Consider the following 67,582-nt stretch of genomic DNA (forward strand, 5'->3'; position numbering starts at 1 on the left):
AGTAGAAAGGTACAAGGCTCGGTTGGTAGCAAAGGGCTTCATGGAAAGGCATGGAATTGACTATGCTGACACATTCAGTCCAGTGATAAAACCAACTAGTATCAGACTTATTCTCTCTTTGGCTGTATCACAAGGTTGGAGTCTACGACAGTTGGATGTTCAAAATGCCTTTATTCATGGGATCTTAGAAGAAGAAGTGTACATGAAACAACCTCCTGGCTATGAACACCCTCAACACAGAGATAAAGTATGTCGGCTGAAGAAAGCTCTATATGAGCTCAAACAAGCACCAAGGACTTGATACACACATATGAGTTCAAAATTGCAAGATTTGGGATTCACACCATTTCGTGCAGATTCTTCTCTTTTTATTCTTCGCAATGGTGCTACCAAGGTATATGTATTGATCTATGTTGATGACATTATTATCACTGGTTCTTCAGATAGCATTATCATAGGTCTGTTTGCACAACTTCAACAAGATTTTGCAATTAAAGATCTTGGAGTCTTACATTATTTTTTGGGTACTGAGGTACATAATACTGATATAGGCGTACTATTGACTCAATCCAAATATACTGTTGATCTTTTGGAGAAACCTAACTGCCCATTTGCCGATGCGTCCCATCGTCTCCCGGTTGCGAAACATATCGCCAAGTGGGTAATAGGTTCAGACAGTGATGTCGTAGGCAAGGAAGTAGTGCTGGAGTTTGCGTGAGGCCATCAGCAGGGCGTATGCTATTTTTTCGAGCTTGATGTACCACATCTTGGCCCCGGCTAAGGCCTCTGAGACATAGTATATGACCCTCTGAGCAGAGTGATTGTCACTCTTCTCCTCCCGTACCAAGGTGGCGCTGACAGCAGAGGCCAAGACGGACAAGTATAGGAGTAGCCCTTCGCCGGAGAGGGGCACTGCGAGTGTTTCAAGGTGGGAAAGGTGGGTATTGAGGGCCTCGAATGCCGCCTGGCACTCTGGAGTTTAGCTGAACGGTTCGGAGCCCCTTAGTTTTTTGAAGAAGGGGAGGCTATGCTCAGCGGATTTGGCGAGGAAGCGGATGAGGGCTGTGAGGCGGCCAGCCAAGCGTTGTACTTCTTTTGGATTGGTAGGAGGTGACATCTCTGTGATGGCATGAATCTTGCTGGGGTTGGCCTCGATGCCTCTCCAGGAGATGAGATATTCCAGCATCTTTCCCGCCTTGGCGCCGAATACAAACCTCTCCGGGTTCAGTGATTTGCCTACAGCCTAGAGGCTATCAAATGTTTCTTGCAGGTCGGCGATGTGGTTGGTTTCGAGCTGGTTTTTTTACCACGATATCATCCATGTAGGCTTCGACATTATGGCCCAGTTGCTATTGCAGTACCTTGTACACTAGGCGAGAGAAGGTGGCCCCAGCATTTCAAAGACCACAAGGCATCCGAAAGTAGTAGTATACCCCGAAGGGGGTAATGAAGTAGGTCTTGCTCTCATCCTTTATCGCCATCCACACCTGGTGGTACTCAGAGTAGGCGTCTAGGAAGCTTAGCAGTTCGTAGTCGGTGGTGGAATCTACTAGCTGGTCGATACGAGGAAGGGGGTATGGATCCCGAGGGCACACTTTGTTTAGCGATGTGAAATCGATGCACATACGCTGCTTTCTGCTGTGTTTCTTGACCAGGACGGTGTTGGAGAGCCAATCAGAGTGGATTACCTCTCGGATAACACCGGTCTTCAGTAGCTTCTAGACCTCCTCTTTTGCGGCCTCTGCCCACTTTGGGGAGATTTTGTGAAGCCCCTGGTGTACGGGACGAGCCTTCGGGTCGACCTAGAGAGAGTGTTTGATAATGCAGTAGTCGACTCCCGGGAGATCCTACGGTGACCGTGCGAATGCGTCAAGGTTACCCTATAGGACAGCCATAAGCTAGGCTTCCTGCTCGGAGGTGAGGTCTGCCCCTATTTGGAAGGCGCGGTCGAATTGGTCTGGGTGTATGGGGACACCTTTTATGTCTCCCTCTGGTTGTGGCCTTGGAGGGCCGTGGTGCTCAGTATATGCCGATGGAGGGTCCTTGGAGCCGTCCTAGGTTACTGCAGGGATGTGGCGACCGGGTAGTGGAGCAGGGTGCCTGTATTCGATGCGCCTAGCCTGGTCTTGGTCGCGGTGGATGGCTATCAGTCCCTGGGGTCCGGGCATTTTCAAGTAGAGGTAATTGTGATGGGGTACAGCTCCGAATTTGTTCAGGGTTCCTCGTCACAGAATGGCATTGTAGGTGTAAGGTACGTACACAACGTCGAAGGTAATTACTTTTCTCCGTGTTGCGGGGCTTTCACCGAAGATGATTGGGAGTTCTATCTAGACTAGGGCGTCGAGGGGTGCCCCATTGAACCCCTGGAGGGGTCTGTGGCCTGGCGAGAGCTGGCTCCGCGGGATTCGGAGCTGGTTGAAGGCATGTATGAATAGGAGGTCCGCCGAGCTACCTCCGTCGACCAGTATTCTCCAGACCTCGACTTCGGCGATGTTAGCTGAGATGACCAGGGCATTAGAGTGGGGAAATTTCAACCCCTCGGAGTTGTCCATGGTGAATGTCACGGGTGCGTTGGTCCATTCGGGGGCCTATCGATGGATGCTGGTTGCTCCGATGTGGTACAACCCGAAAGCGGCCTTCGGGAGGCGTGGGCCCATGGGCATAGGCTAGCTGAGCCAAGGGGCCATCGGGGGACCTTAACAATGACCCCGAACACTATCTATACAAATTGTCTAGTTGTGCATATGCTTATATCTTATCATATGTATGCATACATATATAAGGGGATTTTATATCATATTATGTTTGTTTCATGAATTGTGATCCATGTGTTTTATTTAATTAGTATCATATCCTTGAACTAAACCCCTTCAATTGGTATCATTTTATTAGATCATGTTTCATCAAGCTCTCTCCTATATGCTCTAACATTTTCCCTTAAATTCAACATATGTTTGTATCCCTTTTTGAAAATTTTTGACAGAGGGGGAGAATTTTGATGACCAAAGCAAGTGCAAAATGACATGCCTAGTGGAGAACAAGCAAGGAAGTAAGATGCCTAAGGATGCCAAGGTTGACAAAAGGGAGAAGCCCTTGCATAGTTCAAGGGAGATAGTGGCATGGAGAAAGGGGGAACCACAACAAAAGGAGGACAAAGTGAATATAAAGTAAAGGTAAGAACAAAGGTTAGTTTTCTCACAATTGATATCATCTGTTGTTCTTACAATGCATCCAAGCAAAGTGGTAGGGCATTATTCATTATTTGTGCCATTTACTTCTGGTACTATCTATTTGCCACTTGCTTTGGTTGTGTTGTAATCAATCACCAAAAGGGGGAGATTATAGCAAACATGCCCTTGAGAAGATTGTAGTGATCATATTTAGGGCATGTATGTGATTTTGGTGATTAATGACAACATAGTCAATGGGACTAACATGTTTGTCAAGTATATGCTTTAGTAGGTCTTATGGATGCAATACATGAAGAAGTCACTAAAGCCAGGATGAAGATTGATCAAATTGGAGAAGTCCCAGAGAAAGTGTACATGTCGAAAAGTCTGGCATAGAGGAGATTGTACACACCAGAGCATTTCAGCTCATGGCAACTGTACACGCCGGAAGATCCAGCGTATGAAGCCAATACACGCTGGAGTGTTTTTGACAATGGGGGAGAAAAGCTGAAGCACACCGGATGGTCTGGCGATATGGAGTTGAATATGCCGGAGTATTTTCTCGCAGAGAAGGTTGTAAGTGCTGAAGAGTGAAGATCAACATGTCAAATGGTCTGGCGCACAGATGATATACACCGGAGTATTTTGTGTAGAGAAGATGAAGTGGCTAGGTTGGCAGAAGAAGTGTACACGTCGGATGGTCCAACGAGTAGTTGGTGAGTACACCGGAATGTTCAGTGTTCACAAAGGATTTGAGTGGGGTCCAACGGCTAGTTTTTGGATGATGTAAACGTCGGATGGTCTGGTGAGTACAATGTTGTTTACACTAGATCATCTGGCATATACAGTTAAGTTGAGTCATTGGGGCAACGGCTAGTCCATGGGGTTGAGGCTATAAATAACCCTCCACTCGGTCATTTAAAGGTGCTAGAGTCCAGAGAAGCTCACATACACTTGAGAAGACATCCAAGTCACCAAAGTGGTTAAAGTGATCATCCAAGGCAATTAAGCACAAGATTAGAGAGTGATTTGTGCTAATAGCTCTAGAGAGAGTTACTGTTAGGTGTTAATGCCTAGAGAGTGGATCAAGGAGTGATCCTAGAGTGTACCAAGTAGTACGTCGGTACCTTGGAGTCTTGGTGACTCACTGGGACCTTGGGCCTTGTCGAATATCTAATTATAGAGTATATACACATAAGGAGTATACATTATACAGTTGGGGTATACCGTGTGCATACTTAACAACTCCAGATATTATGGAACTAAATCTACGGTATCTGATACTCTCGAAATTTAGAAGGTATATACTAAGAAGGCCTCGATTGCTTACTCATCTCGAGAAGACTAGTATCCATAATAGATCTATCTACTTGGCGACAAAAAGGACTTCCTATCGACTACGGATGGATAGAAAGCGGTACATCACCCCTATATAAGGCAGGGACCCAGATCCCCCAAGAGAGGCTCTTTTTCTGGCTACTTGAGACAAGCATCAGGACCTTGATGCGGGAGGAACTCGATGACTTTAGCCCTAGGTTAGATTAGATCTGATCTACTCCTTGCAATTGGTCAGCCACATTGCATGTCCTCGGGTGAATATATATATAATCATACACACATGAAGTATGGTATTACTCTAACCGAAGGCCTGAACCTGTATACATCGTGTGTACCTTGCTTCATGTTCGATTTTTGATCCATGAAGGTAACCCTGTTATATTCCGAACACATTGTCAGGAACAAATCCTCGACAATTGGCGTGCCAGGTAGGGGTCCACTTTTTAGGATCTAATATATCTTGAGTGCACATCGGCACCGGATTCTCCGACATAGGCTTCTACGACCACTTTGGGTCAATTGTGATCACCCTCGAATCACCCCTAGCCGGGCCGAAGATCACGTTTGGAACTATGATCTTCCGCTAGGACCATGAAGGTGAACTGATCCGCACCGATATTATCGAGTCCAGACTATTTGACACATACCGCGAGGTGGGACATCTCGAGTGAGATCCCAAGGAGCCCAATGTTCTCCAATGCATGGATACTGACAATGATGAGGGTGGCGACAACAACTCCACTGCCAGCCAAAGCAGCCGAACAGATCAATTCGTGTTCATGGCTAGAGGAGCTGATACCCCACCGGCTGACTCAATGGCAATAGATCCAACACCATGGTAAATAATGGCATGGAAATCTTCAAGGATCCAGCGGTGATAGCCGCCCCTCATGTTACCTGTGTTGCCACCAGAAACATCTGCAGTTGGAGCCTTATGTGTCCTTGACACAACTCTCCATCCACGGACCGCAGGAGGTCAGATACCTCCTGGTCTTCAACAGCGACTTTCGGTGGGCACACCTCCACCTTCAGCATCAAGGGGCGAGCTCCCCTAGAATAGTAACTGTAGAGCAGCATCGTCTCGACCCTGGCCAAGTCTGGGCAGTGATATTTTTATCACTCTGGATGCTAATGTCCAGGGAGTACATCTAATTTTGAGTTCTCTTTTGGAGTTGGATCTGACAATCCTTTAACCCCTTTGGTTAACCAGGCCAGGACCTTACTCGACTCGGCTCAAATCCGAGCCACTCGAGCAAACGGCGCCCCTACCAGCAAGGTGCTGGCTCGAGGAGCCACAGACACAAGTATCCCAGAGTCGAGGGATCCCAGACGGGAAGCATAGGTGATCAAGCCCGAGCGCTACTTTGCGGGCCGAACTATAACTACTCTATCCATAGGCGTAGGAACCAAGAAGATTTGAGAAATCACATTCCTTACAATCGGCATGATCTATGTACAGTGATAGACAACCACCATGAGGAATGCGGGGAGGATGACCGCTGTCATTACGATCACTGATCTCTAGGACGAGATGGTCGATGTGACTCCTGTGCTTGAAGGAACAGGCGTGATAGTCCTCCTGTGCTCCTCCTGAAGAATTTGATGGAGGCTGTGAAGCTTTCGTACATGAGCTTCGGTCGATACGGTGGCCCGAGAAGTTCAAGGCAAGCCCAATCCAGAAGAATGATGAGAAGATAAACCCTAACGAGTGGTTACAGATCTATACAACGATTATTCGAGCTGTGGGCAGCAACAACAAGGTAATGGCCAATTATCTGCTGATCACGCTCGATGGGCCTGCTAGGTCCTGGTTGTTCAACCTGCCTCCTAACTCGATCTGATTGTGGGCTAAGTTGAAGGCTCAGTTCATAGCTAACTTCCAAGGCACATTGGAGCACCCAGGAACAGAGAACGATCTCCATTAGCTAAACTAGGGTGAGGACGAGTCACTTTGAGATTTCATTCACCAGTTCAGCGATAGGCGTAACATGATCCTAGACATATCTGATGAGTCAGCCATCATCGCCTTCAAGTGAGGTGTTCAGGACATGGAACAACTCAGGAAGATGGCTACTCGGAAGGTCCACATGGTCAAAGAGCTCTTCGAGTTGGCCAACAAGTGTGCAAAGTGAGCGGAAGCCTAGATATGCACCAAAAATCCTCAATCTGGAAAGGACAAGTCCGAGTCCTCGAAAAATGAGGGAAGAAGAACAAACTTGATGACAAGCACAAGGGTCCACATACGACCATAGCTGTGGTTGACAGGACCAAGTCGTGCAACACTAGGGACAGCAAAGGCCTGAGTCGAGGTGGTGGAAACTAGTGTCTCATTCATCAAACCAGCCAACACGTGCGACGAATGCCACATCATCGAAAAGAAGTTCGATGAAAAGTTCAAGGCCGTTGTTTCTAAGCATAACAACAAATAGGTCAAGCCGAACGTTAACAGTGACGAGCCAAAATTCCACGAGACCGACCAAAGTCTAGAACATATCTTTGGAGGATCTGCCATGTATGAATCTCAAAGGCAGCACAAGACATTTGAATGAGAGGTCAATTTGGCTCTGACCGGGCCTACTTGATACCTCACGTGGTCGGAGGTTCTGATCACCTTCAATCAAGTTGACCATCCACTCGCAGTTCCACACCCTCGTCAATACCCGGTTGTGGTCCATCGACTATCCTCAAAATCAAAATCTCCTGAACTTTGGTCGATGAGGGTAGTTCGCTTAATCTCATCTTTGCCAAGACCCTAGACAAGATGGGAGTTCTGAGGTCAGAGCTTAAGGCCGGAGTCGAGCCTTTCCATGGCATAACCTTCAACTCATCAACCATGCCCCTAGGCCAGATCGAGTTATCGATCATATTTGGCACACCCGACAACTTCCATACATATAAGCTTACCTTCTATGTTGAGGACTTCAAGACAACGTACAACGTGATCCATGGCTGCCCAATGCTGGGAAAGTTTATGGTAGTGGTGCATAACTATTCGGGGCCCCAAAGGGGTCATAACTATCAGGGGAGATCAACACGATCAAATGCGACAAGAAGAGCCTAGATATGGTCGAACACCTCAATCGAGTGGCAACCACTTCTAAATGCACGGTTTCCAAGCGTCAGAAGCATCAAGCCACCATTGAGGTCAAGGACTCTAAGCATATAAGTCTTGCTGACACCTCCAAGTCCAACGATACCACCAAGGGTGAGACCAACGACGGTGCTAGCAACAAAAAGAGTGATGATGGCATAAAGGCGATCCTCCTCAACCCGTTTGAACCGACCAAGATGGTTATGGTTGCGGCTAACCTCGACCCCAAATAGGAATTCGAGTTCATCACTTTCTTCCGGGCAAACCAAGATGTGTTCGTGTGGCAACCGTCCGATATGCCTGGAGTCCCTAGGGAAGTGATCAAGCATCGACTAGCTATTAAGCCTAACTCCAAACCTGTGGTGCAGAAGCAGTGACAATTTGCAGAGGATAGGAAGCAAGCCATCTAGGAGGAGGTCAACAAACTCCTTAAGGCGGGCTTTATTCGAGAAGTTTTTCACCCACATAGCTCGCAAATCCCGTGCTCGTCAAGAAAGCTAATGGTAGATGGAGAATGTGCGTTGACTACACTGACCTTAACAAAGCCTGTTTGAAAGATCCTTTTCCTCTTCCATGCATTGACCAGATCATCGACTCTACAGTGGGTTGTACATTGATGTGTATTCTAGATGCCTGTTCGGGGTATCACCAAATTAGCATAGGAATAGAGGATGAGGAGAAAACTACTTTTACTACTCCTTTCAGTGTATTTTGCTATGTAAAGATAACCTTCGATTTAAAGAACGCTGGTGCTACTTATCAATGATGTATTCAAAACTGTCTACAGCCCCAAATTGGGTGCAATGTGGAAGCTTATGTCCATGATGTTATGGTCAAGTCAAGAACTGGGGATGCATTGATTGACGATCTCAAGGAGACATTTGACAACCTCAGGAAGTATTGTATAATGCTCAATCCGGAGAAGTGCACATTTGGCATTCCATCTGGCAAGCTTCTCGGCTTCCTAGTGTCGAGTCGAGGCATTGAGACCAATCCACGCAAAATCAAGTTGCTAAAGAAGCATGACCGGTTCGAGTGGACTTAAAAAGGTATTTATTGTCTCCGCTAATTCTTACACCGCCTAATGAAAAAGAGAAGCTCTTTTTGTACATTATAGCTACCCCGCAAGTTATAAGCACGGTCCTGGTGGTTGAACGGGGAATATTCCAAGAAGAATGCCAAGGTCAAGATACATGTTTACTATGTGAGCGAAGTCCTACACGATGCCAAGCTACGATACCCGCAAGTGCAGAAGTTGTTATATCAGTCTTGATATCTTCTCGGAAGCTATGACACTATTTCCAAACGCATAGGATCACTATTGTGATGATGTACCTACGGAAGGATGTCATATGCAATAGGGAGGCAACTGGACGAATCGCGCAATAGGCAGTCAAGCTCAATGAATTTAACATCGGATATATGCCATGAAAAAGTGTAAAGTCGAGAGTACTAGCAGAATTCATCGCCAAATACACAAGCGTTGAAGAAACAAAGCCAATGGTCGAGGACCACTGGATGCTTTTCTTTGATGGATCGCTCATGCTTCAGGGCTTGAGAGCTGCCATTGTACTCAAATCCCCAATGGGCGATGAACGCAGGTACGTTGTTCAATTAGATTTTAATGCTTCCAACAATGTTACAGAATATGAAGGACTAATAAACTAGCTTCGCATAGCTGCATCACTTGGAATCAGGTGACTTCTCGTGAAAGGGGACTCACAGCTAGTTGTAAACCAAGTTCAAAAAGAGTACCAGTGCTCGGACGACAACATGGTGGCTTACTTGAACGAGGTGCGAAAGCACGAGGAAAAGTTCGAAGGGCTAGAAGTAATGCACATCAAGAGGAGTGACAACTTTGGTGTGGATGAACTTGCTAGACTCGCTTCTTCCCAAGCTCTGGTACCTGTAGCAATCTTCGTTGAGGAGCTCCTCAAACCATATGTCCCAACAGTTCAGCGAACAGATGCTGCCCAACTCGACCAACAGTCTGGTCCAGTCAGTGAGGTAGAACCCGCAGACATGGATGTTACACTACTCGAATGCAAACTGACTTGGATGACTCTGTACCAAGCCTATCTGAAAGGTCGATACATCCCTGATGGTGATGCGTCTGTAGTGAAAATTGCTCGTAAGTCCAACATCTACGTATTGGTAAATGACAAGCTCTACCGAAAGGGGGGTAATGGAACATTGATGAACTGCATCACGCAGGAAGAGGGCAATAAAATATTGGTCAATATCTATAGAGGCATGTGTGGTAATCACGCGTCTTACCAGACCTTTATCAGAAAAGCTTTTCCTCAAGGATTTTATTGGCCGACTTCCCTCCAAGATGCTTCCGAGTTAGTGAAAAAGTGCGAGAGCAGCCAATTTTATGGAAGGTAGATCACTCGACCAGCCCAAGCTTTACAAACAATTCCTCTTTCTTAGCCTTTCTCCGTCTGGTGCTTGGATATCCTAGGACCATTCCTGAGGGCCCAAGGTGGTTATAAATTCATATTCATAGCTATCAACACGTTCACTAAGTGGATCGAGGTCGAACCTATGGGGAAGATAACCGTAGAATCAGCTAACAAGTTCATGAGGAGCATAATTACTCGATTCGGTATTCCGCACCAGATAATTACGAATAACGGTAGCCAGTTCAGAAGCGTGACCCTCACTATGTTATGCGAAGAATTTGGCATTAAAACCCATTTCACCTCAGTACTCACCCTCAAAGTAATGATCAGGTTGAGCGAGCCAATGGTATTGTCTTGCAGGGTATCAAAACTCGGTTCTTCGATAGGCTAAAGGCTTACTCAAAATTATGGGTAAAATAACTTCCCTCGGTACTATAGGTCGTTCATACATTGACTAACAGGGCCACCGGTGAAACTCTATTCTTCTTATTTTATGGAGCAAAGGCAGTGCTCCAGATTGAGTTGCAGTTTGGATCACCACGAGTGCAAAGTTACTCAGAGGAGTGCGAAGAGTAGTTACAAGAGGATGACATTAATTTACTCGAGGAGTATCTCGATCGAGCGTCTATTCAAGCAGCTAAGTATCAGCAAGCGTTGCGTAGATACCACAGTTAGAAAATCGAGCCCAGGAAACTCGTTGCTTGGGATCTTCTCCTACGAAAGGTGTAGAAATAGGCTCAGTGCCATAAGTTATCATCTAAGTTGGAAGGATCCTACATAGTAGTCAAAGTTCCTCGACCAAAGTCAGTACAATTATCTACTCCAAACAGCGAGATACTCGAGCACTCGTGGAACATTGACCAACTCCAGTACTTTCATTCATAGAAAAGGTAACATACAGGTAGGTCAATTACATTTGATTCGACTACACACTTTTTTCTTCTAACCTACGTGGCTAGTGCAAGGTTGATGGAAGGGATCCACCTAGCTCTTGCAAATAGTGCAGGTTCTACTTCTTCTTGAACGAGTCAAGGGATCTTCTATACTCATCCCTTGGATGGCAGCGGATTGCGTCAAGGACCAGGCACCGCCAGCGTAAGTGCCAGCAAAAGTGGCTGAGGCAAAGACCCTGTAGGAGCTACTGACTGACGTGAACAATGCCGAGTAGTCCTTCGTAGGACACGAAGATGATTTGGCGATTGTCGATAGAGAAAGCGACTGCATTCTCTCTACCACCAGAGGTTTGGGAGCTTCATCACTAAAGACCTCATTGGCAACCTGGTCGATGATCTTATCAAGATCACCACCATCTTCATCTCCTTCCTATACAACTCACATCGCTGACTCTTGGGTCGATTGTTCTGTGGCGTCAATGTCAAGGAGATGCCAGAGGTGACGGGTGAAGGGTCAATGACCTTTGATGGACATTCTGCTCTTTCTCCTCTTAGGTCTCTCGATTGATTCCTCCTCATCGTAAGAAATAGTGATGACTCCCTGAGGAACCATGGTGAGAGGCCTTGGGGTGAGAGACCCTATCTCTTCACTTTCTGGACCAGGCTTGGGTGATGACACTGGAGTGAATGCCATGGCTTCAAGCTCTATGAGTTCTATTGGGCATGTAGGGAGAAAGGAGGAGGAGGGGGTGAAAAACAAACGGCCTCGAGTCCCCTCTATTTATAGCAGCGGGAATAGGTTGCACTGTACACATGGAGCCATCAAGACCTGATATCGTTGGGTGGATAGCAAGGTCGTCTCGGTCGCGCGGCACGTCTGGCGGAAGTCGAGGCGTCACTGTGGCATTATGACCTGTCTAATCTTTGTAAATATGAGTGTATAGTAATTATGATGCATCAAATCAAGGGTTGCGGTGAAAACGAGCATGGGACGGAGTGGGTTTTCAATGCTCACCTACCCACCCAGTTCGACTTCACTCCATGTTCGTGGAATAGTCACAGTCGTGTGCTCGGGGGCTAGAGCTCTCGAGCATGTGGTCGAGAGTAATGTGTGGATGCTTATGCCCTTTTTGTGTCTTGATTATAATATCGACCAGAGAGGCAGGGGCTATATCGCACATTTTTTAATGCTTATGCTATAATCTCCACTCGATTCATTTACCGAGTAGAAAGTTTGGGGCTACACCATATAACTTCGATTCGATGCTTTTGCTTCACTCTTTATCTCTTGTTATCACACCATTCAGAGAGCTAGAAGTCACATTGTGTGAATACTTATGCTCCGTCTTATACTCGAATTCAATCATTGAACGAAGAGACAGTGGCCACGTCAAGTATATTTTGATGCTATGGCTTTACTCTCTACTTTGTTTATCACATCAAGCAGAGAGTCAGGGGCTACATTGCATACTTTCAATGCTATGGCTTTACTCTTCACTCGATTCCGTCATCGAGTAGATAGTCGAGAGCTATAACAACATATATCTTCAATGGTGTAGGTATGTCCTTTTTCTACTCTTATGAGTCAAGGGCTACATAATAATACCATAGTTTTCGTAAAATTTATATATGTTTTTTGAAAAAGTTTATCTGGCTTTATATCGACTACTTTGGATCGGAGCCAATAGAGGCATATGTCGGGTTGATGATGAACAACTACACCTCATAAAGCATAACAGCACAAAAGATTGTCAGACATCTTATGCCTAACGGCTAAAAAAAGGTTTTGAAGTTCTAGTCGATCCCATGTTTGTCCTCTGTTGAGTTCATATCCGAACGCTGGTTAAATGCACAAGTCAGGGAAAGTTTGCAAAAGACCATCATGTTTTATGTTTCTATTTTTACACTAGTCTTTTCAATATTATTACGGTCTTCTCAAGTGTTCACTCGAGGGCCGCGCATCTAATGGCTTGTGTAGTTAAGTTTTTTAGATGTCAATGGATATTTAATCAATAAGTCTTAAAAGTGTTCCACATGCCTACAGATCAAGATTGCATCTACTCGTGCTAATTCTATTTCATCTATAAGGAAATAGTGACAATAGCATTTTAGCTAGGAAAAATATGAACGTTTTATGGCAATCAACAAACAAAGGCATACCAAAAAGCTTAATGCTCGACTAAGGAGAAAGTTTTGGTGATATCCATTTACAAGAACACCATTTGAAATTCCCCACAAGGGTTTTTATGGTCTTGGAAACATCGTCGTGATAAAAAACTTTGAGCATGTCATAATCCTCTCGGTCGTAAGCTGAGTTCATCCGGCGGAAGCTGAGAATTCGACTAGGGTTGGTAACTCCGGGTACTAATGGTACAGCTTTGGAGGTCATGCCCAGCAGAATTGATCTTTCTTTCGCCCAAGGAACAACCTCCCATTCTAGTGGCTCCCAAATATCATTGCTGAAAGCATGGAGGGAGACCGGTGTTAATGCATTGTGATTGGATGGATCATCAATTTGTTCGCCAACCTTTAGGAAAAACGCACAAGATTCAATTAGGAGAAGTCGAGAACCATTCAGACTAGGTTGTCAGATCTCAAACTCAGGTATCGATTGTTCCAATATCACCACAGCTCCCGATGGATCCTCTGAAGCTACTATATCCAGAAAATCCGAGATACACCACCAAAACCTACCACTATAGATCTGAAACCACCATGATGGTTCCTTGATAAGATAAATGTGCACTCCTTTTGTCATCTAAAGTTGAAAGCATGGCATCCTTGGCACAATGATGATGAATAACTTCCTATCCTTGCGTACTGCAAACCCCTCTAGGTTCATCCAGAACGCATCATAGGAAAGCGATGGGAGATCATAGAACCATCTGGTCACCAGGTTCATTACCCTACCTTGATTCGACGCCCTCGCTCGATGATGATCAAAAGACCGTTTGAGGCCCCGATCATCTCCCAACTGTCGCTGACTAAACTCCAGAAACGAAGATCAAAAACTGCTTTACTTCCCAAGCGATGGACCTCCACTAACCCGTCCTCGTGTACGAATGGTCCTTTTAGGATGCAGGGAGCAAATTCCGCCGTCCTACACACTTCACGCCATGAGGTGCAGACACAACGGAAGAAGGTGACATCTTCTGGAGTTGTAGCTTCTTGGAGATAGTGTCAAGCCCCCCCAAGGGCAAAGTCGCCCAATCGGGTTGTTTCCGCCATAAGATCCAAGTAGAAAGGTGAAGTTTTTTAGTAGAATGCAAACAATGGTGGATGAGTTCAAAGGGCAAAATTGCAAAGGAGGCAACAGGGATAAGACAATGGAGCTCTCCCCTCAGATAATTAAATAGGTCTTGCCTCAAAGTGAGACTCAGAAATCATTTTTGCTTCAGACAAAAATTGTGGTGCTTCAATCGGTGTGAAATACAAGATGATGGTGTCGTGCGAATCTCTACACGCCCATCTGCACGCATTAAATGCTCCTATACCCATTGTTTCAAACTTTGAAAGTTTTTTTAACTCTACTTAGAGACAGATGTTGAGAAGTCAAAATTACTGGCCCTTATCAAGTCTCAAGTGCAGATAACAACTGGGTGCTCAACCCAAAAGTGTTTCCCCTCGATACTCAAAATAGAGCATCATCTTGTTCGATTCTTTTGACTACGAGATCGATCTACCTTACTCGACTAAGCTTGGACTTGGCGGTACTCAAGTAGGCGCTTGCAGAAATCCTCCTTGTTGAGTAGAGTTAGGGAGCTATTGTTGAATATCTAACTATGGGGTATATACGCATAAGGAGGCGGAGGCATTTCTAGCATCTGCGAGTGGTGCGAGAAGGGGCTCTGCTAGAAGCCATGGGATAGTATGGTGGATGAGAGATCATAGGAGCTGAACAAAAGTCGGATCCACCTCGCACTTGCATGTGATGCACTGCTTGAGAATCATAAGAGGAACCTGAGCTGGGAGGTCCCAAAGATTGTCTATTCAGCCCTTCCTTCAGAGCCACTACCTGAGGACACAATTTGGTCATGTGACCAGCATCTTCACCGTGCACAATGCAATATAACGAGCGGGGCCACCTAGAGCCACGGCCTTGACCCCTCGTCAAACCTCTGTCTTTCTATCTGCTTTATCCTATCTCTCCTTGATGTTGAGAACACTCCACTTGTGACCCCTTGCTTAGCGAAAATGATGGTGGTGGGACTTGCGCTTGTCGAAGGACTGGTGAGTCTCCCTCGAATGCTATTCCTTCTCCTTCCCACGAGGTGCTTTTTCCTTGCCCGTCCTATAGCTTTGGGTCTCAAAGGCCAACCTTTTGGTGTGGCTCCCAAGATCATCCTCTTCAGTCCTCAAGTACTCCATCTTGGTAAACAACTCATCCACGTCCTGGACCAGTTTCCGCACAAGGCGTGATGCTGAGTCCCTCGATCTGAGACCTTGTCATGTGGCATCTATGACCATGTCATCATTGAATCCCTTCGCTTAGCACTTAACTCACATGAAATACTGGGTGAACTCCTTTAAACTCTCTCCCTCCTTTTGCTTCACTGTGAACAGGTCTTTGACGATGAACAGTGCCTCCCAGAGCTGCTCCCAGGGAGGTATACCATGAGAGTTCAATTCCTTTAATGGCCAGGACAAAGGCCTTAGCCATAGTTGCCTCATCTCCCCCCGTGGGCTCCACTCCAGCCTCAAAACTCATCACAAACTCTCTTGAATCAGTCTCGCTATTGTATAAGTGCAATCGAGGCATCTTGAACCCTAGTAGCCATGACCGCATTTGCAAGCTAGTGGATAGCAGAGAAGTTTGGTCCACCGCTCTCAGTCGATGAGGTTCCTCTGAACCTTAGCGATGAGCCAGCTCTGGGTCCCTGGTGTCCCTGATAGGAGATGGATTGACAGAGGGACCTAAATTCTTCCTGTAGTTCTTGAATCTGCTTGTTGGCCTCCTCCACCTTATGCCTGTACTATGCAGTGTTGCCTTTGTGAGCTCCTGCTCTGTGGTCCCCTAGGACATGTCGGGTGGCCATGTGATTCTCTCAGACATTCGGCGTGGCTTCCCGACCCTCTTGAATGCCCGTAGAGATCGCATCGAATGCTCTCGTTCCACCTTTCTCATCCATACCGACCCTGTGTATCTCAACCCAAGCGGCCTAGCTTGAAACTTCAGCCCCCTCGGTCGCCATGGCTTCTCCATTCTACGAGGGTGCCTCTAAACCCCCTCGACGTCTTCAGATTCTTGTGCTTTTCCTTTCCTAGTGGTCTTGGGTTCGATCCCCATGGCTGGCGACAAATGTTGGGATCATGATCGCAACATAGTGAATAATACTTGCAACAGCGGGTGTAATAACTATTCCTTTCTTGTTATTATATCAGTCAAGTGGGGGTATTTATAGCCATACTCACCACCATCATCATTACATTTATGCCCCTTATCCACATGAATGTTAATTCTAGCACTAAGGAATATCTGTCACACCCAAAAAAAAAAACCCAACCTAGACATCAAGCACGCATATGCATCATGACATCATATTTTGTGTTTTTGGTTTTTGTTTTACATGTCCCAAAAACTTTATGAAAAGGTTACGTCATTAAATGCCTCACTTTTCAGCATATAGTTCTGAGTGGGAATTGTTTGAAGACAGTTAGATAGCCCAAAACAATTTAGCAAGGAAGAGGTGAAGAATTGGTAGAAAAAATGAAAAAGGAGGGAAAACTTTCTGCACATGGGCTAGCCCGTGATCTGATTGGGGTTACCCATAGTCTGACCACCAGGGCTCATAATGCCACTTAAGATCAATCGACCACCTCTCACTCACTCCCTCACTCATTCATTTTCTTCCCCACCCAACAGAGAGAGAGAGAGAGAGAGAGAGAGAGAGAGGGAGAGAGAGAGAGCAAGGAGGGCTCCCTCACATTCCTCCACCTCAAGTTCAACGGAAGTCAAAGCTCGAAGGAGAAGGTTGCCCATATCATCCGCGAGCTCATCCCCAAGCATTTCGCCAAAGGAAACCCCAGGCCTTTCTTTCACCTCTAGGCCAGTTGGAGCACCTTGGAGAAGATCTTCACATCATAGCTTCCCCGGAGCCAGCCAACCCTCAAGCAAGCTTACGCACACCAAAGTGAAGCTCCCCAACACCTTTCTCCTCATTCCCTGTGAGTTTCCCCCCCTCCTCATAGCCTTAAAACCGAGCTCCACCTAGCCATAGACATCGATCCATGGGGCCCAAGCTTTTGGCCCCATGCATGTCGCACAAACCACCTAAACTAGATCCCCCTAACCTTGTAGAGTGTTTGGGTACTACCCTAGGTTGAAGGCATCATCGGAGCCTTCGCTGGTAATCTCATCGAGGTGCTGCCAGCCAGGCTCAACGGTCTGACCGCCACATGGACTGTTCTGACCACCGAGTTGGTCTTGGTCGGGTAGTTTTTGGGAATCATACTCCATAATCAGAAGTTAGACCACCACTTGGCCGGTCTGACCAGCAAACCCCATGGTTTGACTGCCATGGGTCCGGTCTAACCTCCAAGGCTACTCAAGTATTGTTTTCTCCTCTGTCAGACCCACATGGTCTATCTGCCACCTCCTCCTGTCTGACCGTCAGACGCCTAGAACCTAGTGAGCTCAGTTTATCCCATGTGATATTTAGATGCCTTATAGCCCAATCATTTCAACATTCTTTTACACATATTTTCATGACATGTCGTGTTGCATCTTGTTCATGATCATGCATCATAAATCATACTTTATGGTATTTCATCATGCTTATTGCGATGCATTTTTCTCTCTTTTAGTGATTGACGAACCAGAGAATGGCAGGTCTTCTTAAGGATATTTTGTGGTCGATCTTGATTGTAAAGCTAAGCACCAAGGCAAGCATCGATGTATATTTCTCCTATATTTTGGTGAATTATTGGTCAATTTTACTAGATATTGATATATGTTATATATGCTTGTTTAGTGAGTTGATGTCGGGAAACGGGTAGCACCTATCTTGTTATTGACGATCTCCATCCTTGTAACCTGGGGATAACCATGTTAATGTCTAACGTAAAATTTATCCGAACTGCTTAGCAATGCATAGGTCACCGGTAAAGTCGAGCAGTGGAACGCTCCATCGTTCTTGAGCTATAGGACTTAATTAACATTCACAAAAATAATAATGTTGGGATGATGAGTTGTAAGAATGAGATGAGATGTGGGCAGTGTTAGGGGTAGGTCGGGAGAGGGACCTTGATGCCATAGACCACTTGCATCATTTAAGCACCGTTCGTTGGCACTGTAGATTTAAGCACTTCTCTGTACTACAACATATCTGAATAGGGTAAGGATGAGCCAAGTATCATAAGTTGCCGCATTTATTCGACTCATGCACCCATGATGTGAATGAGAGGGCTTGTGAGAGGCACCTAAGGTTGCTCTAGGAGTAGACCTAGGTAGCCTCCGCATACTTAGGCATGGGAATAAAGGTTGGGGCTGGGTACGTGAACGGTTGTCATGTGAATCATTGCTTGCAATCGATGGGTTTTATGGAGGGTTGTCTCATGTCATGTGGGTAAACATGTACTCTCATGCAGGGTATAAAATCAATTCAAATTGTCACTTTCTCGGTTATAAGCAAGCTTAATGTTCCTTAGACGTCACCATAGAGTTCCCTTTTTTTGTATGGTGGCTATAGGTGGGAGAAGGTGAGATGTCTTAGTTTTGTTCTATGTTGACATAATCATATTCACATGTTGTGTATGGTTATGTTCTTATGGTCATGATAGGATAGCCTGAGCATTAAGTTATGTTAGGTGCTCACATGTTTAAGTTTAACATTAAATTGCCTTTCGCATAATTCAACTTAACCTTGTCACCTATTCCTTGCTAATTCATCGAAATGCATTATCCTTGGAGTGGGGAATATATATACCCATACGAGTAAGACTTGCAAGTACCTTCATACTCATCGTGCTTTGATGATTGTTTTGCAGGAAAGTTTTAGAAGCTATCTACTTGTGCCCCACAAAGAGTTGTGTGGTGGTGAGTAGTTGTAGTTGTCACACCCGCTTTTAGAAAGGGACAAAACCAGATGTAAACCACATGTATACCAGGATCAAGTTTCATACATGCAGCGACTTCATCAGTGTATCACACGCAGTGTCACTATTACAACGTTTAACTAGAATAAATAAAGAGACCACAAAGTCTTGAACAAAAGCACACAACTAAACTCTGCGAACTCCAACTTCCACAGGCAATTGACCGGGAAAACGCTAGCCTAGCAGTCTTCATCTTCATCAACGAAGAAGTCTGGATCTCCTTCAATGTCTGAGCAGCGCTTGGAGGACATTTGGGTAAAACAACAAGTGTGAGTACAACTTGTACTCCGCAAGTGTGGGAAAATAAAATGCCATGCAAGCTTAAACAAGGAACAAGATGAAACAGTTTAGGTTTTGCATAAAAGCCAACTATTCTAACGAAGTATTATGAAAGCATCCTACTTGTCTAGGTGAATCAATAGCAGACCTCCAACTCCTAGAAACATCTCCACATGTTTTCCAACCACCTGAATCCCACATCAGGCTCCCAAAAGACCAAACCGCCCAAACCCATTCGGCTAATCATGTGAGGATCCAAGTCTCTCATAACCGCGAGCACGACTGTTATAACAATTTTTATACTCTGCAGAGGTTGTCCAGCTTTCCCCACAAGTCGTGATTTTCCTTGTTACCGTGTCCGCGAAACACTTAACACACGCCAGTGGTGTGTTGCCCGGAAAGTCACTACTAAGCGAAGTTTCATCCAGTATGTGCATGCCCGCTAGGTTTCACCGCCGTCAAAGTGGCATTCACACCACCTAGAAGCCCCCTTTTGCGCCTTGTAGCTCCGAAAAGTTTCACCCTTCCCTTCCACTACCCATCTCATACCACTATCCAAATGGTTCTGGCTTTTGCCATCCCTACACAACCACCCTTCCGTTTGGCACGCACAAAACTGGAATCTACTAATTAATAGGCTAGGCCTGTCCCATACCAGGTCTCGTGGTTGGTACGATATTTCTTGGATTGTCACTCCACGAACCGATCCTTACTTAGATCACTTGAGCAAACACTAACCCAACATCATAACTTCATCATCATCGACACAACTTTGCTCTAGGCCTAAAGTTCCATGTTGTTAATTCCATCATTAATATTCTCAACTCATAGTTGCATTAATTTGTTAATCATGTTTAACCATAAACCCTTCCATCCCCTTGTGCAAAACTAAGCATGACTACCCATCATATCCACTACTAACAAAATGGCGACAAGGAATTATATGGAACAGGATACTATAAGTACATAGGATTCAGGATTAACAGCATTCATGTTTGAAATAAAGAACTCATTTTAAACAAAACTGAGATCAAAATGTTGAAGGACACTTGCCTCTCCCAACTTCCTGCTCAGACTCTTCAAAAACTTGGTCCTGAAGATTCTCGAACTGCTCTTCGTCTGCTCTCGAAACACATCGGAAAAATATACAACAAAACCAACTAAGAATAGTACACCAAACAATATCTAACATCTATGAAAAAGGTACTACAAGATAGTACACGTCGCTACGAACACGTGAGCGCGAAAACCATCTAAATCGGAGCTAACACGAGAAAGTTATGCTATAAACAAGATTAGGGTTAAATTTGAAAATAAAAAGGGCTTAGTTTAAATAAAAACAGATAGGTTAGGGGCCTTTTGCAAAAATTGAGGGACCTATTTGTAGTTATGAAAAAGTTTAGGGGCTAAACTTCATAACTATAGGGGCTTTTATTTAAATACAGGAAGTCCAGGGGCTTATTTGCAAAATTGCCATTATTCCTGAATTAAAACAAATAGAAATTATGATTGGATAAGGTGTGCTGACGTGGCATTGCCATGCAGGCTAAATCGATGAGGTGGCTGGCTCATGCAAGCGATAACGTGGCCTGACTTGCTGACTAGGATTAAGTGGCCCCGTGGCATCATGTGATTGGATGTCGAAAGGGTATGCAAAGATTTTAATCGTGGCCATCCAAAACAGATCTAACGGTTGAGGGCAAGGGGGGCTTATTTGACCAGCTCCAGATAGGAAGGCGGCAGCAGATAGCTCGGTGCGGCGGCGTTGTCGCCGGAGGGATGGTGAACCTTGTCACCGGGCACGGGGGTCAACAGCGAGTGGCGACGGAGGGAGAAGGGGACAAGGGGAATCCGTTTTAGCGCTTACCTCAGGCGGCAGGGCACCGAAAGGTAGTCGAGGGCGGGGTAGACAGCGACGACCTCGGGTGAGCTACGGGGAGGGAGCTCCGGTGGCCAAAACTCGTCGGCGAAAACACCAGCGGGCATGGTAGGCGGTGGAGATGCTCAGGCGTGGCTTGGCTACGGCAATCGGGCGACGGATTTCGCTGGGGCGGAGTTGGGCCGAGCGGCTGTGGCGACGGCAGAGGAGCTCGAGATGGCGTGGATTTTAGATGAGAAACTGAGGGTGCTTGGGTGCTTATATAGGCAGGCATGCGGTTACGGATAACCTTGAGTTGGCTGGGATTCGGACTCGGGGGAGGAGGGGAAGGTGCGCGGCGCACGGAGATGCTCAAGTCCGGTTCGGCTGCGGGAGGAAGAAGGAGGCATGGGGGCGCTAACGCACGGGTGGTGGCGGTTTTTGGCCTCAGGGCCAATGAGGAAACAGCTGCGCTGCTGGGCCGTGGCCTCCAGCTGGCCCAGGCAGGAAGGTGGGAGACGGGCTGGCGCTCGGCCCAAGAAGGAGGGAGGCCGATTGGCTCAGCCCATGAGGAGGATTTGGTTGGGCTGCCAAGGAAAAAGAAAAGGGGGAGGAAGAGAAAAGAAAAAGGGGAAGCCCAAGGAAGAAAAAGGGGCTTTTCTTTTTAGGAAAAAATTTTGCAAAATTTTCCAAAAACTTAAATGGCATGCCTCAAGGTTTTCAAAACTTATTTTTCGCACAATAAAAACCCTAATGCAGCTTTTTCGGCATGAATGCAAACAATCTATAATATAGCCTAGGTTAATTTTCTAGCTTTTAGAAAATAATTTCTTTCTCCTAAAATTTTGAGGCAAAGACTAAAACCCTATTCTAAGGAAAAGAATATTTATTAATATTTTCAAAAAGTTGAAAAACTAGGGTGTTACAAACCTACTCCCCTTAGAAGGAATCTCGCCCTCAAGATTCGGAAGGATCAGAGAAAAGATGCAGGAATTCTGTCTTCAGTTCTGATTCTCTTTCCCACATTGCCTTTTCTTCGGAATGGTGTCTCCACTGTACCTTACACATACGGATCTTTCTGTTCCTAGTAACTCTCTCTGATGTCTCTAGAATCGTGACGAGATACTCCATGTAGGTGAGATCCTCTCCAACTTCTACTTCCTCTAGGGGCATCTGCTCTTCAGGAACTTGTAGACATTTCTTAAACTGTGACTTGTGAAAAACATCGTGAACATCTGCCAGTTGAGGCGGTAGCTCCAATTCATATGCTACCTCTCCTCGCTTTTCCAACACTTTAAAAGGTCCTATAAAACTGGGTGCAAGTTTTCCTTTTACTTTAAATCTGCGGAATCCTCTTATCGGTGTGACTCGTAGATACACGAAGTCACCTGCTTCGAAGGTCAATTCCCGACGTTGGTGATCTGCATAACTCTTATGCCGTGATTGAGCTATTCTCAAATTTTTCCTGATCTATTGTACTTGTCTTTCTGCATTTCTAAGAATTTCTGGGGCCAAACACTTGATTTTCACCGGTTTCATTGTAGTACAGCGGTGTTCTGCACTTTCTTCCATACAAGGCTTCAAACGGTGACATCTTCAAACTAGTTTGATAACTATTGTTGTAGGAGAACTCTTCATAGGGAAGATTTTTATCCCAACTAGTCTTATTTCTCAAGGCACAAGCTATTAACATATCTTCCAAAATTTTATTTATCTCTCGGTTTGACCATCAGTCTGCGGGTGATATGCTGAACTGAAATTTAACCGGGTGTCCAATGACTCATGTAGTTTTTGCCAAAACCTGGAGATGAAGTGGCTTCCTCTATCAAACACTATCCTCTTGGGTACTCCATGCAGACACACAATTCTGGCAATGTATAGTTCAGCAAGTCTAAGTCCTGTGTAGGTGGTCCTGACTGGGATTAAATGAGCAACCTTTGTCAAACAATCTACTATCACCCAAATAGAATCATATCCAGATTGAGTTCGGGGCAATCCAACAAAAAAATTCATACTGATTTCTTCCAATTTCCACTCTGGTATTTTCAAGGGTTGAAGCAACCCTGCGGGTCTCTGATGTTCAGCTTTGACTCTTTGACATATATCACATATTGCTACATATTCCGCAATTTCTCTCTTCATTCCATACCACTAATATCGATCCTTCAGATCTTGATACATCTTGGTGCTCCCGGGGTGAATAGAATATGCAGACTCATGCGCTTCTCGAAGTATAGTTTTCTTGATAGATTCGATATCCGAAACACAGATTCGTTTCCCAAATCATACTGTCCCATTCTCATCCTCGGTAAAACCTAGGGCTTTACCCTCCTTATTACGCTGCCTGATTTCCATAATCTTCTCATCCTCAAGTTGTCATTTATGAATTTCTTGTTCCAATGTCGAATCAACTTCCATCACCACGGCTTCTGCGCTGTTTACCAACCCCAGATTAAGTCTCTCAAAATCTTTGCTTAGCTCAGGGTGTCTATCTTGTATGGACATTATTCGGAGATAAGTCTTTCTACTCAAAGCATCGGTAACTACATTCACCTTTCCAGGATGGTAGTTAATTCCTAAATCATAATCCTTGATAAGCTCTAACCATCTACGCTGTCTGAGTTTGAGATCTGGCTGAGTAAAAATATACTTCAAATTCTTATGATCCGAATATATCTCGCACCTTTTTCCAATTAAATAGTGTCTCCATATCTTGAGTGCGTGAACTACAACGGCTAACTCTAAATCATGTCTTGGGTAGTTCTCCTCATGCTTCCTTAATTGTCTTGATGCATAGGCTACAACATGGCCTTCCTGCATAAGCACACATCCTAATCCTTGACGGGAGACATCACAATAAATGGAGAACAGTTTCTGCATATCTGGCATGACTAGTACTAGCGCAGATGTTAGTCTTTCCTTCAACTCTTCAAAACTTACCTCACAAGCAGGAGTCCATTTAAACGTTTGTCCTTTCTCAAGTAATTTGGTGATGGGCTTCGCAATCTTGGAGAATCCTTCTATGGACCAGCGGTAGTATCTTGCCAATCCAAGAAAGCTACGGATCTCGGAGACATTCTGGGGAGACTTCCAATTCAAAACATCTTCCACCTTTCTTGGGTCTACTGTTATTCCTCCAGCGGAGATGATATGACTGAAAAAAGAGACTTGATCTAGCCAGAACTCATATTTGCTCAATTTAGCATAGAACTGATTATCCCTAAGCTTTTGTAGGACCAATCCCAGATGTTCTGCATGTTCCTTTTTATCCCTTGAGAAAACTAGGATGACGTCAATAAAAACTACTACAAACTTATCCAGAAACTCCATGAACACTTTGTTCATTAGGTACATGAAGTACGCAGGGGCGTTAGTCAATCCAAAAGACATAACCGTATACTCATATAATCCATAACGGGTGATGAAGGCGGTTTTAGGAATGTCCGAAACTCGAATCTTCAACTGATGATATCTTGAGCAGAGATCGATCATGGAGAACACACATGCACCTCTAAGCTGATCAAATAGGTCATCTATTCTAGGAAGAGGGTACTTATTCTTGATGGTCACCTCGTTCAAAGCGCGATAATCTATACACATCCTTTAGGTGCCATCCTTCTTGGGTACGAAAATCACTGGTGCACACCATGGTGACGAACTAGGTCGGATATAACCCTTGTCTAACAACTCTTGCAATTGTTCCTTAAGTTCCGCTAGCTGATTAGCAGCCATTCTATACGGCCTCTTAGATATAGGAGCTGTACCAGGTACTAGTTCTATAACAAACTCGATGTCATGGTCAGGTGGCATACCTGGTAATTCTTCTGGGAAAACATCCAGGTAATCACGAATAACTGAAATGCTCTCCATTGGTGTTCCATCAGCTTGATTAATTGTTCCCCTGGCCATTGGTGAAACTTTTGCAACGTATTCCACTTCTTTTCCTCCTCTCGCAGGCAGACGAATGGCTCTTCTTGCACAGTCAATAATTCCATCGAACTTGGTTAACCAATCCATCCCTAGTATGATGTCTATTCCTTCAAATTCCAAAACGATAAGGTTTGCTGGGAAATCTACCCCCCTTATCTTAATACTAAGGTTCAGGCATACATGCCTTGCTTTCATTTCTCCACCTGGAGAGCTAACAATCATGCTATTCTTCATAGGAGATCTAGGTAAATTGTGGCTTGCCACATACTTGGTTGATATAAAAGAATGTGATGCTCCAGAATCAAATAATACGGTAGTGGGGTTGGAATTGATAAGAAACATACCGATCACAACATCTGAGGCATCCTGAGCTTTGTCAACTGCCACATGATTCACACAGCCTCTAGCCACATTCTACTTTGTTTGATTCTGGGTCTGATTCCCATTGTGGTTCCGCTGGTTTGCGCCTTGGGTGGGTAGATGATTCAGACGCTTAAGAGGGCATTGGTACGCAAAATGTCCCTCTACTCCACAATTGAAACAGGGTTTTCCTTTGGTGGAGGCTTGAGGGTTATTGCCAGTGTTGTTGTTCCTTTGAGGGATCTGACTTGAATTGCGGGAAGGTTGAAAATTGGAGCGCTGGTTCTGTCCTGCATTCCTGGATGAGCTCTGATTTGTAGACTGGGCTCTGGGTTGATTGTACTGCTGACCGGAATGATTCATAGGTCCAGACTGAGAGGTGTCATAACGGGGCCAAGCATTACTGCCTGACTGACATGGACGGTCCATCTTGCGCTTGCGCTCAATATTGTTTCTCTTGTGCTCCAGGATAAGAGCACGGTCTACGAGGGCCTGAAAGTTCTTGAAATCATGAGAAGCTAGAGAATACTGCAGTCCATCATTTAGCCCTTCCAAGAAACAGTCTTGCTATTTCTCATCGGTATCTACATCCTCTGGTGCATACCGGGACAACTGGGTGAACCTAGTGACGTACTCACTCACAGTCATTCCTCCTTGCTTGAGTGATAGGAATTCCTTTCTCTTAATCTTGATAGCTCCTTGGGGTACATGATGAGCTCGGAAAACGTTCTTGAACTCCTACTAGTTGATGCTGTCAGGTTCTTCATGAGAAGCAACATAGGCATCCCACCAGTCTGCAGCAGGTCCCATCAGCTGGTGTGATGCAAACAAAACCTTTTCCCTTGTGTTGCACTGAGCGACTGAGAGTTTCTTTTCGATGACCTTGAGCCAATCATCAGCGTACATAGGTTCAACAACATGAGAGAAGGTAGGTGGTTTAGTCCTTTGAAATTCTTCGAGCTTGTCACGGGATTCCTGTGGTGGTGCAGGGGCGGCAACGAGGGGATTCTGCTATATTTGGGTCATGGTCCGAGCCACTCCTTGTAGAATCTGAGTTTGCACTGCCAAAAGCTGCTTGAGAGATGGCTGTGGTGGTGGGAAGGGATTATCATTGTCTTATCCATCAGAAGTATTGCCATTAGTGCTGGCACGGTTCCTTAGGTTCACCATTTGAGAACAACAGAAGGAAAACAGATGTATACTCCCAAACTAACTAATATATTATATTATAAGGATGCATTCGTGAAGAGGATCTTCACAAAACATCACTCACTCAAACAAAGATCCAAATCATTACATAATACACCACCAGATCATCTTACTCACAAACACACGATTCTAACGACTCATAACAACTATAGGACAGCCTTCTAAACGAACTCCTAACTCTGCCGAAACCTCAGGGTGCTGGGGCTGGACAACGACGAGCCTGAAGACGGTGTGGGGAACGAGGAGTCTCTTCCTTAGATCCAGAGTCAGATGAAGAAGATTCCCAGCGGTCCAGGTGGTAAAGCTTCTTGTTGCATAGCTCACTCTACGCTTGAGCTAGCTTGCCTCTGACGTACTGCAGCTCCTCGGTGGTCCGATCCAACTCATGACTCAGCTCCAAAGCCAGGGCTGTTTGTTCTCCAAGTCTGGTGGTACCTTCCGCGATGACGGGTGTAGCGGTGATGTCGGTGAAGCCACTGATGCATTGAGGGTAATGGCTGTATTGCGTGAAGATCATGTCATCGCTGTGCTGGTGGCAGATGACCAGTAGGGCTTGGCGTGTGGCGTCACAATTTCCAGCCTCGAAGGTAGCTCTTGGTGAGATGGCGTAATGGATGCTCATCACCTCGTAGGCTCCACGCTCCGGTAGCGAACCGAAGATCACCACTTTGACTTCCCACTCAGGAGGGGCATCAGCGTACTCAGTCTTCACTCCTGCGTATTCTGGTGCCTTCTCGGATCCCAAATTATGAAGTATCTCTCAAAGCTTGGCGGGGATCCATCCGGCGCGGCGTCCGTCGGAGTGAAAGACATGGCTCCAACACTGAACTCGGGGTGGCTGCTGTCTTGCAAAGGCCATGGCACGAGTCGGGGTCAAAGGTCGAGCAGGAAGGCGGACGTTAGTACGCGCAATCTTACGGGTCCGGGCCATCTACAACATTTTAAAAATAAGGAGAGTCAGCAGCAAGATTTTAAATAGAATTAGCAAGGAAAGTACGGATAAGACGAAGCAAAGTTTTCAAAATTAGTTTTCTTTATCAAAATAGTCCTTAGAAACTCGTCCATTCTAACTAGGCTTGCGGCCTATGGTCAACATGGCTCTCATACCACCTCTGTCACACCTGGTTTTAGAAAGGGACAAACCAGATGTAAACCACATGTATGCTAGGACCAAGTTTCATACATGCAGCGACTTCATCAGTGTATGACACGCAATGTCATTATTACAACGTTTAACTAAAATAAATAAAGAGACCACAAAGTCTTGAACAAAAGCACACAACTAAACTCCGTGGACTCCAACTTTCACATGCAATTGACCGGGGGAACGCCAGCATAGCAGTCTTCATCTCAATCAACAAAGAAGTCTGGATCTCCTTCAATATCTGAGCAACGCTTGGAGGACATTTGGGTAAAACAATAAGTGTGAGTACAACTTGTACTCCGCAAGTGTGGGAAAATAAAATGCCATGCAAGCTTAAACAAGGAACAAGCTGAAACAGTTTAAGTTTTGCATAAAAGCCAATTATTCTAACGAAGTATTATGAAAGCATCCTACTTGTCTAGGTGAATCAACAGCAACCTCCAACTCCTAGAAACATCTCCACATGTTTCCCAACCACCTGATTCCCACATCAGGCTCCCAAAACACCAAACCAACCCAAACCCATTCGGCTAATCATGTGTGGATCCAAGTCTCTCATAACCGCGAGCACAGCTATTATAACAGTTTTTACACACAACAGAGGTTGTCCAACTTTCCCCAAAAGTCGTGATTTTCCTTGTTGCCATGTCCGCGAAACACTTAACACACGCCAGTGGTGTGTTACCCGGAAAGTCACTACAAAGCCGTTACAAAGTTTCATCCAGTATGTGCATGCCCGCTAGGTTTCACCGCCGTCAAAGTGGCATTCACACCACCTAGAAGCCCCCTTTTGCTCCTTGTAGCTCCGAAAAGTTTTCACCCTTCCCTTCCACTATCCATCTCATACCACTATCCAAATGGTTCTGGCCTTTGCCGTCCCCACATAACCACCCTTCTGTTTGGCACGGACAAAACTGGAATCCACTAATTAATAGGCTAGGCCTGTCCCATACCAAGTCTCGTGGTTGGTACTATATTTCTTAGGTTGTCGCTCCACGAACCGGTCCTTACTTAGATCACTTGAGCAAACACTAACCCAACATCATAACTTCATCATCATCGACACAACTTTGCTCAAGGCCTAAGGTTCCATGTTGCTAATGCCATCATTAATATTCCCAACTCATATTTGCATTAATTTGTTAATCATGTTTAACCATTAACCCTTCCATCCCCTTGTGCAAAGCTAAGCATGACTATCCATCATATCCCTTACTAACAACATGGCGACAAGGAATTATATAGAATAGGATAGTATAAGTACATAGGATTCAGGATTAACAGCATTCATGTTTGAAATAAAGAACTCATTTTAAACAAAACTGAGATCAAAATGTTGAAGGACACTTGCCTCTCCCAACTTGCTGCTCAGACTCTTCAAAAACTTGGTCCTAAAGATTCTCGAACTACTCTTCGTCTGCTCTCGAAACACATCGGAAAAATATACAACAAAACCAACTAAGAATAGTATACCAAACAATATCTAACATCTATGAAAAAGGTACTACAAGATAGTACACGTCGCTACAAACACGTGAGCGCGAAAACCATCTAAATCGGAGCTAAAACGAGAAAGTTATGTTATGCTATAAACAAGATTAGGGTTAAATTTGAAAATAAAAAGGGCTTAGTTTAAATAAAAATAGAGAGGTTAGGGGCCTTTTTGCAAAAATTGAGGGACCTATTTGTAGTTATGAAAAAGTTTAGGAGCTAAACTGCATAAGTACAGGGGCTTTTATTTAAATACAGGAAAGTCCAGGGACTTATTTGCAAAATTGCCATTATTCCCGAATTAAAATAAATAGAAATTATGACTGGATAAGGTGTGCTGACGTGGCATTGCCACACAGGCTAAATCAATGAGGTAGCCGGCTCATGCAAGCAATGACGTGGCCTGACTTGCTTACTAGGATTAAGTGGCCACGTGGCATCATGCGATTAGAAGCCGAAAGGGTATGCAAAGCTTTTAATCGTGACCATCCAAAATAGATCTAATGGTTGAGGGTGAGGGGGGGCTTATTTGACCTGCTCCAGAGAGGAAGGCGGCGGCGGATAGCTCACGCGGCGGTGTTGTCGCCAAAGGGATGGCGAACCTAGTCGCTGGGCATGGGGATTAACGGCGAGCGGCGGCGGAGGGAGAAGGGGACAAGGGGAATCCATTTTAGCGCTTACCTCGGGCGGCGGGGCACCAAATGGCAGTCAGCGGCGAGGTAGACGGTGGCGGCCTCGGGTGAGCTATGGGGAGGGAGCTCCGATGGCCAAAACTCATCGGCGAAAACACCAGCAGGCGCGGTAGGCAGTGGAGATGCTCAGGCGCGACTCAGCTACGGCAATTGGGCGACGGATTTCGCCAGGGCAGAGTTGGCCCGAGCGGCTATGGCGACGACGGAGGAGCTCAAGATGGCATGGATTTTAGATGGGAAACCGAGGGTGCTCAGGTGCTTATATAGGCGGGCACACGGTTGCAGATAACCTTGAGTTGGTTGTGATTCAGACTCGGGGGAGGAGGGGAAGGCGTGCGGTGCACGGAGATGCTCGAGTCCGGTTCGGCTGTGGGAGGAAGAAGGAGGCACAGGGGCGCTAGCGCACAGGTGGTGGCGGTTTTCGGCCTGGGCGTCAACGCTGAAACGGCTACGCTACTGGGCCGTGGCCTCCGGCCGGCCCAGGCGGGAAGGCGGGAGACGGGCTGGCGCTCGGCCCGGGAAGGAGGGAGGCCGATTGGCTCAGCCCATGAGGAGGATTTGGTTGGGCTGCCAAGGAAAAAGAAAAGGGGGAGAAAGAGAAAAGAAAAGGGGGAATCCCAAGGAAGAAAAGGGGCTTTTATTTTTAGGAAAAAATTTCACGCTCGTAAGTATGTGCTCTCTTCTACTCCTTACATTTTCTTAGAGCTATCTCTTGTCTTGTGCTTGATAATATGATTTAACTTGTTCTCTAACTCGCCTTATTCTTTCATGGGTTAAGGGCGAGTTGGAAACGTTCTTAGTTGGTGTTTTATTAAGGACATGTGCTTTATCTAATTCTTTATCTATGATCCATTGTACCTCACCTTGCCATTCGTCTGCTCTCTCATATCAATGGTGGGAGCTACTAATAAAGAGAATACGTGATGGAGATGTACGAGGATAATATCTTCTATGCTAAAGTATTAGGCTAAACAAGCAAGTAGGAACATGAGCTAATTAACTGAAGTTAATCGAATGAATTAGGGTTTAGCTTCTTATTCGCGGACAATAGGATGATTACTTAGCTATATTATGCCCCTAAGTGTAATGTAATCGTGAACTCTATGAGAAGACAATCATGGATGTTAGATTGTAATTGTTTTGCTGTTAAAACGAGTAAGATGTGTGAAATATGGGTGGAAAGGCTACTGCTTGGCGATAGACCTCCCAGCTGTCAGACCACCATTGCAACAGTCCGACTGCTGGTGCTAGCGGTCTGATCGCCAGTCTCTCGGTCTGACTACTAATGCTTGCGTACAACGTGTTTGTGTGCAGCGAGCTAGGCTATATGCATGCCGATGCGGCACCTCATCTTTGAATATGCATTCTCCCATGTTATGGGATGATCTTAGGAGAATCTCTTGCCTCGATCCAACCTAATTCAAATTCATAAATCGGAGTTCATCTTTCTTTTGCCCTTTGTTGTTGCTAACCTTGCCTAATGATAGGATGAGAACCCATAGTGGTGCCAGTAAAGACAATCTGGAGGGTTCGAATGCTTGTGATGCAAAACTGCCCCCGCCATCACCCATGACGGAGATGTTGGAGGTGGAGCCAACCTATATGGAGGTTTCTCCAAGTTTCTCCGAATTCAACATCCCATCTTCACCTGTGCCAAAGATCCCATTGATGCTGATGATTGGCTTTGCACCATTGAGGAGAAGCTTGCTCTCATGCAGTATGATGATCATGACAAGGTCCAATATGACCCATCAACTTCAAGGCACAGCTGGGGCATGGTGGAAGAGTTATCTCGCCATGTAAGCCCCTGACAACCTTGTCACTTGGGTGGAGTTCCACATGGTCTTCCGTGCTTTCTACATCCCTAAGGTTGTGAGGGACATCAAGTAATAGGAGTTCCTCGATATAAAGCAAGGGGACAAGTCCGTGATGTATTATGTGAAAGAGTTCAACAATTTGGTTCAATATGCACTCGAACATGTCTCCATTGATGAATGCAAGCAAGAGTACATCATAAAGGGGCTTTCTACGAAGATGCAAGAGAAGCTCTCTATCCTTAGCTTTTATGATTTCAACACATTGATGAGCAAGTCCATCATAGTAGAATACACGATGGAGAAACATCAAGAGGAAAAGAAACGCAAGAGGGATGCCCAGTTTCTGATGGAGACAACAAGCAACGCCTATGCACAGGACCATCACTCCCATCTCATGCACTGACCATGGTGTCTCCGCAAATTAAGTGGTTAGCCCATTGTTCTCCTTCTCAATGGCAGTCCCAAGAAGCTGCGAAGAATCAAAGAAGAAACTCAAATCGTGGCTCGAAGGGTCTATGCATCAATTGTGGCCAAATCAGGAACTTTGCCCAACGTTATCGCTATCCAAAACAAGATAGTGTGGTCAATACCTCGACTTAACCACCACCTCATGGGTCGCAGAAGATTCCGTCTCTAAAAAGCATGGAAATATCAGTATTATCACCGTTAAGGAAGCTCAAGATGAGATTGGTGTCCTCTTAAGCACGCTTCTTATCAACTCTCACCCCGCAATGGTACTCTTCGATTCTGGGGCTTCTCATTCTTTTATCAAGAGGACTTGTTCCACAACTCATGCATTTTCCATTCAAGTCATGCACACTCCCTATCTCATAATAACACCCGATGGAAAGATATTCTCAGAGCTTATGGTTCGGAATGCACAAATTCTCAAATGGAGCCATTTTCCAAGCCAATTTAATCGTGATCGACTCGATAGGCTTGGATGTCATTTTGGGAATGAATTGGTTAATCAAGAATGGTGCGATCATCGAGTGTGCACCACAGTATATCTCCCTTTCAAGTTCTTCCAATGATCAAGTCACTCTATACCTCGATGAGAGTGGTCCACATCTCTATGCAATGGAGGGTGTCATCTCCACAAATGTTGCTAATATTTCTGTGGTGTGTGAGTACTCATATGTCTTCCCGGAAGAGCTACCGAGGATACCACCTGACCGAGAAGTTGAATTCACCATTGATCTTTTTACCCAGAACGGCCCCGATTTCAAAAGGTTCCTAACAGATGCCGCGAAATGAATTGGCAAAGTTGAAGAAGCAAATTCAGGAGTTACTTGCTAAAGGGTTTCATTCGTCCGAGCTTCTCACCTTGGGGATGTTCGGCGCTCTTTGCGAAGAAGAAGGACCAAACATTATAGATGTGTGTTGACTACCGTCCGTTAAATGTGGTCACTATCAAGAACAAGTATCCACTTCCTTGAATTGATATTTTGTTCAATCAATTGTCCAGTGCCCGTTTTTTCTCCAAGATTGACTTGAGGTTGGGCTACCATCATATTAAAATCCGAATGGATGACATTCCAAAGACAGCGTTATCTACTTGTTATGGACTCTACAAGTATACCATTATATCTTTCGGCCTAACCAATGCACCGGCCTACTTTATGTACTTGATGAACACGGTCTTCATGGAAGAACTTGACAAGTTTGTCGTGGTCTTCATTGATGACATTCTCATTTACTCTAAGACCAAAGAAGAACATGCTGAACATCTTCGGGTTGTTCTTGAAAGGCTTTAGAAACGTCATTTTTATGCCAAGTTTAGAAGATGTGAATTTGGCTAAAGGATCTCTCCTCTCCTGGTCATGTTCTTTCCGAAAGTGGTGTCATGGTTGACCCAAGCAAGGTGAAAGGTGTGCTCAATTAGGTGCAATCCCAAAATGTCACTGACATCTGAAGTTTCCTTGGACTTGCAGGTTATTAACGCCAATTCATTGAGAACTTCTTCAAAATTGCAAAGTCTATGACTGAATTGTTGAAGAAAGATATCAAGTTCAATGGTCCAAGGAATGTGAAGTAGCTTTCCAAACCTTGAAATATCATCTCACTATCGCGCCCGTTCTCACTCAACCGAATATTCACAAGAGCTGTGATGTCTATTATGATGCCTCTTGTATTGGCCTCAGTTGTATTATCATACAAGAAGGTCGAGTTGTCACCTACGCTTCACACCAATTGAAGTGGCATGGAGAGAATTACCCTACTCATAATCTAGAGCTTACGGTAGTAGTGCACGCCCTGAACATTTGGTGTCACTACCTCCTTGGAAATCTTTACAACATTTACACCAATCACAAGAGCCTCAAATATATCTTCACTCAAGTTGATCTAAACATGAAGCAAAGGAGGTGGCCTGAATTAATCAAAGACTATGATTGGAGGTCCATTGTCATCTGGGCAAGGCAAATGTTGTCGCCGATGTCTTGAGTCGGAAAGCTTAGTGCAATTGTCTTATTATGGTCTCACATAAGAGTTCCACCATTTGTGATGACTTTTAGAGATTTGGACTCGAGATGGTCTTGGAGATATTTCTTCCCAATCTAGAGATAAAATCCATCCTCCTTAATCAAATCATAGAAGCTCAAAAAGATGACAAAGGCATGGCCCGAATTTGGGATAAAATGAAACAGAGCAAAACTAGTTGTTTTTTCAAGGATGATCAAGGAATCCTATGGTTTGGAAAAAGGCTAGTGGTTTTGAAGGTCATTGAGGAAGAGAATTTTGGATGAAGCTCGTGATTATTTGCTATCCATTTACCCAGGGAGCACTAAAATTTACCAAGACCTCAACCAAAGATTTTGGTGGACCCGCATGAAGCGCGAAATCACTTGGTATGTCACCGAGTGTCATGTTTCCCAGAGAGTGAAGGCCAAACTCAAACCGGTCGATATGCTCCAACCCTTAACTATTCCCTTTTGTAGGTGTGAATAAATCAGTATGGATTTTATTACTGGACTACCCAAGACATCTCAAGGGCATGACTAAATTTGGGTCATTGTTGACTAATTGACCAAATCAGCTCATTTCCTTTCTATCAAAACCAAGTACTCCGTCAAGCAATATGCAGAACTATATCTCTCCTGAATTATTTGTCTCCATCGTGTTCCTGCGAAGATAGTCTCCGACCATGGCTCCATTTTTGTCTCTCTTTTTTGGAAGAGCCTTCTTGAAGCTATGCGAACTGATCTCTTTCATAGCACCAAATATCATACTCAAACTGGAGGTCAAACCAAGAGACTAAACAAAATCCTTGAAGATATGCTGCAAACATGTGTCCTCGCTTATGGAAAGAAGTGGGAGAATTGCTTATTGTTTGTTGAGTTCTCATACAACAATAGCTACCAATCAAGCATCAAGATGTTGCCTTTCAAAGCGCTCTATGGAAGAAGGTACAGAACTCCCATTAATTGGTCTGAGTCTGGCGAGAGAACATTCTTTGGTTCGGACTTAGTCCTGTAAGCGGAAGCTCAAGTCAGGACTATCCATGAGTGGTTGCATGCGACTTAATCTCGCCAAAAGAGTTATGCCGATCGTCGCCATCGTGAGATTATTTTCCACGTTGGAGATTATATCTACCTTAAGGTCACCCCACTTAAGGGAATGCAATGGTTTCATATGAAGGGAAAATTGGCGCCTCGTTATTTCGACCCATTTTCAGTGGTTGCCCGAAGCAGAGCAGTTGCCAATCAATTAGAATTACCTCCATCCCTCTCCAATGTACACCATGTCTTTCACGTCTCACAATTGAAGAAATGTCTCTGAGCTTCAATCGAAGTTGTGGTTTTGGGTGATCTTAATATTCAACCCGACCTATCCTATCATGAAAGTTCAATTTGAATTTTGGATGAAACAGAACGCAAGACCCATAGTCGCTTAATCAAATTGGTCAAAGTACAATGGAGTAACCACGCGGAAGATGAAGCTACATGGGAGCGAGAAGATCGAATCCGCTCCGAGTATCCTGACCTTTTTATGAACTGTGAGTGTTGTTCCACTTTTTGTGAATCTTAGACATCTCCCATCAACATAGTTTCACTGTATTGCTACTTAAAAATTTTCCTAGAGGAACGCTCTAAGAAAGATCTCAGCCAAAGGAAAAGACCCCTTCTGGTAGTCTAACCACGGCCCTAGTGGTCAGACAGCCAGAGGCGCATAGTACTATTTTGGTCTCTGTTCATTGGGCGATCTGACTGTGAAAGGCCACCAAAGCCAAAATACACTCTATCCAAATAGCGGTCTGACCGCCTTGACTGCAGTCCAACTGCCGTTGTGCCATAGTTTGACCGAGCCTAGCCACGGCCAAACTACCAGCGCACAGAAGGTCTGTTTTGATATCTTTCTCGCTCACGATGATTGAGAGGCACGATGAACCTTATTTTTTCACTAACAAAAAAATCTTTTTTCACTCCATGTTAATCCTATTAGGACGTCTTGCTACCAAAAGTGCCATCTCTCATTACGTGGCTATGTTTAACACGTTGCCCACTCCCCTGAGTTTACCGAATCTCAGGACGAGATTCCTTTTAAGGGGGGAGGAGATTTGTCACAACCCAAAAACCCTAACCTAGACATAGAGCACGTATATGCATCATGATATCATATTTCATGTTTTTGGTTTTTGTTTTATGTGTCCCAAAAACTTTTTGAAAAGGTTACGTCATTAAACGCCTCGCTTTTCCACATATAGTTATGAGTGGGAATTTTTTTGAGGTAGTTAGATAGCCCAAAACCATTTAGGAAGGAAGGGGAGAAGAATTGGTATAAAAAGGAAAAAGGAGGAAAGACTTTCTCCACATGGGCCAGCACACGGTCTGACCGAGGTTACCTACGGTCCGACCATCAGGACTTAGAACGCCACTAAAGACAAATTGACCACCTCTCAATCACTCCCTCATTGATTTTCTTCCCCACATGAGAGAGAGAGAGAGAGAGAGAGAGAGACAGAGAGCAAGGGGGGCTCCCTCACCATTCCTCCACCTCAAGCTCAATGGAAGTCAAAGCGAAGGAGAAGGTCACCCACGTCGTCCCCAAGCTCATCCCCAAGCATTCACTCACTAGAGCAAACCCCAAGCCTTTCTTCCATCCCTAGGCCTATTGGAGCATCCTGGAGTTGATCTTCACATCAGAGCTTCCTCGGAGCCAGTCAACCCTCAAGAAAGCTTCCCCACACTAAGGTGAAGCTTTCCAACCCCTCCCCCCTTTTTTCCTCTAAGTTTTTCCCAATCCCCATAGCCTTAGAATCAAGCTCCACCTAGCCATAGATGTCGATCCATGGTGTCCAAGCTTTTGGCCCCATGCATGTCACCCAAACCACCTTAAATAGATCCTCTAACCTTGCAGAGTGTTTGGGTACCACCCTTTGTCAAAGGCATCACCAAAGCCTTTGTCAGCGACCTCACCGAGGTGCTACCAGATAGGCACAGTGGTCTAACCGCCACTTGGGCCGAGCTGACCACTAGGTTGGACTTGGTCAAGTCATTTTTGGGAATCAGACTCCATAATCAAGAGTCAGACGCCACTTGGCCAGTCTGACCGCCAGACCCTGCGATCTGACTGCCATGGGTCCAATCTGACTGGCATAGGTCTAGTCTAACCTCCAAGACTACTCAAGTACTATTTTCTCCTCTGTCAGACCCACATGGTCTGACTGCCACCTCCCCCTGTCTGACCGTCAGATACCCAGAACCTAGTGAGCTCAGTTTATCCCATGTGATTTTTAGATCTCTTCTAGCCCAATCATTTCAATGTTCTTTTACAAATGTTTTCATGACATGTTCTGTTGCATCTTATTCATGATCATGCATCATAAAGCATACTTTACGTCATTTTGTCATGCTTATTGCGATGCATTTTCCCTCTTTTAGTCATCTACGAATCGAAGAGTGGCGGATTTTCTTAAGGAGATTTTGTGGTTGATCTTGATTGTGAAGCTAAGGACCAAGGCAAGCATCGATGCATATTTCTCCTATATTTTGGTGTATTGTTAGCCACATGTGTATCAATAAGTCTTGCATCACTAGCCGTTACTGTGAGTATCCGAGTTCACCCGGAGTATCCGGGTAGCACAGAAAACCACGTATCTAACCTGTCAGAACTAGCCGTTACACTGACCCGGAGTATCCGGGTTCACCTGGAGTCTCTGAGTAACGCTTTGAGAAAAATCGGCTAGAACACTAGTTCGGAGGATGCCCGGAAGATCCGGAAGCATCAAGACTCGGAGACTCCGGACCAACTCAGAGACTTCGGCTAAAAAACCTTGACTAATCGAGAGCCTTTCTCAGAGTCTTACTAGGAGACTCCAGGACTTAACAACATCCGGAGTATCCGAACTAACTCGGAGACTCTGGGCTTAAAAATAAAACGAAACCAAGAGCTCTTCTCGGAGTCTCACTCGGAGGCTCCGGAACATTTGCATAGTCCGAAGTATCCGGGCTATCCCGGAGACTCCGAGCTCAGAATTAAAGCCAAACCGAGAGCACTTCACGGAGTCTCACTCGGAGATTCCGGAACACCTAACAGAGTCTGGAGTTTCCGGACCAACCCGGAGACTCTGGAACTAGACAACTCTGCCCTATTTTCCCAGTGTTCGTGAGTGATGGTTTCTGCCAAAAATTAGTTTTCACAAAATACTTTGAGCATTGAGACACTACCAAAATTACAAAAAGCATCCCTCTTAATAGTAGACATTTCTAAAACTCAAATTCAAAATAAAACTGAGTTGAACTCTATGAGTTTCTTCATGTCACTTCTCCTTTCTTTTGAGGGATATTGACTTTTTTAACTTTTTCAACGGGACTAAAACTTGTTCATACACTTGATAAAACCATTAGTCCCTTAATCATTTATCATCAATTAGCCAAAACCCACAAGGGGCCTAGATGCACTTTCAATCTCCTCCTTTTTGTGATTGATGACAACCCAATTAAAACTTATAAAAGATAATAGAATTTAAAGGTTTTGAATTTTATGATATTTGGTAAGCTCCCCCTAAACATGTGCATTGCCTTGAAATTAGAATTTAAGAGCAAATGCACATATTTAAAGAAAATTTTGCGAGAGCTCCCCCTATATCTTAGAATTCGTGGGGTGCAAAGTGAGTGAACATTTATATACGTGATGCATATGACATGATATTTCACAAAAACTAAGAAAGAGGGAAACAAACATTACATCAACCAATTCATCACACTAGCACAAATATAGGCTTACAAATTTGAAAGTTTCTACTACAAGGACACCACATAGTTCATTACAATTATTACATATGTCTCATTTAACCCACGGAAACGATGAAGGATTAAGAAAGAAGAAAGACAGGAAACATCGGATTTCTCTCCCCCTTTGGCATCAAGCACCAAAAAGAAAGAGAAGCAGAATAAGGAATCAGCCGCTATATTCCTCATAGTCATCATCGCCACCATCATCGGATCCATCTTCATTGTCATTTTCCGAAGAGCTTGCTTCGGCTTCTTCTATTTCCTCGTCGTCATCGGTCTCCTCATCATCTTGAGCATGGGAGGAACCCTCAGCAACTCTTTGGGCTTCATCATACCAAGCCCAAGGGTTCTTGAACTCTGGCTCACTCGCTTCTTCTTCGTTGATGATTGGAGAGAAAGGTGGCTAAATGCCAAGGTGAGTGTGAATTTCCTTCTGCCTTGCTTCAATTTTTCTCATCCTAATTTTGGTCTCTCGAATCTGAGTGGCATTGTGAGTGCAGACTCAAAATATTGCCTTGAGTGCACTCTTGATAAAAAGGTTGAGAGCCCCTAGAGGATGGAACACGTTGAGGAGCCATTCATTGTGCACTGGGAGCTGCAGGTGGAGGAGAGGGTGGAGGAGATGACTGAGAGGTCACAATTCTCATCCGATAGGGTTCATGCTTCACCTCCTTGAAGAAATTTTTCTTTGTTACCCTTTCAATCATATACATGATATAGGGCGCATATGCACAACCCTTGTTGGGAGTATATGAGGTAGCATGGATTTCCTTCCAAACAAAGTCTATCACACTGAAAGGTTCGCCCCCATTAGACATCCATGCTAGAAGGTTCCTTGAGATTCCTTGGACATTTGTTGCATCACCTCCTTTTGGATTTAATGTGAGACGAAATAGACTGTTTAAATACTTGTAGTAGGGCTTCATCCCTGTTTTTGTGCCATGTATCACCCTTCCTCGATCCAAATATATAAAATCTATATCATCAGGTGATAACTGATTCTCATCGTGTATCTTGGAGTTGTGCAAGTCACGAACATCAAAACCAAAGATGTGAGCAAATGTTTGATATGAGATTCTATATATATATCTCCTTCAATCATCTATGACGTGGACTGATTCTCCTCATGATCATAAGAAAGTGTAGCATAAAATTGGGCAACCACCTCTACACTCCAATCACATTTCAGACTCATAAAGTTCTTAATTTTCTTTTCTTCACATGCAGCAATGACAGCCTTGAATGTTTGATCATTCTTCTGCTCCATGTACTCCCAATCAATCCACTGCATTGGAGTGACAAGGTTCTTCTTGGTGAGGATCACGCTTTCATAAAAGTCGGCGTGAAACTCGTTCCAAAAGTGTGGGTCTGCCATGCTCTTCTCATATTCATAAGGATCTTCACCTCTATCCTTCTTGCACTTAGCAGCTTTCTTCATATAATCAATCATCCTTCTTGGAATTTCATGTGCTTGGTGAGCTTTGTAGGGCCTGTGTAGCTTCAGGGGTGCTAACACAATGTTCTCTTCCTCTATCTCATCATCCTCCCCATGGATACTACAACCGGCACCCACGGCTTTTCCTTTTCCATGGCCTACTATAACAGGAGCTGTTCCCCTTGGCCTGAAAGTGCCTTTTCCTCTCATGGCTTGTAACATAGTCGATCCGTGAGGCATATTTTCTGATTGTGCCAGCTCCTCAATCCAAATTCCTCTTGATTCAACACGCTGAGGAGGAGCATCGCTTTGAGCTTGAGCTTGAGAATCACTTTTACGTTTCTTCTTCCTCTCATACCCATATCCCTTGTTTCTATCCATCTCAAAAGACCTGAGATATACATGAAAGATATATAAGAGAGGCACAAGGGTTGGTTGAGAAAGAACATGGAATTGAAGGCATACTGAAACTTCTAACAGACCTGGATACTCCGGGTAGCCTAACTTCGGAGCAAGAATTTGGGAATAGTGTGATTCTTCTTCCACATTGCAAAAGCCCTTCTAGGGATTGATTCTAGGGACTAAAGGGACATTTTCACCGAAGGAATTTGATTCTAGACTGAGCTATTTGGAGATCGAGTGAAAAGTACCTTTTAGGGCTAGATGAAGCATGGAGATTCAATCCGGAGGTAAGGTTGGAGATTCCGAGCTAGGGACGATGAAGAATCCAAGAACTTCACGAAAAATCCTTGGATGAAACTTGAAATCGCCGGAGCTCTCTTCTTGTGGAGAGGGGAAGGGAAAAGAAGTGAGATGATGGAAGAGAGAAGAAAAACCGACGGGGTTTGCTATATAAGCTGGGTAACTCAGAGACTCCGGCCTGACCCAGAGACTCCGGGTGGAGTCTGGAGTTTGAACCGAAAGCTTGTCCCGGAGGGTGACCTGGACCCTCCGGGTTGAGTAATAGAATCCTGATACTCTGGGTGGACCCGGAGACTCCGGGTTCTATCAACTCAACAGAACTAGAAGCTCACGAAACAGTGTCAGACTTTGGATACTCTGGCATTGTCCGGACATTCCGGGATCTCTAGATTTTGTAGATTGAGCTAGGAACTGCGATTCAACAGGAGGAAGATTCTTGGACAATTGAGACATATATATTTCCACTTGTGATCAGCCAACAAACATCGTTACATAACTATGATCAGAAGTCACAAAGTATGATCCAAAGATCAAAGATCCAAAATTTTCAAATGTTGCACACAAGAGTTTTGAAAACCCCTATCTATAAAACTACAAATCTACAACAATCAATTTTATGCAATATGTCAAGCCACGTTGTGAGAATCTAGGATATTGAGCTCACATCTAAAATCGCAAAACCTTCACTCATCTAATGGCTTTGTGAGGATATCGGCTAGTTGTTTTTCAGTTCTCACATGGCGAATATCGATATCCCCTTTGGTAGAGTGGTCTCTCAAGAAGTAGTGACGTATATGTGTTTAGTTCTTGAGTGTTGTACGGGGTTATTGGCTATTTTGACGGCACTCTCATTGTCACACAAAAGTGGGACTTTGGTCATGTTATAGCCGTAATCTCTCAATATTTGCCTCATCCAAAGTAGTTGAGCACAACAAGCGCTCGCAGCAACATACTCGGGTTCGGCGGTGGATAGGGCTACAAAATTTTTTTTCTTGGATGATCAATACACCAAAGACCTACCCAAGAATTGGCAAGTCCCGGATGTACGCTTCCTATCCACTTTACAACCGGCATAATCGGAGTTCGAATAGCCGATAAGTTCGAAGGATGAATCTTTGGGGTACCATAAGCCAAGGTATGAAGTATGAACTAGATATCTAAGAATTCTCTGAACGACCATTAAATGGCACTCCTTAGGAGTGGCTTGAAATCTTGCACATATGCACACACTAAGCATAATATCGGTTCTAGATGCACAAAGGTAAAGTAAGAACCAATCATAAAACAATATACCTTTTGATCCACGGCCTTGCCTTCTTCATTTAGGTCGAGATGCCCATTTGATTGCATTGGAGTCTTGATGAGCTTTGCATTCTCCATATCAAACTTCTTAAGCATATCCTTGATATACTTCGTTTGATAAATAGAAGTTCCTTCCTTAAGTTGTTTGATTTGAAATCCTAGAAAGAACTTTAATTCTCCCATTATTGACATCTCGAACCTCTTGGTCATAATCCTACTAAACTCTTCGCAAAATATCTTGTTAGTAGAACCAAATATAATGTTATCGATATATATTTGGCAAACAAATAAATAATTATCAACATTTTTAGTCAAAAGGGTAGAACCGGCTTTGCCTATTTCAAAGCCTTTCTTAATGAGAAAATCCCTAAGATATTCATACATGCTCTAGGTGCTTGCTTAAGCCCATAGAGCGCCTTATGAAGTTTATACACATGATGAGAACATTTGGGATCTTCAAATCCGGGAGGTTGCTCTACGTACACCAATTCGGAGATTGGTCAATTTAGGAAAGCGCTCTTCACGTTACTGTGCTATTCAAAAAGACTCAGAGTATCCGGGTTTACTCGGAGTCTTCGGGTAGCACAGAAAACCATGCACCTAACCTGTCAGAATTAGCCGTTACACTGACCCGGAGTATCCGGATTCACCCAGAGTCTCCAGGTAAATCTTTGAGAAAAAACGGCTAGAACACTAGTTCAGAGGATGCCCAGAAGATCTGAAAGCATCAGGACTCGGAGTCTCCGGATCAACTCGGAGACTTTGGCTAAAAAACCTTGGCTAACTGAGAGCCTTTCTTGGAGTCTCACTCGGAGACTCCGGGACTTAACAGCATCCGGAGTATCCGAACTAACTCGGAGACTCCGAGCTTAAAAATAAAGCGAAACTGAGAGCTCTTCTCGGAGTCTCACTCGGAGGCTTCGGAATATTTGCATAGTCTAGAGTATCCAGGCTATCCCGGAGACTCCGGGCTCAGAATTAAAGCCAAACTAAGAGCTCTTCACGGAGTCTCACTTGGAGACTCCGGAACACCTAATAGACTCCGGAGTTTCCGGACCAACCCGGAGACTTCGGAACCAGACAACTCTGCCCTATTTTCCCGGTGTTCGTGAGTGATGGTGTCTCTCAAAAATTGGTTTCACAAAATACTTTGAGCACTGAGACACTACCAAAACTACAAAAAGCATCCCTCTTAATAATACAACATTTCTAAAACTCAAATTCAAAATAAAACTGAGTTGAACTCTATGAGTTTCTTCATGTTGCTTCTCCTTTCTTTTGAGGGACATTGACTTCTTTTAACTTTTTCAACAGGACTAAAACATGTTCATACACTTGATAAAACTATTAGTCCCTTAATCGTTTGTTATCAATTAGCCAAAACCCACAAGGGGCCTAGATGCACTTTCATGTCTCAAAGCAGTCGGTGCTTCTGTTCTGTTTAGGACAATATATTTCTTGTGCCATAGAGAAAAGCTCACGATGGCTTCCCCCAAAAGTTGTGATCTTATCATTTAAGGGGAGTTCCAACCTACCATGAACGTAGTCGGGACGTACAATGTCCACCTAGACCTTTTCAAAACTAGTTGGTATGGGGGTGTTCTGAAAAATCATCCCTTCCATGCATGGTAAGGTCAGTCCCATGCCAACTCAAGCATAAGGCTCACAAATGGCTGGTATAACCTTCACAGCGTGGCCTCCTGAATCTCATTGACAATACATGCATCGTCTGGCTCGAAACCTGGCGTGGACACCTAGCTTCTTCTTTGGGTAAAGAAGGATTGGTTGTTACTGCAAAGTTCCCTACTAGTGATGAGCTACTGAGTACTTCTTTTAGCCATTCGTCTATCAAGGAACTTATTTGTTCTTATATAATCTATTCATTCAGGGTTTTGGATCTATCTCGACTCCTGTAAAAATCAAGGTGCTCTTAGAGAATGCCTTCTCCCATCGAAGTCTAGAACCTGAGCCTCAAGTGTGACCTGGGTGTTCCGTGTTACCGAACATGGTTAGCTTGTCGTTTTCCCTATCTAACTTGAATGAGACTTCTGAAGATTAGGAGGCCAGCTCTCACAGTCTATGGATCACTTCCTTGTTCTGCAAGTCTTTACAGGTTAGCATCCCTTTGGGTGTGACTTCTTCCCTTGCATATACCCAGTTAGGCAGTTCCTAGCTTGGGATGGAAGCCCTTCTAACAGTTCTGTTACATTTGTTCAAGATCTCTCTTCTTCCCTCCTCCATTTCGGTATTTTCCACACGTACCCACCTGAGCCAAGCCTGTATTGGTGTTTGTTCCCCTTCTAGATATTCGCATGCTTCTCACTTGATTACTTGGCTTCTACTAATGTTATCTGCTCAATAAAGGTATCCCAATACGGCCGCAGATCGCCATGTTGCCAGAACGGCTATAGACTTCTACACATAATACATGTTCAACATGTACTTGTAGTTTTCCCATGACCCTCCCATGGTCAGTAAAGTATCTCAATGTACGGTGTCATGGGATCCCTTAAGAAACAATAACGTTTTCAGAAGCTCTTGCCACATTTTCTCATTCTTCATAGGATGCAATTGATCCACCTTCCTCCAATCCAGTATAGTGATGGGCACGCTATCCCTTGCAATTAGCCCACATTGCATCTTATATGCTGCCATAGCTGTTAGGAGCAACAAGTCGAGCAACATGGTCAACCTTCGAGACGGTGAAGTGTCCTTGAGGCTTCTTATTTTTATCTCGTCCACCTCACTTTTGCTTCTAACTCGAAGGTCCATCCCTTGATGGAGGCGACGGCGGAAGGGGGGGGGGGGCACTACACATTAAGGGATACTTTCTAGTGAACTATGTTATGCAATAAAAAGATGTTATGATCAGACCGTGGTGGTAAATCTATTTTCTAGCAAGGTAAACATAGCTTGTAAGCTAAAGTTGATATAAATAAGAATTGCAAAATAATTTGATTTTAGATAGTTATTCATCTAGTAGGAGAGGAATGACATCATAATTTAGATAATAATGCATTGAAAGTGATAGCAGTTTGAACCGGCCAACAGATATGGCGTGAATAAGTACCAACCAAATACAATGGCACTTGAGAGACCTCTCCCTGACATATCTGGCTGGGCGATCACATCTAACTATTCTTACAATAATTTGTAGAAATAACAAATGCCTCAGATTTAGACTATTTCATATGCCATGAATGGTATAATCAAGCTTTTTCATCACTGGCAATGTACCATGGGTATTATATCAAGGCAACATGTAATTATAATATAGCAATCAGAATAAGTGGATTCAGAAATGGTACGAGCGAAAAAAATCAAGCACACCGACACCAGTAAGAACTAATTGTGACTATTTCTCATCAAACAGAAACTCAGTTTAATCCTATCCACACATATACAACTAACCAAACACTATCTTTTTTAACAAATATGTTTTCACCTAACCTGTATCTCTTTCAACTGCAAATATGATCCATACAGTAAAGAATGTAACGGGCATTACACGCTCTCCAAAAGAAAGAACCAACTCGGAAGAAAGTGCAAATAAACACTCTTCACAGGAAAGGAAAAGAAAAACAAACGATCCGATATTACACTGCCCCTCGTGCGCCCACCCGGAGCCGCGATCTCACGGTCGCTCTCGCCCCGCACCAGCACCATGGACTACGCCGCAGCCGCTCCTCACGCCGCCGCCGCGGCGGTGCCACCGGTCGCCGATCCCCACCTCGCGCACTACCCCCACCCCTACGCCGCCTACCCTTACCCCTTCGGCGCCTACCACCAACCCGCCCCGGCCACGGATCCCTCCGCCGCTGCCGTCGCCGCCTCGTCGTCCTACTACTACCCTATTCCTGCCACGGCGCCGGCCGCTGATGCAGCATCGTACGACCCCTACGCGTCGTACCAGTACTATGCTCCCCCGGCGGGTGCCGCGGGAGCGGGCGGCGGGGCGGCCCTGGCGGGTTACTACTTCACCGCCGGGGAGGCGTCTCAGCATGCCGCGGCTGCGTCCGCGACGCAGGCTGCTCCGGCGGTATCGGAATCGACCAGGAAAGAGGCGGGGAAGCACTTCGGGTTCGATCCCCAGCGCTACGCGCAGGTCAGGTCCTCCATGATTACGTTTTGATACCGAGTTCGTTGATTTATGTGGCGAATTTAGGTGGATTTGTGAGGGTTTCTGTTTAATGTTGAGAGGGCTTTGCTACGAATCGAAGGGCTATGTAGGAATCGCAGGCTTGTTGATGGTTTTGCATGCCGGGTGATTAGTTGTGCTTCGATTTGTATCAGATAGGGATAGGCGAACACAATTGTGCGAGGTAAAACTCTGGGTAATTTTATTGCTTACTTCAGTTATGTAGCAGATCAATGTCGTTTGCCTGGTTCACGCTCCTTGACAATATTGTTTTTCGCATTATTTAGTTCTGGATTTAAGGAATTATTGTGCTACAAAATCACATCTCTTTTAGCCTAGCTACAAAATGAAGTAGTATGGAAACTGTTTCGTACTTTCATGCATCTTGTGCAAGAAAGGCATCACTTGGTTACATGTGTTAAATCATAAATGAGCACATATAGGTTTTTGTCAGACCCTTGTTTTGATTAATAAATGACCACATGAGTACATGACATAATGGGAATTTTTTACCACTTTCGCAGTTTAGGAAAAGGAACTCATTTTGAGGTTGCATTTGCGAATTTTATCATACTGGCAAAGAAATGCAATGATCCTTCTCCAGCCTTGGCTAAAAGTGTCATGGTAGGAAAACTGTTAATTACGAGATAGGTTAACCAATACCAAATAGTGATGGGACAAGGTCACATTATAAAGGAACTAGACCACCACACTAGAGAATTTCTTTTTTAAAAAGCTGTTTTTCTCTTGGATGGAAACAAGCTGGAGATGGAGATGCAAGCAATGTCCAGAAGGGCTATTGAGAGCACGGTCGACTGTTCAGGTCAAGGCCTTGTACTGCACTGTAGCACAACTTGTAACACTACTGCATGCTATGTGTGGCGCCATCTATCTTGGATTGTTTGGAGATAATTCTCAAATTTCGAATTAGTTGCACTGCTTAGTTCTTAAGCCATTTGATTACTGATGAGATTGATATTTAGATTGCATTCGATCTATTGGTTGAAATTGTTTAGTCCTATCTATATAGATGGGAAGGCAACCCATTGGTGCGAAGCATAAATTGGTAACGAAGAAGCTCTCTATTCTCTAACCTGTCCTCACAAGCCTTCATCAGCAGTATGGCAGAAGAGCTCCTGGCCCCGGCAGGCTGCCAAGGGTGTGATACCTACCCAATCTTCTGAATATGATAATATCAGCAAAGAGAGCTGTCTTACTAGTTTCCATTACGACCCAAGAAAGGGACCGAGACAACATTGGAGCACTGTATCCTGTGCCTTTAATATCCCCATTGTACATCAAACCTGTCCACTGACTGTTGATTCACATGATTATTTTGAGTAAATTACAGAAAATCACTTTTTCTTGTTTTCACAGCTGCAGAAAAGCCCACATTCTCTTGTAATGGTGCTTAACCACATGTATGCACATAACAATGATTTAACATCCATGTATCTGGTCTACCAATATCCATTTCTTTCTTCATTTCCATTGTTAGGTCAGCACAGCCTACACTTGCTAGAACTCATTTTGCATACATAACTTCACTATATATTGTTTGTTACCTTCATGTGTCTACAATGTTGTAGTTTAGATCATAGTGAAATCCAAATTTTTTCAATTCAAATTTTTTGGAGGATGTGAAATTATGTTGCCCAATGGAAGATGATACCATGTCAAACCTTTTTTTGGCCATTTGTGGTTCAATATCATTATGACTCTTACAAGCATGTACATAATTCTATATGCTGCATTAAGTATGTTGACGATTTGTGAACTGTCGATCTAATGAATCTGTTGAAGAAATAGGGGATGCTTTGAGTAGACGAATCATAGGAGAACACATGGAGGTTTTTATATAGGTTCGGGTCTCGTTGAGAATAATAACCCTACGTCATGTTTATCTTGTATTGATCTGTGCCTGTTATAAGGGATATGTGTCTAGCCTAGGTGGATCTAAACCTAGTCGGTGATTTTCTTGCTCGGTTTCGGGTGTCTTCTGGCTTGTCGAAAGGTTTGAGCAACTTTTTCAACTTCTATTGGCTCTTGTTCGACTTGTTTTTCGCAGGCCCCTGACTCCGTATATATATGGGGGTGTCGTACATCATCTGGAGTTCCTCTTCCCGTTCTTGGAGATAAACCTTTCTATTTATGGAATGCTTTAGGTATCTACGGGTAGTTTCTTTCATCCAGGGATGCCAGCTCGGGGCGCCGCACCCTTCCGTCAATCGAATCATCGAGTTTCCCATGGGGAGACCATCCTGCGAAAGTGACCGACGCGACGCTATACCGGAAAGCCTCACCGCGCAAGTATGGGAAAAACGTTATGTGCTATCGTTGCGGGGAGAAGGGTCATCTTGCGGATTACAATAGAAAAAAAAATCCCTCCTCTTTTTGGAGATAAAGATGTCTCGTGAATTGCGAGAAACCCTGAGTTGTCTGGATATAGCAATTATCCTGCATTCATCGTCAAGTCCCTAATCAGTACGTGAAGTGAGGCTTTGACGGATCAAGTACACGGCTAACAAAGATAAGTTTTTTGTCCGACCACATCATCGAGTAAGACTTGGATCTCCGATTAGGGTGAAGCATCTAACTGGGTTCTCTAGGTTCTCATATCACCTACTCGTGATTTCGTATGCCTCCGAGTTCTCAAGTGAGTCCTCGAGAAGGTGTTCCATCTGAGTAGATTTTCTAATTTACCCGTAAATATCATTCCGTCCTTGCAAAGGTACGAGGGAGGTAAGACTCATCGTTGGCCAGGCTCGGAAGTTGAACTGTTGCAGCGGAAATTTTGCGTAGTGGTGTTAAGATTCTCTATCACGAGCACGAAAGAGTTGTTGTACTGTCTTTTCAACTGTACCCCATGTATTGAAAAATCTAGCGGACAAACGGGTGCACTGGCGATTGCCTCTTTGTCTGTGCGAGCCAACTGAAAAGACATAGCCTCAATGACCACGTATCGCTTGGGCGTCTGTGGCTCATAATGTGGCCGCACCCGGAATTAATGTTTGGGAGATGAAGCGATGCATCTCTTGACCCGTTGGCTTATGTAAACCTCGGGTGCTGGAGCTCAATTGCATCAAACCTGAATCCGATTATGGAACCTCCTCCTTCGCCTGAATACACACCTTTGTCTTCTAACTGTTCCCCATCTTCCTCTGAGTACCCACCCTTTATCCTGCCGTCGTCTCCCACCGAATCTGGTTCAGTGGTGGAGGTTATAAACGTCTCCTCCGACGAGGCTGAAGAGAAGACGGCGACTCGTGATGTCCCTGTTAAAGACGGCAAACCCCTGGCGTCTCCAGTTCAAGATGAGGTGGACTGAGACCTCTTGGAGGTGGAAATAGAGAAAGAAGAGGTGGTGGCTAAGGCGAAGAAAAGAGAGGCGTTTGGCATTGTCTCCATTAAAGATGGTAAGACGTCGGCCGCTTCATCCTCTCCGTCCTTGTGTTATTTCGGCGAGGACAACTGGATGGAGTAGCCGAAGCAGCGATACCGACGATGACGGTGGGGAGCCAATGCCTCTCCCAAGCCCATCGTCATCGATGTTGATGATCGGGCAGCGACACCGGCAAGTTCAGCAGGGGGTAGGTCTCGATGATCCCATTCTCTCTGTTGGCGTTGGTGGTTGGTGAGAATCAAGGAAGTCTCTCATTCCTCTTCATCGAGTAGATCTTTCGGGCTTCTTGTAATACTCTTTCCCTTAGCTTATCTATAAAAGAGCTCAAAATCTTGTTAAATAAAAGGTTCCTATTTCTACTGCAATGATTGTGTATGACTGTGAATCATCTCGGGAATATAAGGAAATTTCAAACAAGTGTTTGGCATTTGTTTCTTCCGAGTAGGTTAGGGGGTTTTCGGGGTTTCTTATCGGAATGTTCATCGCGATCACCTTAGGTCAGACTATAAGTGGAAAACGTCTTAGCTCTCAGGCACTCGGGGACACAATAAGGTTTTTTTGCGGTAACTAAAGATATTTTTTCCTTCTCATTAGAAATATGTCGCGTACGACAAGTTTTGTGGTCCTAGTGTACGTAAAGCTCCTGACTAGTTATCGGTGAAGGATTTTCGGATGGGCAGTCTAGAATTCCGGGTGCGTGTGTAGGCATAAGTGCTCAAATAGTGGCTTATCTCAGTTTTTTAAGGCATTGTCTCAAATTATAATACGACAACTAATATTTACAAAATATATCTTACATACTTACACATAGAACTTGCAAAGTTGGTCGATATTCCAAGAATTTTTAAGGACTTGACCATCCTTAATAGCTAACCTATATGACCTTGGTTGGTTAGATTCGACCACCCTATAGGAGCCTTCCCAACTCGGAGATAGCTTGTTTTTCTAGTTTTGTACAAGTCGTAGAACCAGATCTCTGGGTTCAAAAGATCTTTTGTAGATGTTTTGGTCGTGGTAACACTGGAGAGCTTGCTGGTACCGCGCTAATCTTATCAACATTTGTGTCCTTTTTTCTTCGAGAACGTTGAGGTCATCCTGTCTTCTCGAGATTTTGTCCTTGTCGGCGTACAATTCGTCTTGGATAGATTTGATTTTTAGTTCACAAAGCAACATTGCATATGCCCCATAGACTAGGAAGAAAGATGTTTCACCTGTCGCCCTATTGGGTGTCTTTCAAAGTGCCCAGAGTACGTTAGGCAATTTAGAAGCCTAGGCTTTAGCATAGACGGATAAGTGGTTAAAGACACGGGTTTTGATTCCTTGAAGTACTAGACTGTTTGCCCGTTCGATATGTCTATTACTTTGTGGATGTGTCACGGACGCAAAGTAGACTGTAGTGCCTAGTTCCTCTCAGTAATCGATGAACGTCGCACTGGAGAACTGAGTGCTGTTGTCGGTGATGATCCTACTTGGGACGCCAAATCTTATCATGACACTTTCCATGATGAACTTGGCAGCCGCCGAAGTGATTTTTCCGACTGGTTCAGTTTCAATCCATTTGGTGCATGTATCAATCATGACAAATAGGAATTTGAAGCCTCTGGATGCTACCGAGAAGGGCCTTAGAATATCCAACCTTCAAGTCACGAATAGCCACAACAAGGGAATCGTTTGTAGGGCCTAAACGGGTTGATGTACTCGTTTGATATGAAATTGATAACTTGTACACTTTTTTACTAACTCGATCGCATCATGGAGAGTCATAAGCCAATAGAAACCTTGTCTAAAATACCTTTCCGACTAGGGTTCGAAAGCAAGCGTGAGCTTCACACACCCCTTCATGGATTTTCTCGAGTAGTTTTCTACCCTGCTTTTCAGAGATGCATTTCATGAGTACTCTATGAGCGCCTCTTCGATAGGGAGCGCCATCCACAAAGGTATACATGAGTTCCCCCACGACTCCTGTTGGGGTGTCGATTCATGGCGAGCCCCCGAGTTGGTTTTAGGTCTCGTAGACCATCACTCATTTGGTTGTGTCCTCTAATGATTTTACAGACGGTTTCGAGAGTTTCTCTATGGAAGTCCCGAGTTGTCCTACAGATCGTGAGGATGCTAGGAGGGCAAGACTATCAACGAGGCAATTATCCTTCCTTGGGATATCCTTGACCTTGAGTTCGACAAAAAAAATTTCTAACTTCCTCACCTTCCTGAGGTAGTTCGTCATGGTCTTATCCGAGATTTGATACTCCTTGCTAACCTGCTTCCCTAATTGTAAATCTCCTTTCACATGTAGGCGGAGGATGCCAAGAGCAGAAGCTACTTGGAGTCCAGCGAGCAGACTCTCATATTTGTCTACGTTATTCGTGGCTGGAAAATCGATCTGCAAAGCGTATTGCAGGCTTTCTCGTGTTGAGAGATCAGTATAATCCCAGCCCCTGTACCCTGAAGCGTGAGTGATCCGTCGAAGAATAGAGTCCATATATCTGGTAAGTTGCCGCAGTTATTCTGGGGTTGATCTGGTTATGTCCATTCGGCTAGGAAGTCAGCGAGTACTGGCGACTTGATTGTTGTTCGAGGCACAAAACGGACGTCGAATTCTCCGAGTTCAATCGACCGCTTGGCGATTCGGCCGATTGCCTTTCTGTTGTGCAGGATCTCGCTAAGTGGGAATATTGATGGTACGGTAATCTTATGAGCCTAGAAGTAATGTCGTATCTTACAAGATGCCATTAGAACAACATATAGTAGCTTCTGCACTTGCGGATAGCGTTCTTTAGAACGGTGGAGCACTTCACTGATGTATATCGGTCGCTGGTTTTTGTTGTTTGTCTTGTGTTTCTCTTTCCACCACCAATACCTCACTTGCAACATGTGGTCTGACCGCGATGTATAAGAGCAAATATTCATTAGGGTTGAGAGTGATTAGCACATGGGAGAAGAAAGATACCTCTTCAAATTTTTGAATACCTCATTTGCCTCTTTTGACCATTTAAACTTGTCATGTTATTTTAGTAACTTAAAGAAGAGAAGTCATTGATCTCCGAGTCGAGAAATAACCGGCTAAGGGCCACCATACATCCGGTTAGTCTTTGAATTTCTCGCACTGACTTAAGAGGTTGCATCTCTTCAATAGCTTTGATCTTCCTGAGATTGACTTCTATTCCTCTGTAGGACACCAGGTAATTGAGCAGTTTCCCTGCGTCGACTCTAAATGCATAATTCTTCGGGTTTAGCATGACTCGATTCTTGCGCAGGTTGTTGAACGTTTTTTTGTAGGTCAGAGATGAGATCTTCCTTTTTTTGGTTTTGACAACGAGATTATTGACGTAGGCCTCGATATTCTGGTCGATTTGATCATGGAGTGTTATCTGCATTCCCCGTTGGTATGTGGTACCGATATTCTTCAATCCGAAGGGCATTTTAACATAGCAATAGACTCCAAACGAAGTGGTAAAGGAGGTCTTCTCCTCATCCTCTAGATGTGTGCTAATCTAGTGATAACCGGGGTAGGCATCGAGAAGGTTTAGGTAGTCGAGCTAGAGGTGTAGTCAACTATCTGATCTATTCGTGGCAGAGGAAAAGACTATCTGATCTATTTGTGGCAGAGGAAAAGCATCCTTAGGGTAGACTTTGTTGAGATCAGTGAAGTCGACACACATTCGTCATTTGCCGTTTGTTTTTTTGATCATGATGGGGCTTGTGAAGCCACTCGGGGTGATCCACTTCCCGAATGAAACCTGCGTCGGTGAGCCTTTCGATTTCCTCTTTAATGACTTCTTTTCGGTCGGGTGCGAACTGTCAGAGTTTTTGCTTGACTAGCTTTGCGTTGGATCCAATAGCTAGTTTCTGCTCAACCATCTTCCTGGGGATCCCGGGCATGTCTTACGGTTGCCAGGTGAACACGTCGGCGTTTGCCCAGAGTTCCTATTTGGAATCCAGGTTGGAGCCGATCTGAACGGTCTTGGATGGTTGTATTGAGTTCAAAGGAACTGCTTTGACTTCATCGTAGGAATTCACGATGGCCTTAGGTCTTGAATTTTTCGTCTCTTTGTCGGGTTGATGTTGTGTGGCCATGTCCAGACTTTGTTTGTCACAATGTAGACCTGCTTTCAGGCAGCCCTAGACGGCGATGACTCTCGTGTCTCGAGATCTTCACGCATTGATAAGCGTAAAGTATGGTTCCCATGAATTTGGTGAGAGTAGGTCTTCCTAAGATGGTATTGTATGCCGTCTCGAAGTCGACCACATCGAACATAATTTTTCTGTCCGGAGGTTGTTATGCTTCCCGAAGATAACAGAGAGCGATATCTACCCGATAGGGGTGGCCGAAGATCCGAGCACTATACCATGGAAGGCTTGAGTAACCGGCTTAATAGCAGAATGTGAGATCTGCATCCCTTCGAGTGTGTTAGCGAAGAGGATGTTTAGAGAATTTCCTTCATCGATAAGAACTCGAGTGATCCTGCAATTATTTATCGTAAGCTCGATTATTATCGGGAAGCAGCTTGGCCATACGAAGTTATTAGGGTAATCTTGTTAGCAAAAGAAGATTTCAATGTTTGACCGCTTAACGGTCTGGCAACCTTTGGGGATAGTAGTTAAGACTTATTGGGCCAATATCTTGTATTGCATTTTGGACTTAGAATGTAGAACCATTGAACATGTGGTCGATCGTCCTCATGTCCGGATGAAAAGACATCGGATCCATGTTATCCTCACTGTCGCTGGAGCTGGAATCCCTACTTTGGGCCGCGACCTGGGCCTTCATTCCTCTGCTTTGATCATCTTCTTCCAAAGGCGGTACTCGTGGAGGTTGTGGTTGTCGATCTGGGAGTTCACACCAAGGCTTACCGTTGTGATCGTCGGAGCCTGGTGTAGAGCTCTTGCCTCAGGAGGAACCAGGACACTTGTCAGGACAGGTATTAGGCAGATCTACAAAAACTTCCTCAGAATTATTTTTCTTGCCCGTACCTCCTTTGATGTTCTTGCGCTTGGCCTTTGCTTTGTCGTCCTTGAGCCCGGGTTGAAGGTACTTGATGCATTGAGTCTTCTCCTTGACAAAGAGAAGCACGTCTTTAGCCTTAGCGGACTCATAGACGATCTTCATGAGTTACTTGACCGTCTCAGGCTCTTGAATGGCGATATCTTCAACGCTTCTGCAGCTCCTGACCCTTGGGTGAATACTTGTATGACGTCGTAGTCGAAGACATTGGGGATGTTGTTCCAGATATTGTTGAAGCGGAACTCATGCAAGGTTTCGTTCTTCGTCTGCTCGCAACGGTAGAGGTCATTTTTCATGCTGGGGTGAACGTATGTACCCTGAAAGTTGGCTTCAAATACATTGCAAACTATTCCCACGAGTAGATTGTTCCCGGCGATAGGTTGGTCAACCATGTCATTGTTGCTCCTTCAAAGGTGGTAGGGAGGTAATTTGTCATTACCTTCTTGTTCTCACTAGTCGTCTGGATGGTCGTGGTATAGATCTAGAAAAACTTAACGGGGTTTGTACTTCCATTGTATTTCTCGATCGTCCTGGGATGGAATCTTACTAGCCAACTTACGTTCCATAGATCTGGAGAGAATGTCAGATATCCGTTGATGGCGTCCTACTTGGTTCCATCAACATCGAGAGTTTTTTTGCTATGGAGGTCAGAGATTGGTCCCGATTTGATCGATGTTGGGACGTTCCCTAATTAGATCGCTGAGGGGTAGACGAAGCCCCTTTAGAAGCCCTCGGGCGCCTTCGTCGGTCGTTGATGACCTCACGCAAGTCACTGATCGGATGACCTTTGACTAGCGAGGCTCGGCGGCGGTTATTCGTCTGATTGTCATCTCGGGAAGATTTGTTCCAAGGGTTATGCCTCTCTGAATCTAACACGTCTCATGACAGAGGATTGCATGGTCAGCTCGATAAGCACTGTTTTCGACTAGGGGCCAAACGAGAGTTATCGGTTTGGATGATGACCTCTTTCGTCAAGTCGATCGCTGAGTTCATCCAATCCTTACCGGTTGGGGTAGCCAGATCTGTGATCGAGGGCGCATGAGAACCTCTTATAGAAGAAGGGATCCTCTTAGCGGTAACACAAGGATTGTTTGAATCGGCTTACCTCATTGTTTGAATCGTCGCTGGAAAGTTCGTCGTTGACATTCACCCGATCGATCACCGGCTCGACAGGAAGAGAGGTAAAGTTATCGTAGAACCCCTCATTCGAAAATCCGATTCATAACCTATTGTCATGATCCTTACGAACAGTGCTAGCTATCGACGATTTGTGAACCACTGATCTAACGAACTTGTTGAAGAAATAGGAGATACTTTAAGTAGATGAATCATTGAAGAACACACGGGGGTTTTTATATAGGTTCGAGTCTCCTTGAGGATAATAACCATACTTCATGTTTCTCTTGTATTGATCTGAGTCTGTTACAAAGGGGTATGTGGTTAGTCTAGATGGATCTAAATCTAGTCAGCGACATATTTGCTCGGCTTCGGGTGTTTTCGACAATTCGAAAGGTTTGAGCAACTTCTATTGGCTCTTGTTCGACTTGTCCTCCACAGGGTTCCCTGACTCTGTATATATATGGGGGTGTCATATGTCCTTTTGAGTTCTTCTCATTCTTGGAGATAAACCTTTCCATTTACGGGATGGTTTGGGTACCTATGGGTAGTTTTTTTTTTTCATCAAGGGATCCCTTTTCTGGAGATATAGATATGTCCTGTGAATTGCGGAAAACCCTAGGGTGTCTGGATATAGCAATTATCCTGTATTCATCATCAAAGTAAAAGGTAATAATATTCCAATTTGAATTCCCTTGTTTGGACCTTTCTTTTTGTTTGACTAGAAATGCGGTGACAAGATGGGATTGCTATGTCTCCAATGTCTTCAAGGATTATGACCTTAACTAGTAGTGAATAGTCACATTTTATCTATCCATCTGTGTTCCATGGGTGTGCATTTCAGGTGATAAAACATGACAGATCTGTTATTCATATAGCTTTTTGGTTGATTCTAATTGACTCGGGGCTTCTTTTCTTGGTACAATGTTGTGCTTGCTGCCTCTGCAAGCATGATGCCAACTGTTCACTGTTTTATTCAATTGATTTCATTGCATCTCACTCACAACCTGGTAACCTCGAACGGATTTTGGCCATCCTTCTATCTCATGCAAAAATCTATGCAATTTCATTTTGCTCGAGAACATGCCTACATGTGGCGCCTTCACAATGGGACATGACAGGAGATGCAGTGCAGCTATGTCACATACCACCCAGACTTGCCACCTTCTGGTTTCATGGCTTCTGGCTCGTCTCATTTGGTTACATAGTTTAGCACTATAACTGCTTTGAAGATTTTCTATTTCAATACTATTATTTTTGCCGTATTTCAATACTATTATTGTGAGCCATCCATATGACAAGACTGATAATGTCAATTGCAATATGGTTTTACGATAGAGACGGGATGTCTTGTTTCCTTGGTACTCGATTGCTTTTCAATAAGTCATTGGAGTAGTGGACATTGGTAGCTTCTATTACACTGTATGATGTCACTGCTATTTAGAGGGCTATTTGTTATGTGCTAGAAAAGGCCCCTTTTTTGTTTAAAAGAGGAAACTGTCAGAGAGACCGGTCACTTATGGCCAATCAGAAAGTGTTTGCCTGTGAAGTTAACTGAAGAACATATATTTATTTCTTTTAAAATAATTGTAGGAATAAGGTGATATTTCACATTATATTGGATTGTAAATTTCTATGTATAGGCTTTTTTGCAAATGGCGCACAGATGCACTTATCTGGTGCTATTGTACATTTTATTGGATTGCACAACTTGAGAAAATATGGTCCAGCATATCAATACATGTGGATAACAATTGGGATCATAGTCCCATCCCTGTCGTATCTAAGAACATAGTATGTAAGCATTTTTCTGTAGGATTTTTTCCTAAGCAAAAATATGAACACAGTATGTACGCACCTTTCTGTATGATTTTATCCTTAGCAAATCTAAGGACACAGCTTGTAAGCACGTTTATGGAGTATTTTCACTTCAGTACTCTTGCTTCCCTGTGGTTGCTGTTTGACAGAAGCGATGCGCAACTGACCCAGAATTTATGTGTTCTAGATCATCAGGTTTTACCGATGACTGTCTGATTTTACTTTTTATTTCTTGTTTGTATTCGTGTTGTGCTAACCAAAGTATGAAAAGGTAGACGCCTTGTTCCATGCAAGCATCTTCTACTTTGACTAGAAGTAGGACCTGTTCCTGGTCTTGGCTTAGCAATCGCACTTCAAGTTCAGCTGCTTTCTGCACGGCTGAGATGGTCTTGCTTGCTTTTCTGTACTGCTGTAATGCTCGCAATGCTACACTGCTTCGCATGGGCTGAAGTACAGCTAATTGCAGTATAGGAGGTGGTGGTTGGCTGTTCTCTTTCTCTGTACATGTGTGTATTTATGTTGGTTTTAGCAGCGTCTGGATAATAGGACAGCAAAGAAAAAAGGTTGAAATTCCTCTCTTCTGGTTGCTGTCTAATTCAAGTTCTACCATTGCTTAATTTGCCTTGATCAGAAGCTACCCCTTGGTTGGATATTTGGGCACATTAGTCTAATATTCAACGTATTTGTTGGATCCCATAAACTTGAGTCTTAGGTTACTGAGTCAAAGCCATAGTGATACTGCTACTGAAATACTAAGGAAATAATTGAAATGCAATGGGCACCTACATAGATATTTGTTGCTTCTTAGAACTCATAACATAGCACACGAAGTGCTGAATTTTGTCTTATTTGTGCCCTCAAAATACAATACCTTGTTTTCATGTAATGTTCGGTAGAGTTGATGTTGAGCTCAGGGTAGTTCCTGATGACAACATCTAGACTCTAAAAGTGGTCTTCAACCAAATACGTGCAGTCCTTGTTTTGGTATAAAGTCAGAGTTCAGACATAATAAATACAAAGTAATGGAAATTTAGAATTGTTTTTCTTTTTATCCCAGCATGCTGGTTGTCTCCTTCTGTAAGCTTTGCAGGTTATTTACCAAAGACAAATTGTTCAATAGAGCATACTGTTTAGCTTATTTGCCTTCTGCATTCTTTCTGTGATATTTGGATGACGACTGTATGTGTGATGTTGTTTATTCATGCTTTTTGTGGAAAAGGTATCTGCCATTTTTAATTCCCCATACCTGCTATTGATTTTCGCGACTATGCATTTGTGGCATTTTGTGCACACATGACACTTTGTGAAGTTCAATCTTTTTACAACGTCATTATCCTCTGTTCTGTGTAAATCATTGGTTGGTCGATGTGCATTATATTTGATAAGTGGGCACAATCAGTCACATCATGTGTACAGTTATGTTGCTCAGATTAGTTATCCTTAATTGCATCAGCTAATTAGTTGATATACTTTCTTTCTCATTCGTGGCATTTTTGGGCGCTCTGTAGGCAGCAGCCACAAGAGCTTCCAATGGAATGACACCACTTACAGCCCCAGGCATGCACCATGTTCAGTGGAATGCCCATTTTGGTCATCCTCCACCAAAGAATATTCTGAGGAAACACATAAAGAAAAAGCCGAAGGTCGTGCAACCAGCAACTTGTGAAGTCTGCAAGATCCAGTGCGATACCCTAGAGGTTCTCATGATCCATAAGCAGGGGAAGAAGCACAAGAAAAACTTGGAGAAGTTGCAAGACTCCATCACCCCTAAACCAGTAAAGCCCCCAAGTAACGCCATTGGACCAACTATGGCACCTGCTGCTGTCACTAACTGTACGGTACCATCTGTACAGCCAAAGAAGAAGAGCTCCTCTGCGGCAAGCCCGGAAGAACTGGAGGTGAAGAAGAGGCGAGTGCTTGAGGCTGGAGCAGCTCAAGGCGAAGTGAAAATCTGCACGGTGTGCAATGTTGTCGTTAACAGCCAAAAAGTTTACGAGTTTCACATAGCTGGGCAGAAGCACCAGGCCATGGTACAGAAGCAGCGACCACTAGCAATTGTAACCTGAGATGGAGCAACTTCGCACGCTCAATTTTTCTCCAGCCTACTGTCATCTTGTCCAGAAGTTCACATGAACCAGTATTCACAACATTTTATATCTTCTACTGTGTTAGTAGATATTGTTCACCGATCTCTTTGTTTACTCCTTGTAGCGTAGCAGAAAATTCTAGTTTGTTTGGACTTTGCGTGCCGCAGATAATTAGTTGAAACCTGGGACTGAAGTTTGTATTGTATGCCTCTAACTTGCTCATCAACATGTTCACAGATTGCATATCGTCAACATGTTCTCTGCCGTTTTATAAGGTGCGCTACTAGAAAAACTGAAATCAAGCGCACCTGACTTGTCGAGTGTAAAATTGGTTTAACTCTGTTCCAATAGCAATGCTATAGAAGTTTTTAGGGTGTCTTCAACAATAGATATCGGCTAGCTATAAGACTGCCAACATTGCATTTGTCTATACTAAGGGGAGAGTAATGAGAATAGATAAAGTTAGACTACTAACAAGTAGATATCCTACTTATTTTAATTTCAGTCTATTGTATGCAGACATATATTAATTTTATAGATAGTACTATATTTAAGTTATTGTGAAGATTATCTATTGATGATACATACAACTTTTATATATAGCAATTATCTATATTTCTGAAGATGCTCTTAACGATATACTCTCCATCAATATTTATGTGCATTTGTTCAGTAAACGCAGAATGCTTGAATTCTTAAAAAAAAGGCACAATGATACAATGATATGGAATGTAAAGATGTTTAAATGGACCACACCTACTGAGCTGGCTCGATGCACGACACTGCAGGTATGGTCCAGCTGAGTCGGGTCGGCACGAGTATGGCCCAGCTAGTCATGATCCAACATGGTACGCATGGGCCCGCTATTTTCTATTTTCTATATTTTTTAATTTTTATAGCTATTTTTTTATCTATTTTCTATATTTTTATCATATTTTTATCTGTTTTTATATATTTTTAATTTTGTAGCTATTTTTTTATTTTAATGGGCCGGCTGTGCCGACGAGCCATCCATTTGCCGTTGGACCGCCCGTGCCTGTCGTGCCCGCCATGCCTGTTGTGCCCGTCCGGCCGATCGTGCCGTCGGGCCGCAATCGTGCCCGGGCCGACCTGGCACGGCATGGTGACCGACAGGCCATGCCGTGGGTCGAGGGGAGGCACGCGGGCTAGCACGACATGACCGGTTACAGTAGCTGGGCTGTTCGGGCCGTGCTGTAGCCAGGCCGTAGCCGGCGGTGTCGAGTCGGGGCCGTGCTGAGCCGATCGGAGTGGCCCATTTGACCATCTGTGATGTTCTGGTTTTCATCCTTTGGGTTCAAAGTGAGAGGTCTAGACTACTTGGTACTGTAGCAGCCACTTTTTTACAGCTGATGTGCTATGTTGTACTGTGGGCAGTCTCACTGTAACAATTCAATCAAACTCATCCAATCTTTAATCAAACGGTCCAAAAGTTCTCTGCTGCAGAACAGTAGCCCTCACCAAATGCAGGATTCAAATTCCTATCAACATGAAGCTTCAGAAGAGGATTAGTAAACGATTGAACATAGGCATTCACGAAGTGCCAAGTAATATTGCCCAAAGAAATGGGTTATAATTTGAAAACAGGTATACGTAAATATGCCTTGAGTTAATATCACAATACCAAGAATCTCTGAGACATACTAGCTAGTGCGATGGTAGTCACCAGCCAACCAAGATTCGATTCGATTATCATCTCCTAAATGACTCGATTCGATTATCATCTCCTAAATGTATGACGCTAGGATGTATGTCTCTTTCCCTAGTTGAGTTTTTTTTTTTTTTAATATGGCCACGTCCGACAGCTACCAACCGACGGCTAAAAATCATCGTCACGCCGGGACACTAGCTGGAGAACAGCCCGTCGGGATCGTAGGCGCGCCTGCTTCACCGTCATGAACTCGGCGCGCGCGCCGTACTTGCCCACCACGCCCTCGAACGCGGCGTTCTGATTCTTTCCCCAGTGCGACAGGCCCCCGTACTTGCGCAACGCCATTTGTTCAATCTCCTCCAGCACGTCCTCGTGCAGCCGCGGTGCGGCCGGGTCGCGGCTCCGGTAGTAGGTCAGGTCGAAGTCGATGCTGTCCGCCATCTTTCCGAGGTGCGCCGTCGAGGCCCGCACGTAGGTCATGAGGATGCCGTCGTACGCCTCGACGCCGCAGAGCGCGTCGGGGTTCAGGTGCGCAGCCGCTGCACGTCGCGGATCAAGCCGCGGCCTTGGACAAGGGGACGCTGATGTCAGCCTGGAGGTGGGACGTGTCGTTGTGGGAGACGCTTGGATCCCACCGGCAGGCGGTGAGCCGGGCGTCGTCGGGGCTGGTGTGGCAGCGCCCTGAGTACTGGAAATGGTTCTGGTAGCCGACGACCGGCTCGCCGGGGAGCGGCGCCAGCAGACCGTGCTTCTTGAGGCCGTAGTTGCCAGCAGCGAGGAACCGGGCACGGACATTCCTTGTGGCTTCCATGCCATCCTCTGTTCATCATGTGACAAGGATCAATAACACCTGCTGTTAGCACATCATAGCTTGATGCGTGCACACAAACACAAGAATCGATCGATGGGTTCCACAAACGACGCGGCGTACAGGCGAGTCTATTAGCCTGGATTGAGTCTATATATGTAAATGTACATGTCGCCGGACGTATCGTCGGTCGGCACGCGGTCGTCGACCCGGTATAAGGCCATGCTGTGGCCAGGGTACCACAGAACGTCCGCGAACTCATTCTCACGGGCGAAGGCCACGGCTCGTTCCGCCAGGTCGGAGTCGTCGTGCTTTTGGAACGTGACGGACCGCTTGAACATTTGTTGTAGGACTACAGTGACGTGATTAAAGCAGTGACAAGTTTTTTAAGCAACGGAGCGACATTAGGAACCATAAGCATAAATAATTTTCAGCTGCACGAGCGCGGCAATTTGCAAATTTGTTAGTTGTTCAATTTTTTTTGTTTTTTCTTCAAAAAGGCAGATAGGTTAGTTGACGCCAGGCTCGAACACGTGTCGCAATGGGCCCACTCCCATTCCTGGACCGTCATGTACTTGCATTGGGTCTATTTATCATTCTTTTGATGACGAGTAGAGCTGCAGAAACAGAATGGAAAATAGAACATATTTTGGACAACGAGTTTTTAAATCCATTGACAACATTAGCAGGTATTTGGAATAAAGGGTTTTTGAGGAACCCTGTAAAGTTTCACTACTATACACATGCCAAGTGCAGTTTGTTTCGATCGGACTGTACAGTCGGTTGGTTTTTGAACCGACTGCACTCAAGCAATTGTGATGATTAGTGATTATCATAGTCAATTTTAATACACAACCGATTGTGATAATTATAGTTTTCTACTTGAACCAGCTATCAAAATGAACAACAAAACAATTGGTTTAAGAAGAAAACTGACAGAATTGCTCACTATGTCCTCTGAAACAAGCAGCAAACACACACATTCATCGTAGGTACCATATTCACATGATAATATAACCACAAGTCACGTATAAGGCATACAACCATAAGTTAATTGATTGACATAAATTCATAAGTTCATCATATTTATCCATAAGTTAATTTGTACAACATGCATCACATTTCTCTACAAGATAGAAGAAAGTCAAAATTTACCACAACTTCATGTACAAAACCTAGTCATAAAACTCTCTTGAGAGTTGATGACCTCCCTCAATAAGAAGTAGCACATCTTGCCACAGATTTTTGTGAGCTCGGACTCGCGAAGTACGGACTGATCACATTCGTTCTTGCTCTGTGGAAGGAGAAAAAACATGTATCAATCAATTAAACATGAAAAGGTGAAAGTATCATATTTGGTATAATAATAAACCTTCATGAATTCTTTAATGTTCATCTTCATTTCACGCATATAATAGCAAGCATACCCACATAGCACAGTGCCAGGTGGTTGCTTCATATTTAAGTATTATTCGTCATTACAAATTGTTATACACACACACACATTTGTGCTTCCCATCTTTTAGGATGTATGTCTTGAAAGCCCTATATGTAAATTAGTTATAAAAGTCAATGGTCTTATCGACCACTGCAGTATAACATAAGAGCATGATTTATATAGGATTTGTTTACCTTTGTATCATGCCAATCAGTTCGTTGTATTGGGTTCGGGGATAGTCTAAGGGGTCCAAGAACACAAGATGGCTATCGTGTGGTATTAGGACAAGTAATATCCAATGATCACTACACAAGTACATAGCCAACAAGCCTTAGGTTTGGTTCTTGCACTACTAAAACAGGGTTATCCCCCCCCCCCCCCTTTCACTGCCAATTCAGTAATAATCGACAGTGATAATATATCATTGTTTGTTCGTAAGCTCCATGTGCACATGAAAAGCTAAGCTAGCAAGAACTAACAGTGATAGTAGTTATAATTGTCTGTTCGTAACACAAGCTGGCAGTGATATTCAAATTATCATTGTTGATTCTCATGCATTTAATAACTGGTAGTGATAATATTTATCTCTGTTGATTCGTATTCCACACCGGCATTGATTATGTTTATTATTGCCAGTTCATAATCCAAACCGATAGAGCAATAATTGAGGAAGGTGAACTGACGATATTAATTATTATCACTACTGATTTGTATTATAAATCGGTAATGATAATTCTTCTATAAATAGAGCCCGTCTCCCTCAGTCGCCCCATCTCACTTTGCTTTCAATCTCTGAAGCCACGGTAGTTGCAGTTGAAATGGAGCAATGGTCACCGTCTCCACTGCGTCCGCCTCTACCCCTTGTGCTCGACTTCCATGTGTCCTACGAGTTGTAACCACCTCGTAATCACGGAGCTGTAGCCACCTCGTGACCACCATCCATCGAGTTGTAGCCACCTTGTGACCTCCATCCATCAATAACGTCGTGCTCCCAATCTCAAGAAGCCACTCCCGAGGGGTAGTGGCGGTCGAAGTGGAGTGGTGGTCACAGTTTCCACTACAGCTGCCTCTACTCCTTGGGCTCGGCCTCTCCCAAACCAACACGTGGCTGCACTCCCTCCCCGTCTCCTCATCTTCTCTCCCCGTCTCCCGAAGCGAATGTTGTGTGAGCGTTAAAGATTGTGGCAATAGGTAGATATAAAGGAATGGCAAAAAACACAAATATGTTGAAGATTATTATGTTTTTGCTATTCTTTTAGGCTTACTATTGTCACTGCAAGTGTAGATTTCGATATTGCCATTCGTTCAAGATAGATTGTGGGATAAGCACAACTAAATGAGTGGCAGAAAATGCATTTTATTCAAGATGATTTTTTTTTCGTCATTCATTTAGATGTGCTACTGTTACTCGAATACCACACAATGTAAAATGGACATTTCACCATATAAAGTACTCTATCTCGAATATTTTGGCATGGGGGTATCCGTCTAAGTTTGAGATCAAAATTAGACTAATCCCCATGCTGAAGAGTTCGTGGTAGAGTATTTTTGCATATGTAGATGGATTATCACTGCTGGTGCCTTGAACTGGCAATGATAGTTGTATTATCATTTCCATTTCAAGGCTTGAATCAGCAGTGATACTTACTATCACTGTCGGTTCATAAGCTAGTAGTGATAATCATGGATTATCACTGTCACTAATTCACTACCGGTTCAAAAACTGACAGTGATGAACATTTTTGTAGTAGTGTTCTTTAAGTGTGAAAATCAAAGAGTATATAATTGAAGTTGTAGGCTCCGAGTATGTACGCCTCGACCTAATATGGCTTACTTCTAGATGTAAGTCTGACAGATTGTTTGTGGGTCAAGGAATAGTTGGCTTGTTGAGGGATTTGATTTCCTAATACATATATGGAAACAAGAATGTACATAAGGGTACTCCATTTTTTTTGTTAATAAATGAACATAGACCAAGGTTCTAGACACTTATAGAGTCCATCATCTCATAAGATTTTGACATTGAGGCACAAGAAGTGGAAGAGGTTGCGCAAGTCATCAAAATCAAGAACAACTTTACCCTCCTTGCGGAGAAAATGCTTAAACATGTACAACACCATGAGGCAATACTGGACCTTCTTGTTGGTGGTTTCCAGGTGCCATTCATGCAAATTCTAGCATGACTATGACATATTCCTTAATTGTTATTGCATGCAAAATGGCATGCCTCACTCATATTTTTTGAGAAACTAGAAGATGATTGTAATCCTTGCGCTCATTGCCTTGTTTTCGCCTCTTTGTCCTTTAATTTGGGCAAGGTCTCACTCTATATCTTGCCCTTGAGGAGGGCCCCCTTGTTTTCTAGGTGTTAGGACTTCTCAGAAGAGATTATGGACTTGTCCAACCACTTTTGTGTAGTCCTCACACTAGTCAACACTATGTCGGACTTTTGATGACTATTTTTGTTCGACTTTTCATGACTATCTTTGTTGGATTTCTGACGACTAGTTTTGTTTGACTTCTCATAACTAGCTTTGTTCCACTTCTAATGTTTAGGTTGGCCCAAAGCAGAATACATATGATGTTCAAGTGGGCCTAGAGGAGAAGGTGGGCCTAGATAAAAAAGGTGATGAAAGAAGTAGAGTGGCCGGCGCTAGAGGGACCATCCGGTGAGTTGAACCTTCTCTTCTTTTCCCTAGAAATGCTCCGGTGCAACTATCTCTGTGATCACCGGACTATCCGGTGAGTTGATCTTCATTCTTCCGTACTTGGTCGCATCTGCAAGAAATACTCCGGTCCTATAAACGTGAAATTATTTTTCCTTTCTGCAGGGATCTGATGTGCACAAACTAAGCATCGGACCATCCAGTGGGTTAATCTTCAGTCTTTTGTACTTGCATTCTTATTTGCAAGAAATGCCCCGATGCTATCCATTGTAGATCACCGGACTCTTTGTTTGTATCATGATGTTATTCTAATTTGATCCCTGATTCCATATCATTGTGATGAGTTATAAAACCAATGCATGTATTAATTGATGATCATGTTTCATGAATCATAGGTGTTGGAACAAGAGTTCATCTTGTCCCAGCAAGTACGACGAGAGTTTCTTCTAAGGAGGAGACTCAAACTTGGAGACGAAGTTTAAGAAGAAGGAACACCACAAATGTATTGATAGTAAAAATATGGACTGGACTAGGGGGAGTATCACAGGAAGACTTGTGATTGTGCTCCTCTGTGCTGTGTTGAGCGGGCTCCTTCTGCCCACTCCCTTCCAGGTGACCACGCCCCCTTATTTATAAGGTAGTATGTAGCTTAGTGTACAAGTTATCATGATGTACAACTATCTAGAACCTGATCAAATTACTGGGCCTTATCATGGATAACTACCTTTTACCCTACATAGAATATAAATATCTACCGTGGTAACTATTTTGGTGCCTACCCCCTGAGGGGTGAGCTGGTTGCCAATTACGGCCCGACGCTGCTCTACTGAGGGTGTCAGGACGACTTGCATCGTAATGGGGTGTCAGGATAAGCACCACTTACACTGACATTAATCGCCCGTCACCTCGCATCAGGTCAGTTGTAGAGGGGTGGTGTCCTTTCTTCCCAGATATTATCTTCGGAGGCCGGTCACGCCCTTAGGCTTTGAAAG

The 67,582-nt window shown here is 44.3% G+C and overlaps 1 protein-coding gene and 1 long non-coding RNA gene across 2 annotated transcripts; both read left to right on the forward strand.

Annotated features, from left to right (window-relative positions):
* The first annotated feature begins 45,999 nt into the window (after nucleotides 1–45,999).
* On the forward strand, nucleotides 46,000–60,214 carry LOC133903083 (uncharacterized). Its single transcript, XM_062344435.1, has 2 exons — nucleotides 46,000–46,550; nucleotides 59,431–60,214. Exons 1-2 carry the CDS (start codon nucleotides 46,110–46,112, stop codon nucleotides 59,986–59,988), a joined length of 999 nt encoding a protein of 332 aa, XP_062200419.1. The 5' UTR covers nucleotides 46,000–46,109; the 3' UTR covers nucleotides 59,989–60,214.
* Nucleotides 46,557–48,372, forward strand: LOC133903084 (uncharacterized). The gene is made up of 2 exons (XR_009907199.1): nucleotides 46,557–46,767; nucleotides 47,614–48,372. It is a non-coding gene; the product is annotated as an uncharacterized LOC133903084 (long non-coding RNA).
* Nucleotides 60,215–67,582: the final 7,368 nt, after the last annotated feature.

This window comes from Phragmites australis, chromosome 21, assembly GCF_958298935.1.
Source record: "Phragmites australis chromosome 21, lpPhrAust1.1, whole genome shotgun sequence".
Classification (NCBI taxonomy): Eukaryota; Viridiplantae; Streptophyta; class Magnoliopsida; order Poales; family Poaceae; genus Phragmites; species Phragmites australis.

Excerpts from the sequence above, each read along its gene's own strand:
- LOC133903083 (XM_062344435.1), top strand. The coding sequence starts at position 46,110 with ATGGACTACGCCGCAGCCGCTCCTCACGCCGCCGCCGCGGCGGTGCCA. Across the intron at positions 46,551-59,430 it reads ATCCCCAGCGCTACGCGCAG|GCAGCAGCCACAAGAGCTTC; the intron begins GTCAGGTCCTCC and ends GGCGCTCTGTAG.